The sequence below is a fragment of the Hemiscyllium ocellatum genome, chromosome 42 (assembly GCF_020745735.1).
Source record: "Hemiscyllium ocellatum isolate sHemOce1 chromosome 42, sHemOce1.pat.X.cur, whole genome shotgun sequence".
Taxonomy (NCBI): domain Eukaryota; kingdom Metazoa; phylum Chordata; class Chondrichthyes; order Orectolobiformes; family Hemiscylliidae; genus Hemiscyllium; species Hemiscyllium ocellatum.
The window spans coordinates 16260233-16332321 of NC_083442.1; the positions used below are offsets into that span (position 1 = coordinate 16260233).

The 72089-nt window shown below is 45.6% G+C and overlaps 1 protein-coding gene across 1 annotated transcript; it reads right to left on the reverse strand.

Moving 5' to 3' along the window:
• Nucleotides 1-10034: 10034 nt before the first annotated feature.
• Nucleotides 10035-50658, reverse strand: LOC132834843 (semaphorin-7A-like). The gene is made up of 14 exons (XM_060853922.1): nucleotides 50452-50658; nucleotides 47103-47242; nucleotides 34934-34987; nucleotides 34244-34342; nucleotides 32732-32834; nucleotides 32534-32644; nucleotides 23960-24081; nucleotides 22806-22972; nucleotides 21567-21675; nucleotides 18137-18332; nucleotides 15445-15560; nucleotides 15158-15318; nucleotides 14197-14252; nucleotides 10035-12718 (listed from the first exon to the last, which is right to left on the reverse strand). Exons 1-14 carry the CDS (start codon nucleotides 50534-50536, stop codon nucleotides 12360-12362), a joined length of 1878 nt encoding a protein of 625 aa, XP_060709905.1. The 5' UTR covers nucleotides 50537-50658; the 3' UTR covers nucleotides 10035-12359.
• Nucleotides 50659-72089: the final 21431 nt, after the last annotated feature.

Consider the following 72089-nt stretch of genomic DNA (forward strand, 5'->3'; position numbering starts at 1 on the left):
GGCAGCATCCGAGGAGCAGGAGAGTCGACGTTTCAGGAAATTCCTGATGAAGAGCTTATGCTCGAAATGTCAACTCTCCTGCTCCTCGGATGCTGCCTGACCGGCTGTACTTTTCCAGCACCACACCTTTTTTTGAAGCTGCAATGAAGAGTCACGAGGAGGAATGGAAAGTGAGGGGGAGGGTCTGGAAAGGCATTTGGGGGATGGGAACGGAGGTTATTTGAAATTGGAGACCTCAGCGCTGAGTCCTTACATTAGCCATTTTCTAAACCTCTGGGACTTTTCCAGAAGTTAAACATTCAAGTGAAAATTCGAGAAGTTTGTTCACAAAATTTATTTTCTCCTTGATTTTTTTTTGGTCGTTTGTTACTGATTCTTAAAACTTTCTCAAAACTCTGGTTTACCACCAATCTGTTCCATTGTTTGTTTTTAATTGTGTCAAACTGATGATATTCTGAACATTCCTGGTTAACCACGGTTGTCCCTCTCACTCTCTCTCTGCCCTCTCTCTCTGTCTCTCTGTCTTCCCTCTCCCCCTGCCCCAGTCCCCTTTCTCCCTCTCTGTTCTTCTTATTTTCCCTCTCTCCCTTTCCCTTTCTCTCTTCCTCCCTCACTCTCTCTCTCCCTGCCCCTCTCTCTCTGTGCCTTTCTCTGGCTCTGGTCTTTGCAGTGTCCCAGTGTGCCTCTAGATTGACATACAGTGGGGATTTCCCCAAATTCTTTCCCATGAGGTTTTCACGCTGACTAAAAGAAGGGTATTTTTTTTTCTGATAGAATGCTGGTTCAGAAACATTAGATTGATGTACAATGATAGAGGCTTCTTTGAATTTAAGAGAATAATCAGCATAGCCGTTGTGGATGTAGGTTTGCTTGCTGAGCTGGAAGGTTCATTTCCAGATGTTTCGTCACCCTACTAGGTAACATCTTCAGTGGGCCTCTGGGCAAAGCCCTGTTGATAATTCCTGCTTTCTACTTATATGTTTGGATTTCTTTGGGTTGGTGATGTCATCTCCTATGGTGACATTATTTCCTGTGGTGATGTCATTTCCTGTTCTTATTCTCAGGGAGTGGTAGATAGAGTCTAACTCAATGTGTTTGTTGATAGAGTTCCAATTGGAATGCCAAGCTTCCAGGAATTCTCATGCGCGTCTGTGTTTGGCTTGTCCTAGGATGGATGTGTTGTCCCAGTCAAAGTGGTGTCCTTCCTTATCTGTATGTAAGGATACTAGTGAGAGAGGGTCATGTCGTTTTGTGGCTATTTGGTGTTCATGTATCTTGGTGGCTGGTTTTCTACCTGTTTGTCCAATTTAGTGCTTGTTATAGTCCTTGCATGGTATTTTACAACAAGGAAAACTAATATTATTTATAAAATACCTTGCAAGGACTGTAACAAATACTACATTGGACAAATAGACAGAAAACTAGCCATGAGGATACATGAACATCAATTAGCCACAAAATGACATGACCCTCTGTCACTAGTATTCTTCCATACAGATAAGGAAGGACACCACTTTGACTGGGACAACACATCCATCCTAGGACAAGCCAAACAGAGACACACACGAGAATTCCTAGGAGCATGGCATTCCAACCGGAACTCTATCAACAAACACATCGACTTGGATCCCATTTACCACCCCCTGAGAAAAAGAACAGGAAATGGCATCACCAAACGAAATGATGTCATCACCGGAAATGACATCACCAACCCAAAGAAACCCAAAACATATAAATAGAAAGCACGAATTATCAACTGTGCTTTGCCCAGAGGCCAACTGAAGCTGTTACCTCATATGGTGATGAAATGTCCACAAATGAACCTTCCAGCTCAGCTAGCAAACCTACATCCAGAACCTTATCCTGAGCTACAAATCTTCTCAAAACCCGCTAATAGCCATTGTAAGCAACTGATTTTACTCTCTGGTCAGTTGAGGTTAATCCCAGCAAAGTGCAGGCTTGTCAATGCATAAATGGCCTGGTTGCAACAAATTGCCCATTTTGAATGCAGTGTGTTTTTTATTTCTAATTTTTTTCTGAAACCAACAGCAGCAGGGACGCACTGACTGTGGCCCAGCGAGCACACTCACTCCCTTAAACTGAGGAGATTATAAATCTCCCGGTTATATACCCTTTTTACCTATTAAATGCAGTTGTTCTTTTTTTCCCATGTTTTTAGTGTGTGCGGGTGTGAGACACAGTGAAAGACAACAGCTGTACAAATCTTTATTCAGTTTCCACCACCAGGAAGAAAGCACTGGGTAACTTGGGCTGGAGATAAGTGGATAATTGGAGGCCTCGTTTTGATCACTCAAGGGCCTTCATTACTGGTGAGATGAGCAGATCCTCAGTGGACCCTCCCCCAGCACCTCATTGCTGAGGTGACAAGAAATGGGGAGCAAGTATCTCTCCAGGGTCAACTTGCCCCATTATCTTCCAATTGCCTGCAGCTTTAACACCCCACCCAGTTCCCTGGCCAACATCTCTGTCTCGGGCTTGCTGCAGTGCTCCAGGGAAGCTCAGAGCAAACCGGATAAATCTCATTTTCCACTTGGGGTCCCTCTTGCTTCAGGATTCAATATCGAGTTCAATAATATTTGGGCCTGAACACCTTCTCCCATATCCTTTACCCTCCCCACACCCCAGGCTCTGGGCAGCTTCAAGCACAGCCAACCCATTCTCACCCCCTCATGGTCCCCATTTATCAGTTTCTCTCCTTCCCTGTCTTAATACCAACCCACCCTTTGTATGCCAAACTGTCTCCCTATCTGAGCTCTGTCTCCACCCAACCCCTCACTCGTTTCCCTCCCCAGCCCCTCAGTCTTCAGCATAATAACAACCTTTTCTGAACTACAAGCAGTTCTGAAGAATGGTCACTGGGCCCGAAACATTAACTCTGCTTTTCTCTCCACAGGTGCTGCCAGACCTGCTGAGTTTCTGCAGTAATTCCCGTTTCTGTTTCAGATCTTCAGAATCTGCAGTTCTTTGTTATATTGTATTCACCCCAATTACCTGCCACATCCCTGGCCGCCTCCAGGGAGGGGGAGATCATGCCCTACGCAGTTAGACACTCCAACAACAATCACTTGCCGGGAGAACTCTGCCACAGAGGGTTACCCACGGAGGCTAGGCCGACACTCCCAGTGCTATACTGAGGGGGTGCTGCACTGTCAGAGAGGCCACATTTCAGAGAAGACATGGATCACAGGAGTTCTTCCCAATATTGTGGCCATTATATATATCCCTTCACCAGCATCAGTGTAACAGATTAGCTGGCTCTTTACCTCATTTTGAATGTTTGAGGGATCTTGATGCCTATAGATTGACAGCCATATTTCATATATTACAACATTGAGGCTGAGAAAGGTGTTACACAAATGCAGATTCCTACTTTAGAACAGAAATGTACCAAGCAAACCCACCCAGATGTTACAACTTGGTAATCTGACTGGGCTCGGTAACCAACCTTGCACAGAGTCAGCTTCAGAGCATCGGAACTGTGGTGACATCGTCCAAACATTCTGCATTTGTGCAAATGCATCCTGTGACTAATCTGCCATCTCACTGCAAAACACTCTCAGACAAACCCAGTTACCTCCATGCAGAGACACATTTTCTGTTCCTTTCTGCGGGGATGGATCTGTTGTTGAGTTTTCCTCACTGACATCTTGGATAACCCATGAAGATAATCATAGACCTGATGGCACAAATGGCCTCATTCTGTGCTCTATATCCAACATTGTGTTGTGCCTCATGATCACTATGTCAGTATACCTCTGAAGGGTAACATCTCTGAGTGATGTATAACGTGTGACGTGAGGGTATAAACATCTCCAGCTCCATCCTCCCAGACCTCTCCCCATCCCTTTGTCTATCCAACTGCTTTTCTCTCCCTCTGGGCTCTAACTCCATCTATAATTTACTCCTCCACCCCACCCCTTCTTTAACATCTACAATAAACTTTTCCCAGCTACAGTCAGTTCTGATGAAGAGACACTGAACTAGAAATGTAAACTTTGATTTCTTTCCACAGCTGCTGCCAGACCACGGAATTTCCATGCAATTTCCGATTTTCAATATCTGCAGTTTTTCGGCTTTTCATCTCCCATCTTACTTCGGATACCTTGAAACATGACACTCTGCTGGAAACAGTCCAGTGTTGCTCCTTTGTGTTCAATTAATGGAATGCTCAGTGGTTGGCACTGCTGCCTCACAGCGCCAGAGACCCGGGTTCAATTCCCGACTCAGGCGACTGACTGTGTGGAGTTTGCACATTCTCCCCGTGTCTGCATGGGTTTCTTCTGGGTGTTTCGGTTTCCTCCCACAGTCCAAAGATGTGCAGGCCATGCTAAATTGCCCGTAGTGTTAGATAAAGGGTAAATGTAGGGGAATGGGTGGGTTGCGCTTTGGTGGGTTGGTGTGGACTTGTTAGGCCAAAGGGCCTGTTTCCACACTATAAGTAATCTAATCTAATTAGGATATTAGCATGGATTGAGGATTGGTTACAATAGAAAACAGAGAGTTGGGATGCAGGTAACCTGTAACTAGTACAGTGCTACAGGGATCAGTACTAAAGCCACAATTATTTGTAATATACATTACTGACTTTGATAGAAGTGAATGTACTGTCGCTAAGTTTTTGGATGACACAAAACTAGTGAGGAAGGCAAGTGGTGAGGATGACATGAAGGGTCTGCAGAGGGATGTGGAAGGGTTAAATGATTTGATATAAACTTGGCAGATAGAATCGAAATTGGGTAAATGTGAGGTATACACGTAAGCAGGAAGAATAGAGAAGTTAGTATTCTTTAAAAACAGAAAGATTGTAAAAGCTGCAGCACCAACATTGGAAATGTTATGATCTGCACGGAGGCTAGTGAGAGAATCCAGGTGGATTTAGACGGACTGGTGGAATAGGTACACACATGACAGATGAATTTGGAAGCAGAGAACTTGAAAGTGAAAGACTGTGGATTGGAGAAGTGGGCTTTGATATTCTAGCTCTGGAATTCCTCAGAAGGGGAAATTCTTTCTCTACTTTCCTTCTTGCTGTGAGAGGGCTTCAGGGCACTGGAACACCCTTGTGATGATGTCGTGATGCTGCACATCACTGAGCATAAATAGCACAGTGTGGGTGGAGTTAGAGGAAAATAAACCCACACTCTACTAGACTGGACTAGACTCCAGAATGAAATGAGTTTTCATAGCACATGGCCAAAATTGTAAACAATACTCCAGGCACAGTCTCACTAATGCCTTGCCCAGCTGAATGCATAATGTATGATAGGAGAGGTCCTGTGTTGCAGTGGTAGCATCCCCACCTCTGAGCCAGAGAGCTCAGGGTCAAGTCCCACCTACTCTGAGGTGTGCAATAACATCTCTGAACAGATTGATGAGAATATATCGGTAATGTGTAATCAATCATGTTACCTAGAGGGCTAAGCCCGACCTCAGTCTTTGAAGACAGTTCTTAACTTTGCCTTCTCATCGATCAATCTACAAAAATGCAACGTCATCAAAGCGAAACAAAATCCTATAAATCTCCTTCATCCTTTTAAACGAGATCACCCATTGGCTTTTCCTCTTCGGGGGAAGAGAGTTGCAGCTTCCTCAACCTTTGTGACTGCTCCTTTTCCCTATCAGCCTGCTGCAGAATAAGTCATTGCGTAAATAAGGTAAATCTAGATGTTTGCTGGTAATACCATTAATGACATTTTTAGGTTTCATTCATAGGGTGGAGGTGGCGCTGGTTGGGCCAACATTGATTGTCCAGCATTAATTCCCCTTGAGAAGGTCGTGTTGAATTGTCATCTTGAACCATTGCATTTCCAGACACTCCCACTGTGTTTAGGCTCCAGGATTGTGACCCAGTGACAGTGAAGGAATGATGATGTATTTCCAAATCAGCGTGGCATGTGTCTCAGAGGGCAACTTGCAGATAGTGGTGCCCAGTGCATTTGTCTTTTTACATGGCAGAGATAGAATCCAAACCCACCCTTGATTTTGCCCGCATCAATTTTACAAATCGCACAGCTTAGATTAGAATCTCTACAATGTGGAAACAGGCCCTTCAACCCAACAAGTCCACACTGACCCTCCAAACAGTAACCTATCCAGACCCATTCTAGCCCACACATCCCCGAACACAATGGGCAATTTTAGCGTGGCTAACCCACCTGACCTGCACATCTTTGTGATTATGTGAAGAGACCGGAGCACCCGAAGGAAACCCACGCAGACACGGGGAGAATGTGCAAACTCCACATAGACAGTCACCCAAGGCTGGAATCGAACCCGGGTCCCTGGTGCCGTTGGGCAGCAGTGCTAACCACTGAGCCACCGTGCCACCCCATTTCTTAAACAAAGACAGAGATTGCTGGAGGAACGCAGCAGGGTCTGGCAGGGTCTGGTAGAGAGAAAGCAGACCCAATGTTTCAGGTCCAGTGACCCTACTTCAAAACTGATGATTGCAGGGAAAAGGTGGTATTCATGCTGAATATAGGAAATGGAGGTTGGGGGAAGGGTGGCGCTGTTGGTGGTGAAGGAGTAAGGTGGGCGTGGTGCTCCAAAAGAGTTCGGCAGACAACAGGGTGGATAATGGGAAGCCAGGGACAGAAAAGGTCGATAATGGGAAGCGTAAGTAGGTGAGAATGGGTTGACTGTGCTTCGAGCAGCCCATGTGGTGACAAGGCTTGGGGTCTGGGGGTGGGTAAAGGACTTGGGGGAGATCCTCAAATTATTGAAGTGAATATTGAATCCTGAAGGCTGCAGGGTCCCCACGCCGAAAATGGAGGTATTGTTCTTCCATCTTGTGCTGAACTTTGCTGGAGCAGTGCAGCAAGCCTGAGACAGAGACAGGGAACAGGGCAGGCAACAGGAAGTTCAGGGTTATATTTGCAGACAGAACGTAAGTGTCTTGCAAAGCAGTCACCCAGTCTGCGCTTTGTCTCGCCGGTGTAGCGAGACCATATTGTGAGCAGCAAATACAACAGACTAGATTGAGTAAAATGCATGAAAATCACTGATTCACCTGGAAAGTGTGTCTGGGGCCTCGGATGGTGAGGAGGAGGAAGCAAATGGGCAAGTGTTACACCTTCTGTGTTGCACGGGAAGGTGGCGTGGGGAGGTGTTGAGGAGGAGTGAACCAGGCTGTCCTGTAGTGCTGACATGGGAGAGGAGGGGAATTTATGTTTGGTGAAAATATCAGCTATCCCTTATTTTTGAATGCGTGATAGTAGATATTAAAAAGGCAGTAACCAACTGAGGTATCAAATCTGTTCTCACTGCCAAACTGTAATCTATCAGCCTCTCATTTCTCCCTGACCTGGATTCTCGGTCTCCTGATTTTCCCCCAAGCCAAACACTCCAGTGGATTAACAGATGGTGGTCAGTGTAATGACTCAGAGAGAAACAGACCCTTTGGTCCAACTCGTCCATGCTGACCAGATATCCCAAATCAATCTAGTGCCACCTGCCAACACCCGGCCCATATCCATCTAAACCCGTCCCATTCATGTACCCATCTAGATACCTCTTAAATGTTGCAATTGTACCAGCCTCCATCACTTCCTCTGGCAGCTCATTCCATACACGTACCACCCTCTCTGTGAAAAAGTTGCCCCTTAGGTCTCTTTTATATCTTTCCCCTTTCACCCTAAACCTATGTCCTCTAGTTTTGGACTCCCCCACCTCAGGGAAAAGACTTTGTCTATCTATCCTATCCATGCCCCTCATGATTTTATAAAACTCTATAAGGTCACACCTCAGCCTCCGACGCTCAAGGGTAAACAGCCCCAGCCTGTTCAGCCTCTCCCTATAGCTCAAATCCTCTAACCCTAGCAACAGGCTTGTAAGTCTTTTCTGAGCCCTTTCAAGTTTCACAACATCTTTCTGATAGGAAGGAGACCAGAATTGCACGCAATATTCCAAAAGTAGTCTAACCAAGGTCCAGTACAGCCGCAACATGACCTCCCAACTCCTGTACTCAATACTCTGACCAATAAAGGAAAGCATACCAAACACCTTCTTCACTATCCTATCTACTTGTGACTCTACTTTCAAGGAGCTATGAACCTGCACTCCAAAGTCTCTTTGTTCAGGAACACTCCCTAGGACCTTACCATTAAGTGTCTAAGTCCTGCTAAGATTTGCTTTCCCAAAATGCAGCACCTCGTATTTATCTAAATTAAACTCCATCTGCCATTTCTCAGCCCATTGGCCCATCTGTGTTTCTTTTCCATTCTGCCTTGCTGTTCCCCACTCAGTGTCTCTCTCGGTGACTTCCCACACTCCCATCCTGCTGTTCATTTGTATTTAAAAAGAGAAGCCCCTGCCTGTTAATTCCCAAGTTAGTCAGAAACCCCCTTATCATAGTGAGGGCATCAGAAGGAAGCTGCAGCTGGAAAAGAGCAGCAGGTCAGGCAGCATCCAAGGAGCAGGAGAATGGACATTTTGGGCATGAGCCCTTCTTCAGGAATGAGGAAAGTGTGCCAAGCAGGCTAAGATAAAAGGTAGGGGGGGAGGGACTTGGGGGAGGGGCATTGGAACTGCGATAGGTGGAAGGAGGTTAAGGTGAGGGTGATAGGCCGGAGTGGGGTGGGGGCGGAGAGGCGAGGAAGAAGATTGCAGGTTAGGATGGTGGTGCTGAGTTCGAGGGTTGAGACTGAGACACGTTGGGGGGGGGGGGGGGGCGGAGGGGAAATGAGGAAACTGGAGAAATCGGAGTTCATCCCTTGTGGTTGGAGGGTTCCTAGGCGGGAGATGAGGCGCTCTTTCTCCGGCCGTCATATTGCTATGGTCTGGCGATGGAGGAGTCCAAGGACCTGCATGTCCTTGGTGGAGTGGGAGGGGGAGTTGAAGTGTTGAGCCACGGGGTGGTTGGGTTGGTTGGTCCGGGCGTCCCAGAGGTGTTCTCTCCAGCATCTGCAGTCCTCACTTGCTCCACATCAGAAGGAAACCAAGTGATGCTGATCCTGCAAATTCTTGTGCTGTGATGTCACATTTTGTACTAATTGATGGCAATTGTGTGATTTGGTAACTACTTAGAATGCCAGTTAATAGTTCTTCAATACAATTAATACCAACTGACAGCTGTTAGCTTGAACGTATCTGACAAATTCTGCCAGAAATGTAAAGGAACCAAGTGTCTAGTGAGACAGTGGACAGGAAGGAAATCAGTATTAACAGGGTCACAGTCTAAGGGTACGGGATAAGCCATTTTAGACTGAGGTGAAGAGAAATTTCTTCAGTGGTGAGGCTGTGGGATTCTCTACCACAGAAAGGGGTTGAGGTAAAAGCATTGAATGTTTTCAAGAAAGAGTTAACTATAGTTCTTAGGGATCAAAAGGTATGGGGAGAAAGCGGGAACAGGGTACACGAATGGTCGTATTCCTGGATAGGGTACTCCTGCTCCTATATCCTATGATTCTATGTTTTATAAGAAAATAGTGCTGTTTAAATGAATAGGATTAAATGCTGACAAATCACAAGGGCCTGGTAATCTACATCCCCAAAGTATTAAAGGACATGGCCCTGGAAATATTGGATGCATTGGTGGTCATCTTCCAAAATTCTATCGAGTCCAGAGCAGTTGCAACAGATTGAGGATGGCAAACGTTATTTAAAAAGTGAGGAGAGAAAAACATAATTACAGAATCAACATGTCAAGCCCAGTGAGTCTTCTTCAGAACTGTTCAGAAGGAGGGTGACTAGAGTCAATGTACACACTGTTTTCTCTCCACAGATGCTGCTTATCCTGCTGACGTTCTCCAGCAATTTATGCTTTGGTTTATATGGACGACCCCCCTGTTCATGACCTTAGTTACCTCTTCAAAACAGTTCATTATGTGTCAGCTGTGACCTTCTTGAACAGCAGGGAGGTTTCAGGGTCTGAATAGCCTACTCCTGCTCTTATTTCTTAAGCGTGATGGATCCTTTACGAATCCACGCTGGCATTCTGTGATCCACTGAAAAATTTGAGGAAGTTTTGTCATTTACAGAATTTCCCAAACATAGACGACAGGCTAACTGGGATCGGCAATTCCCTGGTTTTCCTCTTAAGTAGTACAACGGTGTATGAAATTCTCTCACCAAGTGAAACAGTTCTCTGTCGCGCCAAGGTCACTTGGTGTGACAGAATTCTAAAAAGAATTTTTATAGCTTTTCATCTTGTATTTAACAGAAACAAGACAAGAATGGCAAATTTCACAATCACAACAATCGTCTGCTACATAAATTTCTGTAACTGTACAAAATAGAAATGCTGTTGTTCTTCATTTTGCAACTCTTGCAAGTTGTCCTGATCAGAGCCAGACAAATTGTTGCAACAGACTATGACTTGTTTTCAGCAATACTCTGTTAGAAATATAAAACCCTGTTTTTAAATGCACATTTAAGGAAAACTTTATGGCTTATTACTTAACATTTTTAAAAATCCGTTGTGTTAAGGAAAAGTAACTTTGATAAAACGTTTGGGAAAATTCAAAGTTATACAGAAAGAGACATAAGGATGAAGGTCCTCAGTGTTTGGTGAGAAAATACAGTTTATGGAGTCATACAGCCAGGAAACAGACCCTTTGGTCCAACTAATCCAAACTGACTGTATTCCTCAACCAAAATAATCCTACCCGTGTGGGCTGAAGCTTTGCGATCCTGAAAGGGCCGGGCAAATGCAAGTTGTGGTTGTTGTAAAATGAGTCTAGTCCCGAGTTTAAAAAGTGGCTTCCCTCACTGCAGTTGCATGCACTCAAAGTGAAAGAAGATCTAGGACTTTCAGTATTGCTACTAGTTCAGTGAAGTAGGGTTGATGCAGTTAACTAGTTCAGTGACAATGGATGCCCTTGTTAACCAGGATACTGGTTAAAATGACTGCGCTTGCATTCGGCTCTGTCCTTGCAGCCTGGATATGAATGCGCTGTTTGTAGAAACAAGCCATCGGTTACAATACCAAGCAATCTCTGTTGTTTCTCATAAAATGAACAAAGAACTAAATCACACAGAGTTCCAAGCGTAAAGGTGAAATGGACATTCACAAGAATGAGGCTTCTTATCCAATTGCTGTGATTGAGCCCCGTCGCTGTTGTCATGGGCAGTGGGTGGCTAACACTTGCCACTCAGCTCGAGAAGGTTCTGTGTCACCTCAAAATCACAATCCATCTTTGTAAGCACTCGGGAGCCTCTGCCATGATTAATGCTGGGAACCGCACAAAGTCAGACTGTCCCGTAGGTTGTGGTCTGTTTACTCAGTCACAACCCAGACACAAAACCAGAAACAGCTCACATTGCACAAGTCTAATCAAGCTTCACCGAGTCACTTGGAATTTCACTTCCAGCTATGCACCAGACCTAACAATCACACTGGCACAGTACTTCTCAGAGTGATAGCAGAATGTGAGGTGGGCTCGTGTGGCTGAGAATCTTTGTTTCCCAAGTCGAATGAGTGGTTCTCAGAGCCAATTTTTAATAGGTGGCTTTAAACTGGGCTGTTTCAGGATGTCGTAGGAACATCAAATGCATTTCACAGCAACTCCTGCTCTGCTGCACTGGGTTACCAACAGTCACTCCAGTGTGGATACCACCACATTTCAGTATTGTTCCACAGTCTCTGTTGGCATGCAGTGAGTTCTCCCAAATTTTCTCTCCTTTACCGAAAGCAGCCAGCTCAAAAAAAGAGACAGATATGATGCTCACACAATCCTTTAGCTGCAGTAACCATTAAACTGTGGGTGCATCACAGTAGAGCCTGACCTCTCCCGTCCATTTCATGGACTGTGGGTGTCTCCAGCTGGGTCAGCATTTATTATCCAACCATAATTGCCCCCGAGAAGGGGACAGTGAGCTGCCGTCTCAAACTGCTGCAGTCCATGTGATTGGGGGGGGGGCGGGGGTGTGCATCCACTGGGAGTGATGGTGCTCCACCATTGCAGGTTTCCTCCCATTCTTCAGCATCTGACCTATCAGCATTAACTTTCTTACTTTTCTCCCTCTGTTACAGTTCAGTGTCCATACTCAACATTCCAATGGAGTTCTGATCATGCCACAGAAATGAAGAATTTCTGTAAAGCCCTGGAAAGGTTTGAGCTGTAAAATCTGTCGGCGTTTGTAAATCTATGGATGAACGTAATGTTTGTTGCGGCGATGAACAGAAAGGTTAAATTGCAATTCTCAAATAGATAACAATACAGTTAATTTGACCTTCAACCTTCCTTAGACGTGTCACTAGGCCATTGAGGTAGGGCTATTCAGAATATTTCAGTGAGTTTACCCTCAATATATCCCAGCAGAAATCCAGACTAGAAGCACAAACAAGTTGTTTCCAATCTCTGCGACAATGGGACAAGAGAGCGGGTCATTGCTCAAACTCAGTGCAAGAGCAGAGCCGCAGCTGTCATTAAAACACAGTAGACAGCAATACTGTATCTGGTCAAGTACATCAAAGAACCACTGCCCTTAATCAAATATGACGTGTGAAACTGTTCATGTCCCCTTTCATTTGAAACACATTGGTATGAGCTACCTCCATGTTCTGCAAGGTTACTTATGAAGAAAAGGCATTCATCTTCATTTGAAGAACAGGCCATTGTGTGGTTCTGTGTCCTCCATGAGTAATCTGCATGTTGGGATTGCTTAGGGCATGAAAGGTAAACTGAGCCATGTCCCTCCAGGACGAAAATGTTATTCAGATCTTGACTCGTGCTCTGTGAGGAATGGTAAAACGCAACTAGGAATAAAAGAAACCAAAACCATTAGCACTTCATCGTATGAAAGCTGCCTTCAGGGTCTCTGGTATGAGAATAGTTGAGATCCGACAGTTCAGGGTTCAATTTTTTTTTTGCCATCATTTCAGTTCAGTCAGACACCTGAAAGTGCCATAACCATTCAGATCACCAAAGGATCTGACCCTTCTATCCTTGATAGCATTAATCTCTTTGACAGAATAATCCAAACTGATCCCACTGCACCACACTGTCCCCGGGCGCAGAATGCTCCTCAACTTCAAACTGTTCTGCAATGACCTTTGGAGGAGAACTTGCAAAGTGGTGTTCCCATGGTGTTCCCTTGTGGGTGGTAGAGTTCACGGGTTGGGAAGGTGCTGTCTAAGGAGTCTTGTTGAGCTGCTGCAGTGCATCTTGTTGCTGGTACACCCTGCTGTCCCTGTAGGTCAATGATCTACCCGCTACTGATCGAACCATTGTGCTGGCTGCGTTGTCCTGAATATTCCATTCCCAACACCGTGACATTCCCATTCCCACTGGGGAACAATCCCGATCAGCCTAGCTCCACTTTGTTGCTGCTGATTCACACAGGTTTAACCAGCCAGACGCTGTTCCCTCCAACCCCAACACCAACAAAGCTCCCCTCCCCCTCCCCCTTCACCACATTGGTCTGTGGGAAACAGAGTGTAAATAAATCATGCAGCTCCGGCCCTTCACAGAAGCCCACCCCCCCCAGTCACAATCCCCTCTGAAGTAGGGGTCATTTTCACATTTCTGTCTGGTGGGGGACCGAGGTGACTGGGTGGAAGTTCAATTTGTCACCTTTCCCGAATGTCACTGTCCACTGAAGGAGCAGCGTTCTACCTGTGACCTCAAGGACTCCTTCAGTGACAGGTTCAGTCACAGTAGTTTCCCTCACCCCCAGCAGCATGTGCAGCTCAGTTTGCACAGAAATTTGATGGTATATGGGATGTTTTACAAATGGTGACTGGAACAAAGGTCATCGCAGAACAGAAAAGAAAAAAGAAGTTTGGAGACCTCTGCAGGTCAGGCAGCATCCATGGAGAGAGAGAGCAAGCTAATGTTTCGAGTCGAGATATCTCTTCATCATCGCAGAACAGTTTGAAATTGAGGAGCGTTCTGAGCCCAGGGGACAGTGTGGGGCAGTGGGAGAATCCAAGCATTTAAAAAGCGTTGGATGCCACTTAAAAACTTCAAACAAATGTAACAGTTTGGAATGTTAAAATGCAAAGTGATTACAATATCTTTTGGAAGTTGTTGCAGTTTTAGTCAGAAATGTTTCTGATTATTTTGTGTCTCTGTGATTGAGCTGCTCAGAGAAATCATCCATTCATTGTAACAAGTGACCTTCATAACCGCTGTGCTGTTCTGAGCGATAAGTTTGAAATTAACTAAGACACTGATTCTGTGGCCAGATCAATAAGAGCGAGAATTGCTGTACTCTCTCTCAGTGGAATCTCACCTCTTTCTGAAGGACATTTCTTGTGATCACCATTTTCAGGATCTTGGATAAGGTAGCTGTAAAAATAAATACAATGCTGAGGTAAGTCTGGGTTCCCCCTGTGAGGTTAGTCACAGGACATTAATGCTTTCACAGCTTTCACATTCCAAAAGGGAGATTATCAGCAGGGCATAGTTAGTCTTCATTTCAAAAGAAAAATCAATGTTTTTCCAATTGCCTCTTACACGCCTTGGTTTACAAAATATTTTCGGGACGAGGGAGATTCTGCTGCCCATGCCCTGACTCGGAGTACTCTTCACCGATCATTCCAGTGCCCAGTGATCTCCACTGGCTTCCAGTGCACTCTCAAACCCAGATTGGTGCCGTTTAATGGGAATTGTACAGGGTAATGGGGATTCAACTGAACAATGGACACTACACTGGGTAACATGGGTGCTACTGGGTAACTGGCATTCTCCTGCATATTCTAAAGGATGTGTAACGGGTATTGCACTGGGGGCTGTGGAACGATTGTACTGGGCTCTGTAACAACCATTTATGGATAACTGTAGAACATCCTAAAGCATTTTGTAGCCAGTGAAGTACTTTTGAAAGCGTTGTCATTTTCCTAATGTAGGAAATGTGGCAGCAGGCCTGTAAACAGCAAGCTCCCACCAGCAGCAGTGAAATGTTGAGGTGATCAGCTGACTTCAGTGACTTTGTCTGAGGGATAAGCACTGGCGATGGGAGAGACCCACATCCCATGTGTCATCAAAACAATGTCGCAGGATCTTCTGCATCCCCCGGAGGGGGCAGAAAGGAGTCCAGTTTAAGGTCACACTATAATGGGGGTACCCCGAGGGCCTGAGGGCTACTCTGAACTGTCAGCCTCGATTAGTGTCCCTTGGGAGAGCAGAAGATGGGGCTTTGGAAAAAATAAGAAAAGGGATTTGAAATATGGAAAATGGTTCCCCATACGTACCTGGAGTGAGGTGTGACAGGGACACAATTCTTCTCTCTGACATCCCAAGCACAGTAGGGGTCCCTGGCCATGACGCAGCTTTCACAACTTTCATTATATTTTTCACACTGCCTCAGTGGGATACAAACCACCTCTTTAGCAGTGGTAACGTACAGAAGTTTCTAGAAAATTAAGTTTAAAAAAAATGTTTGACTGCTGTTTTTCCTTAAAGCAGAGAGAGAAAAAAAAATCCTTGTCCAGGTTTTCATTTTCAGGTCAGGTGGATGACTCTTGACCTTTGTACTTACAGCTTCAGAGTCCAGGGACATTGATGAAATTGGTCCTGGCTCCTTTAGAATTGTAAGTTCTGAAATGATGAAGACTGACTGTCCGATTTCCAGAACCTTCTGGATTTTACCATCTCCTGTGGGGAGAAAAGAGAGACTCGGCATTTCAATAATGTCAAAACCAAATGAATTCACATTCCTCATGACTGGACATCTGTCAGCAGAAATCTCTAGAATGGTCAAAAGCCCCAGTGTGAGAAAACAGGTTTAATATGGGAAACTAAGTCACACGATCTCAATGGAGCCAATAGTAATCGTGGGGTCTTTAACTCATCCTAGGCCACTCGGAGCCTTGGTTTAACATTGCAACAAATGCCACCATGCCCAGTTTTACATTCGACACACAACAGAAATTTAATCAATCTTTCATTGACTGACAAAACTAGAAATTAAATGTAAGGCCATTCATCCCATGAAGTTCATTCTGTCATTTTATTGGGTTTTGAGTTCATTTATGCCAGAAAAAAAAGCTTTCTTTTTGTCAAATTTGCATTCACTCGAGGTCAGATAGCAAATTACTGTCAAATCCTGATGCATTCTGGGCATTAGCTTTGGATCATTATTCTACTGGAGAGATATCAAACTCTGCTTATTTGTATTTTCCTCCAGTGTTCGATCACAATCTGTAAGGCAATGTGCTATTGAGACACAGAACTATGACTGTGTCACTTCCAGATCAATAATATCCTTCACAAAACAGCAATCCGCCAGAGAGTTGAACAGAGAACAGAATTCAGGTCCGTTTTTGGGGTGAACTTAACACCCCTGAAGCAAAGGTGAATTCACAGTGACATTCTATACACTGGCAGACTGACATCACTGGAATAGGAAAACTGAGTAAAAATGATATCTGACAGCCAATACTGCCAGATGTTGAGAAAGGGATTCTCCAGATGGTCCTGGACAACATTTTTCTCTCTCTTGATCAACAACTAAATATGACAATGTGGTCATTCATCTCATTGATGCCAATTGGAACTCTGTTTGCAAACTGGCTACAGTCGCTGCGTAATTAACCACAGCTTCACTTCAAAACTAATCACTTGGCTGGGAAAAGCTTTAGGACGTTGTGATGCTGGTAAAGGTGCTATATAAATGCAAGTCCTTTCCTTGCTCATCCTAGCACAGTGCGACACAATGAACAGTCTTTGACTGGTTGACTCCTACTTTGGGGTAACGTGGATGTTCGATTTTGGTTTTTCAACGCAGAGCCCCTTTCAAAGTTACTCAGTTCCAAAGGAACGTTACATCAGAAGTAGCCCATCAGCTCTGCTCTGTACATGGTTTAGTTGTATTCTTTCATGGGATGTGACATCACTGACAAGTCAGCATTTGTTGCTCAATTTGAACTGACCTTGCTTAGCCCTTGCAGAGGTTAGCCATTGGATGCAAAAGTAGGCCAGATAAGGTCAGGATGATAGATTTCCTTCCGAAAGGTATAACTGATGGTAACTCCGTGGGCACCATCACTGAGACTAGCTCTATATTCCAGATCTATCAAGTGTGGGATTTGACTCCCTGTCTCCAGGGCATTACCACGATGCCATCACTTCCTCTTGTACATTATATGGAGGTGGGGAGCAAGAGGAAATGATAAGGAAAACTATGAACACAGCGGCACAAACAAAGAGTATTTCCACCCATACCACCTTCAGGAAACAAAATAGAATGGGAAGATTCACTCATGGAAAGATCTGAAATTTTATCCCACTGTCGAAAGTCTCCATTTGAAGAGATGATGGAAGTGGATTTAAAGTCACATATTCAAATGAGAATTGGATAAATACATGAAGTTAATGGTTCCCGGGCAACACCAAGTGAGTGGGATAAATTGGATAGAGGAGAGGGACAGTCTGGCTTCTGTCTGAGCTGTGTAATTCTGTGGGGTGTCCCATTATGCTTCACTTTGGCACAGATGAGAATCAATGTGTCTGATATCAAGTTATTTACAAGGGGCGTTTGGTATGCTTTCCTTTGTTGGTCAGAGTATTGAGTACAGGAGTTGGGAGGTCATGTTGCGGCTGTACAGGATATTGGTTAGGTCACTTTTGGAATATTGCATGCAATTCTGGTCTCCTTTCTATCGGAAAGATGTTGTTAAACTTGAAAGGGTTCAGAAAAGATTTACAAGGATGTTGCCAGGGTTGGAGGATTTGAGCTATAGGGAGAGGCTGAACAGGCTGGGGTTGTTTTCCCTGGAGCATCGGAGGCTGAGGGGTGACCATATAGAGGTTTACAAAATTATGAGGAGCATGGATAGGGTAAATAGACAAAGTCTTTTCCCTGGGATTGGGGAGTCCAGAACTAGAGGGCATAGGTTTAGGGTGAGAGGGGAAAGATATAGAAAAGACCTAAGGGGCAATGTTTTCACGCAGACGGTGGTACGTGTATGGAATGAGCTGCCAGAGGAAGTGGTGGAGGCTGGTACAATTGCAACATTTAAGAGGCATTTGGATGGGTATATGAATAGGAAGGGTTTGGAGGGATATGGGCCGGGTGCTGGTAGGTGGGATTGGGTTGGGATATCTGGTCTGCATGGACGTATTGGACCGAAGGCCAGATAAGGCATGTTTCCATGCTGTACATCTCTATGACTCTATGGTAAAATCAGGTATCTTCTCATCTGTACGAACTGTTTGATAGGAAGACCTACCCATGGCCAGGAAAAGGATGTAGAACATTATTCCAGTGAAGCTAACAACGGAATCCACGACGATTTTCTTGAAATGATCCTTATTCCTGAAGATGAGGGGGCTTTTTCCGATGGGATGGATTGGACTCTCCATTTCAGGATGGTGTTCCACCATTCTCAGTATATTACTTTCCAGAGTTTGAGTGTTACTCCCACACTGCAACAATGTGAGAAGAACAGAAGGCTGTAAGTTATCTTGTGACAAGATGCATTTTGGATTCCCTCAACACCATACGGTCTCTTCCCCAGTGTGAGAGACCTGAGAGACATATGGAAAATACACAGGCAAGACAATGAGCTATGACTTTCAAAGCCAAAGTTTCTAACAAAATCATCTCCCATTGTTGGAGGCGGGATTGCAGTCAGAGGTGAATACAGGACTATGCCATCTCAGTCTCTACTCCACAGCCACCATTGTACCTTGGAGCTTGTCACCCCCATTACTCAGCACATGATCACAGTGGGGGGGGTCATGACCTACAGCTTGAGCCACTTGTTTGAAGATACCTGTTTTTTTGGCCGACAACTCATTTGTCCTGGGAGAAAATGAAATGTCGAAATGGTAGGGAAAAGGAATTAAAATCAAGGATAAAAAGGTTTTCTGAAAAAGGATTAATGAACATGAGATGCAGATAGTAACCATATATACGTACAGCACGGAAAAAGATCTTTGGTCCAACTCGTCCGTGCCGACCAGATATCCTAATCTAATCTAGTCCCATTTGCCCGCACTTGGCGCATATCCCTCTAAACCCATCCTATTCATATACCATTCCAGATGCCTTTTAAATGCTGTAATGGTACCATCCTCCACCACTTCCTCTGGCAGCTCATTCCATACACGTACCACCCTCTGTGTAAAAAAAACTGCCTCTTAGATCCTTTTTATATCTTTCCCCTCTCACCCTGAACCCATGCCGTCTAGTTCTGGACTCCCCCACCCCAGGGGAAAGGCGTTGTCTATTTATCCTATTCATGCCCGTCATAATTTTATAAACCTTTATAATGAAAGCCGTGTCTTTACTGATTTATGATTGAGAACTGAACTGAGTGTTTGAGCCTTTGTGGATGGATTGAAAATTCCATGCGATTTTCTTTAGATAATGACGAGTGCGGGGAAACTGATGGAGATCTAGAAAATTATGAAGGAGTTCGACAAAGTAGGCACAGTGAAGATATTTCCAAGTGCAGGGCAGTGCAGAATTAGGGGCATAAATATAAGCTAGCCACTAATATGTCAAAGAGAACTATATTGTATATTTATGAACCAATCACAAGTAAACCCAAAACAGAATTCAGAATAGGTTTTTCTAGCCAGAGAGTAGGATAAAGAATAGCTGAGATGAATAGCCTCTATGCATTTCAACGGAAGCTAGATAAACACATGGGGCAAAGACTTAAACCAATCAGAAAAGAGATAAGAAACTCAGTACCTAAACACTGTGTCAAACTAAATTTAGAAGAAAAGTAATCAGGAAAGGATTGTATTTGATTGGATTTGATCAGTTCAGTAACGTGGAGATTGGATGGAGCAGTAGTTCACACTGAACATCACCCTTTGGAGTATGTGACGGTACTGAACACACCGTCTCAGTCAGTATCCACGGAGCACCAGCTCAGGACCAGTTACATCAGTAAATTCTGGGATATCAGATTTAACTGAGAGTTATTTCTCAACGTGAGGTATTTGTACTGTGTGTGCTACAACAGACCAGTCTTTGATGTAGACATTGTCAGCAATGTATTGTAGTCAGTTTAATTGGGGGATAATTCCATTTAACTCTGCCTTCAATCCATTTTGAGATACTGGTTCTCATTAACTGGGCAGTAAGTGCCACTAAACCGTGTATGCTCATCTCACACTTGAATGCCAGTCGTCCCATTATGAATTCTTCGTGAACATTTATAATAGGAAGATAATCAAAGTCCACCTTACAATGACACTCTCCCACCAGGAGTGCCACTGTGGTGCCTCAGTTCAATCTCCCAGTTCCTCAGCTGGTAATGTTCCTCTTACGACCATTAGACATAGGAGTGGAAGTAAGGCCATTCGGCCCATCGATGCCACTCCGCCATTCAATCATGGCTAATGGGCATTTCAATCCACTTACCAGCATTCTCCCCGTAGCCCTTAATTCCTCGTGACATCAAGAATTTATCAATCTCTGCCTTGAAGACATTTAGCATCGCGGCCTCCACTGCACTCTGCGGCAATGAATTCCACAGGCCCACCACTCTCTGGCTGAAGAAATGTCTCCACATTTCTGTTCTGAATTGACCCCCTCTAATTTTAAGGCTGTGTCCACGGGTCCTAGTCTCCTCGCCTAACGGAAACAATTTCCTAGCGTCCACCCTTTCCAAGCCATCTACAAGCAAAGTCGATAGTAGGCACTGGGGAGTGTTGCCAAATAAAGAGACAGAGACGTGAAAGTTCATTGTTCCTTGAAAGTGGAGTCATAGGTGGTGAGGGCAGCGTTTGGCATGCTCGCCTTCATTGGTCAGTGAATTGATTAGAGGGTCCTATGCAGGACATGGGTGGGGCTGCCTTTACAATTCTGTGTTCAATTCTCATCTGGCTGCTATTGGGAAGATGTTCAACTTGAAAGGATTCAGCACAGATTTCACTGGGATTGGAGGGTTTGAGCGATAGGCAGAGGCTGAATAGGCTGGGGCTGTTTTCCCTGGAGCATTGGAGGCTGAGGGGTGACCTTACAGAGGTTTATGAAAACATGAGGGGCATGAGTAAGGTAAATAGCCAAGTATTTTTACCCAGAGTAGGGGAGTCCAAAACTAGAGGGCATACGTTTAAGGTGAAAGGAGAGTATTTAAAAGGGGTCCTGAGGGGTAACATTTTCAAGCAGAGGGTGGTGCATGTATAGAACGAGCTGCCAGAGGAAGTGGTGGAGGCCGGTATAATTACAAAATTTACAGCATTTAAAAGGCATTTGGATGGGTACATGAATAGGAAGGGTTTAGAGTGATATGGGCCAAATGCTGGCAAATGGGACTAGATTAAGTTGAGATATCTGGTGAGTGCAGATGGATTGGACCAAAGGATCTGTTTCCATGCTGTATAATTCTCTCACTCAACTCTGCTGTTCCAATTGCTGTATTGCTATTCTTCACCATAAATTTTAAAATTAAACGACGACTTCAAATTGACACAGAACTCCACCACCCTCTGAGACTGCTTAACTGAAAGGTTACATACTGTGTTCACTGTCCCTGTGTAAAACCCATGCCCGAATACCTCATTTAATAAAGCCATAGAAAATCCAATTCTTCTATCCTCACATAATAATTAAAACATTAATTAGACTGAAGTGTTTTTGTCATTTTCTGGATCTGGTTAAACCAGTGCCCAAGTGAACAAAAATCAGCAGTTTCTTACCGTCCCAGGTCTTGGGTCAGGAATAGATTCAGTGAATCCTTTAAACATGGAAGTACTGAACACATTATTAATGTCCTCCACGGAGTATGTGCAGATTGCTGACCCGTTCCTAAACACAGACAGATGATTGAGTGAAAGGTTCAGTGAGAAAGGGAATTAAGACAGTTTGTACTGACTTTTCATACAAGACCAGAAACGTGAAAATCCAGACCTTGGTTTTCCTGAAATAGAAACAGAAAGTGCTGGAGAAACTCAGCAGGTCTGGCAGCTGTTGTGCAAAGAGAAACAGAGTTAACGTTTTGAGTCCAATGTGACATTTCTTTGGAAAAGTCTTCAGTGTTTGGAAGAAGAGTCTATTGGACTTGAGACGTTAACTCTGTTTCTCTCTCTCATAAATGCTGCCCGACCTGCTGAGTTTCTCCAGCAATTTCTGTTGTTACTCAGATTTCTAACATCTGCAATATTTTGTTTTTAATGTTGATTTCCTGCTAACTTTTAGATAAAATGTTCCCCATCCAAATGGAAGATTTTCAAAACTGCTTCTGAAGTTGTGAACTTCTCGTCACTGAAGCTGCATTGGATTTGAGAGCAGGATTGGACTCTGATGGAAATTAAAGGCAGCTCCTTGGACAGTGGGAGCCTGACTGATAGTTCACTCTGACAGACTCTCCCAGTGCTGGCTCCATGCACTGGCCACCACAAACAACTGTAACCCCACCCCCTCCCTCTCTGCCCACACTACAGCATCAATCCTGAGGTGGCTACACCGGAAGAATTAAGATTTATCACACCCTCTTTCCCCATTCCCGAATGTTTCTCATAGAAACCCTGTCTCCTTAACTGTGTGATGAGGCCCACACTGTGTGACCTGGAATGAGACCGTGAATGGACTAATCTCCCTGGCGTTAATTGGGTAAACCACACATTCCACCCTGAGTGGCCTCTTGCTCAACTGGATTCTCAAGACATCTTGTCCCACAAGGGTCAAAAAAATCACACAACACCAGGTTATAGTCCAACAACACACTAGCTTTCGGAGCGACGCTCCTTCAATTAAAACTGTTGGACTATAACCTGGTGTTGTGCGATTTTTAACTGTGTACACCCCAGTCCAACACTGGCATCTCCAAATCATGTCCCACAAGGGGGTTGAGTTATGTGTATTCACTGATCATTGTCCTGGCTGTTTGAGCTGGTAAAAAGTCCATTGTGCATTCTTTTCATATCTTGCCGACTCACCAGTTACTCTGAAAAATCCCGTAAACGCGGTCCCCACTCTGAGCAACAAAGACATCTTGAATCCTGTTGAAATGCATGTTTTTGGATGGAACGTTACACAGCAGGCGAGCTTTCAGAAAAGTTGTCCATTTATTCTGCAGTTGGAATCGGGAGCCACCTCTGTCATTCTGTGGAGGAGAGAGATCACAGCCTGAAGTATTCCCTCACACACACACACACAACAAACCCACGAGAGCTGGAGTGGATCCACAATCTCCCACAGAGAGACCAGAACGTATGGTCCCAGGGACTGAACTCCTGGGGGAAATGGCATGATAGGGACTGTTTCGAATACCTCGCCACCTGTGGGTTAAAGGAGGGAACATTGACGAGGCTTCCCGCTCGGAATCAAATTGTGACTCGGGTTGGAATGGAAGGAGGTCAGCTCAAAATTAACGTTTTGTCGCTCCAAGTTCTGGTTTTTAAAGCTGACAGAATTCTATAGCGCAGAGGAATCTGGGTGCCCTGGTCCATGAATCACAAACTGTTAGTGTACAGACGCAGCAAGTGATTAGGGCAGCAAATAGATTATTGGCATTTACTATAAAGGGAATGGAGTAAAATAGGAGAGACAATTTCCTGCAGCCTTCTAGACCTTGGTAAGACCATATCTAGAGTACTGTGTACAATTTTGGTCTCTTTCATTGAATCATAGGTTCCCAACAGTGTGGCAACAGGCCCAACAAGTCTACACCGATCCTCCGAAGAGAATCCCACCCAGACCCATTCCCCTACACTATTACTCCTCATTTATCCCTGACTAAAGCACCTTACCTACACATCCCTGAACACTATGTACAATTGAACAAGTTTTTTATTTTCTGTTTTGTCTGTGTTCTCCCCATAGTACCGGTAAAGGGTGCTGACAAATCTCAAAATTCAGACACTCTGACTGTTCCTGTTATTGCTGCTTACAATATCAATGTCAGATAGGGCTGAACTACATAATGATGTCTTAGTTCACATCATCATTTGATAAGTGTAATTGAAAACAGATCTTAACTGACCAGCTCCAAAAGCCAGTGGCTGCGTTCAGTCTTAGGTCAAATCCAAACCTCGTGGCCTGTCACAGGCTGGTCATAAATGGAAAGGACATGTCTGTTGGACTCACCCACCTTACACACACGGGCAACCCGTGATATCCAGGGGTCAATGTCCAGGCTTTCTGCCAAATTCCTTTCCCAGAAGAACATGAAAATGTGGTCACCCATTGGCGACATTCCCACAAAACTGGGATCTAAACAGGAGGGAGAAGGGAAGAAAGAGGAACATGGATCAATAATATCACAACATGAAGACTCGAGGGCACAGCCTGGTACAGCTCAGGGAAATGCGTCTTAAATTGGGAACGCGAGACATGGGAAACTAAAGCTGATTAGACTCTACCTCAAGTTGTTCTGAAAGAAAGGTTTGCATTTCTGTAGCAATATTTGTTTCCTTAGTCTATCCCAAAGCACTTTCTGGCAAATGTCAGAAGTCTAATTAGTGTTGTAATATTGGAGACACAACAAACAATTTACTCAATGTCAACTCCCACAAATACCAAAGGGATAAATGATCAAATTGTGCTTTGTAATGTTGAAGAAGAGATAAATATTTACCAAGACACAGGGGAAAAAATAAGTATCATTGGGTTGTTTATATCAATTATGATCCCAAAGAAGACTACCAAATATTTGTTATAATCTGGTTACAGCCAGGAACTTCAAGTTTGTTTTAAGTGGATGAAGTTTGAGACCCACAGTATATAAAACGACAGGTATCCCCCACTTTGCAAATGTTCGCTTGACGCAGTTTTGTTTTTACAAAAGGCCTACATTAGTACCTGCTTTCACGAAGCCAAAGAGGATTGTTGCTTTTACGTGAAACGTGATACTTTTTCCATGTAAATCACCCACCTTTGCTTTACGCCATTCCTGGCATACAAAAGGTTTCCTGGGAATGCTCTACTTTCGGATAGTGGGGGCTACCTGTATATAATTTATATCTAGCATCCAATTTTAACACAGGATAACAAAGGATTGACAGACAAACTGTGGTCAAACACCCCACAGAGCACACCAAATAGCAAATGCAGTCAAGATGGTTCCCATGGATATCTAAGCAATACCCTCCCTAAGATGGAGAGTAACCAAATCTCATTGAAACTTTGCCTCCTTTACAAGGGATTCTAAATCTTCAAGTCTGAGGACCTATCCTTGGAATTCTCATAAGAACCAGTCACTGAGCCACTGACTGCTCATGTCCTGCCTGTTGAATCTCTAATCCTGAGACTGTGTTCTACTGGATTCCCAAGGTTGCACTTCAGCACGCATTCCTGGGCACAACTCCAGCTCTTTCACACTGAGACAGATAATCCAAACTGGCAGTGCCCCTGGCTTCTCTGGGCTCCCATATTTACTGCACCAAGCAAACATTGCCTGCGGGCTTCCCTCACCCTGAACTCTCAGCTGCTGTGAAATATCAAATGTTCCCATGGCTTATTCTGAGCTCAAACTCCCAGCCACCTTCTGTTGCTTCTCAGCTCCTCACAACTTCTACCAAGTCTGAACTGCACGGAGACTGCTGGCAATGGAGCCCTTGCTGAATGGAGCCTTTATTCTGATGTTGTGTGACCAGCAGTTGCAAGAAGGTTCAATAATTTCTGACCAACACCAAGTCAACTTCTCTGACTCTCTCTCCCTGACTCAAACTGTCTCTGACCTGTGATCTGCTCTTCGGTGAATCTTGTACCGATCAGGGTGACATATCAAAAATCTCCAGGAAAATCTCACCCACATGAATAATGTTATGATCACAGACCAGATCACCAATATTATGTTGTGATCCCAAAGATCACGAAATTATGTTATATTCTGCTTAGGGATCAGTTACCTTTATTTAATTAACAGCAAAAATCAGCACTCTTAACATGGAGTGTTATCATTCTTAATGTGTAGCCTACCCCCCGTTTCTGTCTCTTTCTCCAACTTACTCTGATGTTGGAACAGTTTTTCAGTGACTCTTGAACTCTCCTCGGTGATTTATTAGAAACCTTGCATAAACCCTGTTCCTGTCACATGTTGACATTTCCCTCTACTGGAACCTAGTGTGTTCTGAAGGTAACACTTCACACCGAAGTCACAGTCAGACCTTTGGGAAATGGGTTTCGTCACATGAGGCAGAAACAAACGTTTCAACCATTGGAACATCTTGTGGTGAACTGTAGCAATCCGACAAAACACAAACAGATTCAAGCAAATCAGATTCGATCTCAGAGGCCAGCCAGAGGATGAACTTCTGACAGTCTCTCAGTAATGATGTGCTGGTCAGGTTGATTGGCCAATGCTAAATTGCCCAATGCTAAATTGCCCGTAGTGTTAGGTGCATTAGTCAGAGGGAAATGGGTCTGGGTGGGTTACTCATCGGAGGGTCAGTGTAGACTAGTTGGGCCGAAGGGCCTGTTTCCACACTGTAGGGGATCTAATCTAATCTAAATCTAATGCACTGTGCTGCAGTGCCAACCTAGATTGTAAGCTCAAATCTCTAGGAGATAAGACCATAAGACATAGGAGTGGAAGTAAGGCCAGTCGGCCCATCGAGTCCACTCCGCAGCATGGCAAGAGTGTTTGACTTGAACCCACACAGTGAAAATTAGGGAGCCCTGATTACATTCCATACAATTTCTGGGTTTGGCACTCCATCTTTTTCTACATCCTCATTGTTTCACACTTCCCATGGGTGGCACGGTGGCACAGTGGTTAGCACTGCTGCTTCACAGTGCCAGAGACCTGGGTTCAATTCCCGCCTCAGGCGACTGACTGTGTGGAGTTTGCACGTTCTCCCAGTGTCTGCGTGGGTTTCCTCTGGGTGCTCCGGTTTCCTCCCACAGTCCAAAGATGTGTGGGTCAGGTGAATTGGCCATGCTAAATTGCCTGTACTGTTAGGTAATATGTAAATGTACGGGAATGGGTGGGTTGCGCTTTGGCGGGTCGGTGTGAACTTGTTGGGCCGAAGGGCCTGTTTCCACACTGTAAGTAATCTAATCTAAACTTCCTATATGATTGTGAAAGCCTTCAAAGCTCCTTCCCTGATGAGTCTGTGCTTATCCACCCTGCCCCAGTTGATGCAATTACTGAGTGTTCACTGCGAGTTTCTACCATGTCCAAAATTAAAATTATTGGGCAAGGTCAGAAAACATGTGGATCCTAGTGTGTGAAACTCTGTCTTCTCTCCACCTCTCTAGATGCTGTTGTTGTCAGCATCCTATCACTTGATGTTTTAGCTGTAGACATTTGCAAAATAGAATAGGTTCACAGCTGCCAACCACAGGAAAACCAAAAAACTATTTCTCAGTACAAATGACTCACTGCTTACTCATTTTACAAATGAAGTTCAGTTGTTCTCACTCAGTGTAGACTGTGATCGCTATGTCATTCTAATTTCCTCAAATTAACTATGTTACATCTGTCACTGTATAATGCACAAACCTGACACACATAATCATAGCTCAATAGGAGGTAGAACGGAGGTAAAAATAGATAAGTCCCCTGGGATGGATGGGATTTATCCTAGGACTCACTGAGAAGCCAGGGAGGAGATTGCAGAGCCTTTGGCTTTGATCTTTATTGCATCATTGTCTACAGGAATTGTGCCAGAAGATTGGAGGGTAGCAAATGTTGTCCCCTTGATCAAGAAGGGGAGTAGAGACAACCCTAGAAATTATAGACCAGTGAGCCTTACTTTGGTTGTGGGTAAAGTGTTGGAAAAGGTTATAAGAGATAGGATTTATAATCACCTAGAGAGGAATAAGTTGATTAGGGATAGTCAACACGGTTTTGTGAAGGGTATGTCATGCCTCACAAATCTTGACGAGTTCTTTGAGATGGTGACCAAACAGGTAGATGAGGGTAAAGTGGTTGATGTGGTGTACGTGGATTTCAGTAAGGGGTTTGATAAGGTTCCCCATGGTAGGCTATTGCACAAAATACAGAGGCATGAGATTGAAGGTGATTTAACGGTTTGGATCAGACATTGGCTCGCTGAAAGAAGACAGAGGATGGTGGTTGATGGGAAATGTTCATCCTGGAGTTCAGTTATGAGTGGTGTACCACAAGGATCTGTTTTGGGGCCACTGCTGTTTGTCATTTTTATAAATGACCTGAATGAGGGCGTAGAAGGATGGATTAGTAAATTTGCGGATGACATTAATCCATCACAACAATTTATGGAGTTGTGGATAGTGCTGAAGGATATTGCAGGTTACAGAGGGATATAGATAAGCTACAGAGCTGGGCTGAGAGTTGGCAAATGGAGTTTAATGCAGAAAAATGTGAGGTGACTCACTTTGGAAGGAACAACAAGAATAAAATGTATTGGGTTCATGGTAAGGTTCTTGGTCATGTAGATGAGCAGAGAGATCTCTGTGTCCATGTGCATAAATCCCTGAAAGTTGCCACCCAGTTTTATTGAGTGGTTAAGAAGGCATATGGTGTGTTAGCTTTTATTGGTAGAGGGATTGAATTTCGGAGCCACGAGGTCATGCTGCAGCTGTACAAAACTCTGCTTGGGAATATAGTATTGTGCACAGTTCTGGTCACCGCATTATAGGAAGGGTGTGGAAGCTTTGGAAAGGGTTCAGAGGAGATTTACTAGGATGTTGCCCTGGTATGAGGAAAGGAGTTATGAGGAAAGGTTGAGGGACTTGAGGCTGTTTTCATTAGAGAGAAGAAGATTGAGAGGTGATTTAATTGAGACATTCAAAGATAATTTAGAGGGTTAGATAGGGTAGACAGCGAGAGCCTTTTTCCTCAGATGGTGATGGTCAGTACAAGGGGACATAGCTTTAAAATGAGGAGTGACAGATATAGGACAAATGACAGAAGTTGTTTCTTTACTCAGAGTAGTAGGAGCGTGGAACGCACTGCCTGCAACATGTAGTGGACTCGCCAACTTTAAAGGCATTTAACTGTCTTTGGATAAACAGATGGATGAAAATGGACTAGTGTAGGACAGATAGGCTTCGGATTGGTTCCACACTTTGGTGCAATCTCTAAGACTGAAGGGCCTGTACTGCGCTGTAATGTTCTATGTTCTATTAATATTTATCTACTGAAACACCCCATCAGTTATTAATAATTAGTCGACCAGAGAACATTGATCCTTATCCTTGTGGTTCCAAATGTAGGATGTAAGTACTAAGAATTCCCTCAGTAACACAAGCTAAACCACCTCAGGCAGCTTCTAGAATAGCTGTACAAATTTGGCTAATCCAATTTGGAGCTATTAAAACTGACCATTAACACATATTCCTTTTCTGTTTCACTACCTCTATTGCCATTAGAATTCAATTTGCCTTCTGTTCTAGGCACCTTTCTTACCTCACAGAGTCATAAAGATGTACAGCATGTACAGTCCAACCCGTCCATGCTGACCAGATATCCCAATCCAAACTAGTCCCACATGCCAGCACCCGGCCCATATCCCTCCAAACCCTTCCTATTCATATACCCATCCAAATGCCTCTTAAAATGCCTGTTCCACTTTCCCCTCCAACTTACTTTTCCTACATCATAAAACCTGTCAGCTTTCCAGATCCTTTCAATTCCAAAGAAGGGTCTTACCAAACTATGTTTCTCATGCTACAAATGCTGCCAGACCTGCTGAGTTTCACCAACTCTTCCCGTTGTTGTTATAGCCAATAATGCAGTCACGTGTAGGGCAGAGAAGTGTCTGATTAGTTGCTCTGGTCAGTGCCCTGGTTAAAGTTCATCATTTCAAGGGGGCTATTACCGGTGCAGGGAGGTGTGGTCATGGGATGTGCAGAGTCAGGAAAACTCTCCTACCACTCCTGGCTTTCCCAGATCTTCTGAAGCCTTCTGAGGTAATGTCCAATCCAGTACAAAGACCAGAAATCAGCTTTCAGCCCCTGCCCTCCATGTGTTATGTCCCTGACACCTGTCTTGTAGACTTCCATCAGAGATGCCAGAGAAATGGTCTCATCCACTTTCCATTTGAACACTGGGTTTTACCAAGCACATGTTTATGCGGTCAAAGGGAATAATGACCTCAATGCTCCATCTATCTCAAAGCAGACTGTGGCCTTCAGTTAACAACAACAAAAAAGGAAGCAAGCAAACATTGAGGGAACAAAACAGACAATTCCTTGTAGTTTAAAATACAGGCATTAGCTCACCATGACATGATCACCATGACAACATCACCAGATGGTCTCAACATACTTCAGTGCTTTAATAAAGTATCAGGGTGACACTGAGTCACTGGGTTCAATCCCCCAGTGGGTGCTGAGGGACATGATCTGAAATAACATGGGTGATGGGGTGGGCAGGTGGTGGGGGAAGCGCGGGGGTTCAATTGGATCAGTACCACTGCACAGGAAATGCCAGACAATTCCCGGGCTTTTATTTCCTCAGTTGCCTGATGCTTGGTTAGTGAACCTCTGACATAGAAACATAGAAAATAGGTGGTGAAGATGTAGGCCATTCGGCCCATCGAGCCTATACTAGCATTCAATATGATCATGGCTGATCATGTAATCTCAGTATCCCACTCTCTCTTTCTCCCTCCATCCCTTTAGCCACAACGACCATGCCCAGCCCCCTCTTGAATATATCTAACAAACTGGCCCCAACAGTTTTCTGTGGGAGAGAATTCCACAGGTTCACAACTCTGAGTGAAGAAATTTCTCCTCATCTCAGCCCTGAGTGGCTTACCCCTTATTCTTAGACTGTGACCCATAGTTCTGGACTTCTCTAACATCAGGAACGTCCTTTCCGCATCTAGCCTGTCCAGGAGAGGAAAATCACCAAAACAGTGTATTCAAAAAGAATGGGTACCCAATAAACACAGTCCGCCAATGTCTCAGCATCAAACAAGCAGACAAAACATGTCCAGAAACCCTAGCCACTCTCCCCTACAGCAAAGATATCTTGGAAATGACTGTTAGATTACTCAGACCTTTTGGCATCATGGTAACCCACAAACCCACCAACACACTAAAACAACAGCAAATGAACTTGAAAGACCCTATACAGACAACAAGCAAAACTAATGTTATTTACAAAATACCATGCAAGGACTGTATCAAACGCTACATTGGACAAACAGGCAGAAAACTATCCACCAGGATACATGAACATCAACTAGCCACAAAAAGACATGACCCTCTCTCACTAGTATCCTCACATACAGATGAGGAATGCACCACTTCGACTGGGTCAACACATCCATCCTAGGACAAGCCAAACAGAGACATGCACAGGAATTCTTAGGAGCATGGCATTCCAATCGGAACTCTATCAACAAACACATCGAGTTGGATCCCATTGACAACCCTCTGAGAAAAAGAACAGGAAATGGCATCACCAACCCAAGGAAACCTAAACACATAAATAGAATGCAGGCCATGCCACCAGTGCTTCATCCAGAGGCTCACTGATGATGTTACCCAGTACGGTGATGAAATGTCTGAAAACAAACCTTCCAGCTCAGCGAGCAAACCTACATCCATTACATGTCTCTTCTTTGGCTTTAACATAATCCCTGATTTCCCTTGTTTGACATAGTTGAGCCTTTTCCCTGTTTTACTCTTATGCCAGACAGGGGTGGACAATTGTTGAAATTCATCCATGTGTTCTTCAAATTTCTGCCATTGCTATCCACCCCTTAAGTATTCTTGGCCAGCTTATCCATGCCAATGCTGCCTTATACCAACAAAGCTATCTTTCTTTAAGTTTAGAATCTTGGTCTCAAATTTAATGCTGTCATTCTCCACCTTCATGACAAATTCTACCATATTATGGTCACTCTTCCCTGTAGGATCTCTGACCACAAGGTTGCTAATTAATCCTCTCTCATCACACGATACCCAGTCTAGGTTAGCCTGTTCTCTAGTTGCTTCTTTGACATCTAGTTGAGGGAACCTTCCCTCATACATTTCAGGAAATCCTCCTCCACCGCATTGCTACCAGTTTAATTAGTCCAATCAATATGCAGATTGAAGTCACCCATAATAAGTGCTGTAACTTTACTGCACAAATCTCTAAGTTCCTGTTTGATGCCATCCCTAACCTCTCAAATACTGTTTGGTGATGTCTGGACAACTCTTATTAAGATTTTTGCCCTTTGGTGTTCAACAGCTTCACCCATATAGATTCCACACTGTCCAGGCTAATGTCCTTCCTTCCTACTGTGTTAATCTCCTCCTGAACCAGTATTGATACCCCATCTCCATTTTCTTTCCATCATTCTTTCCTGAACATTGAATACCTCTGGATGTTGAGATTCCATCCTTAGTCACCCTGGAGCCAGGTCTCTGTGATCCCAAGTTCGTCATATCCATTAATAACTGCCTGCGCAGTTAATCCATCCACCTTATTACAAGTGCCCCTCATATTGACGATGTTCCTGAATCTAATTTCACTGCTTCCATGAGAGACTGGGTCAGAAGGTGGGGAACCAGTCTCGAGGAATTAAGGGCTACGGGGAGAACGCGGGTAAGTGGAGTTGAAATGCCCATCTGCCATGATTGACTGGCGGAGTGGACTCGATGGGCCGAATGGCCTCACTTCCACTCCTATGTCTTATGGTCTTAACCTTGTAGCAATGACCCTGGGCAAGAGATAAAGGCCGATAAAAGCAGGTTGAGGCATTTACCAAAGTTGATGAAAACTGATTGAGTTGACACTTACCTCTCATCCACTTGTCAGCAGACAGTAGCCATGATGGACTCTGTTTCATAAACCTTCGAAGGTTCACATTTCCATTCTCATATAAAGGGGCGGCTGAGTAGAGTTTTTCTCCTGTCATTGGAAGTCAAACACACACACACTCAGTGAGTAGGTCCCTGATCTCTGAATGACACGAGGGTCAATTGCAAGGGGACCCACCTTCAACCAATGAGGTGAAGCCATGCTTCGGACTGAAAGGACATACTCCTCGTCCAATCGGATATCCTCTTCCATTATTGATTTCACTCAACGTGCCGTTAATCTGTAAAATCGTTGCAGTTCATCAACATTATTATTTTCCAAAATTAACAGGTTGATCACACATCATGTCATGGCAAACAGCCATGCAGGAAGTACCTTTTACAGTAGAACCTCAATTATCTGAATGAGGTAGGCAAGGAGCATTTTGTCCAGATAACTGATCATTCAGATAATCGATCTGATCGTAAACAACTGGTAATTTATGAGTGCCAGCTACCGAACATTTCTTGGTTAGCAGACAATGCACACCATAACGCCATTTAACCGATAACTGAATGCTGAGTTGCCTAACGTCATTTTTACGGGACCTTGAGATCACGTTTGGATAATCCGAAATTCAGATAATTGATGTTCGGATAATCAAGGTTGTACTATGCATCAATAGAAAGAGTTGAAAAGATGGTTAAAAAAAGCAATTAATATTTACCTTGTTTCCTCGAACAATTCCCTAGAATCTGGTTTCTTGTCTCACAAAATATTTAATTGAAGTAAGTGTGCTCAGAAACAGTGCAAAAGTAGTTGAGCAGTGGGCTTATCATGATTTAATTGCAGCCTTTGAGATAATGTTTGAAACGCACAGCTATATAAAAGGGAGCGTGGGAAATTAGATTTCTTTAAAAGGAGGAATATCATTTTTCTCAGATTGATGTCAGAGCCCAGTGACATATTTCAATGGAGTTGATGTTATTAAAGTGCTGGTTTGTAAATGAATAAGATAGTCGCAAGGAAATTATTTGGAATATTTTCTTCATTTTCGGTTACTGGATCTCCCTGAAAGTGCACAAATCCGAAATCCCGGAACTCCCTCCTTAGCAGCACTGTGGGTGTCCGTATACCACTGCAATGGTTCAATCAGGCAGCAGCTCACCACCAGCGTCTCCAGGGCAACTAGGGACAGACAAATAAATGCTGGCCCAGCCTTCGAGGCCCACAGCCCATGGATGAAAAGCCCCCAGAGTACCTGCCCTGTCCCAATTCTCTGTCCACACGGCCCTGGACCTTGATACTGGGAGATACACCAGCAGAGGATGGAGCTGGGGTCATTTCCCAGCTCTGGCTGGTTCAGAACCACTTGGCATCTGGCAGTAATGACACCATAGACGGGAAAAATGGCAAAGTGAGTAGTCACTGGCTCAAAAGCTGAAGAAGCTCATTCCCCCATCAAGCACTCAGGGGAGGTGTGGGGAGGCTGGGCGAGTGGGTTAACTTTGATTTGTGGGGAATCTCAGAATAGCCATCCAACAGGGGGGACTGTATGACAGACAAGAGGTCTAATCTCACCCATAAACGCTATCACTCAGGCCAGTAGGTTCCTACTCCCCTCCATCTTGTCTCTCTTTGGCCAAAGCATTAAGGTGGAAGGCTGGGTTTGGAGGAATAGACATTCAACGTCAGCCAAACTATACTTACGAGTGACCAGCATTTTGGATTCCAGGCATTGGTCCCACACAGAAGAAGATGGGTTCTGTTGAATCTTTGCAGGACCATGATAACATTCTGACAGTTCCCCTGAAGTTAAATGCAGATCATGAATATCATCAAGGAAACAACAAACTGAAGAAACCCATTAAAAGTGAATTTGTTTGGAATGTGTTCTGGCAGGCTACTATATAATGATGTGAAAAGTCTCAATGCCAACTCACCACAACAAGACCAACAAAACTAGCTGCCCAATTCCATCCTGGCTATGGCCTAGGAATAGGCCGAGGCCTGAAGGAGGCCTTTATTTAGGGTGGGGGTGGGACCTCTTTCCAACAAGGTGAATGACCAACTCCTGGAAAAGATTCCAGACTGACTTGATGGGAAGAGCATCCATACCTCCAGGCCTGGCCCATAGAGAGTTGAAGTGGACATTTTGAAAAGGAATTGGAAGACAAAGCCACCATCCCCACCCCTTGGATTACCGTTTCCCAAGATAAATTCCCAGTGACACAGCTTCTCACTAGCACAAGCTCCATTGGCTGGCCAGATATCCAATGAGGATTCACTTGGAAGCTGATTGGCCATCAACAAGTAGGATCTGGACAGCTGGCCTATTGTGCAATTATTGCCTTTCAACCAAGTGAAAGAGGTATGAATGTTTATCAGAGCGTAACTCACCAAATTCATCTTTTGACATTTTGTCATGGATTTGTTATCCACAGGCACTGCAATCTGGAAAGTGAAGAGAAACGCTTGTAAGAGATTGATGCTGTGTAATGTTCTTTCATATTGAAAAGTAACAGAGCTGATTGAGTATGGGTGGAGAGTGTGTTGGTGGGTGAGCTGATTGAATGTGGGTGGAGAGTGTGTTGTTGGGTGAGCTGATTGAATGTGGGTGGAGAGTGTGTTGTTGGGTGAGCTGATTGAATGTGGGTGGAGAGTGTGTTGGTGGGTGAGCTGATTGAATGTGGGTGGAGAGTGTGTTGTTGGGTGAGCTGATTGAATGTGGGTGGAGAGTGTGTTGTTGGGTGAGCTGATTGAATGTGGGTGGAGAGTGTGTTGGTGGGTGAGCTGATTGAATGCCATTGTTTCACTATGGACAGTCCAGCCCCAACGAATATCACCAACTCAATGTTTCAATGAGAAAGTAGCACCTTACAGTGGGTCGTACTGACGGATTATTGTAGTACATTTATATAGTGCCATTCAGGCTGTTCTAATAATATCCAATAATATTCATGAAATGTCACTGAATTAATTTTAGAAACACAACTGCCAATTTACACACAGCAAGCTTCCATGAGTAGATTGCCTGTTTTATTGGTAAAGGGATAAATATTAACCAGTATGATGTCATGCCATTTTTCACATTCATCTGAGGCAGCGAATGGGGTACCAGGACATGGCAGAGACACTGTGCCCTGCTGAACACCACACCCACCTCCCCACAATACACTACATCACTAGCTTCACCCAACAGCACAGCCCCAGAAGGTCAGAGTGAGGGTGGATGCTCAGGGTTTAATCTCAAGATGCATCAGTGTCCTCACCCATTGGCCGGATACCAAAGTGAAAACATTACCTCATCTGTCCTGTTTTAAAATAATAAACATGAGATTGGCACATGCTGTGATGCAATTTCTCCAATTAAGCAATCTTTTTGAATTCAGATCATCACCATTTATCAATGTGTTTTTTTATTCATTTGTGGGACATGAGTGTGGCTAGCTGGTCCCTAGTTGTCCCTTAAAGTGGTGATGAGCTGCCTTCTTGAACTATTGCAGTCCATATACTGTAGGTTGACTCATAATACCCTTAGGGAGGGAATTCCAGGATTTTGACTTGGTGACAATGAAGGAACGATGATATTTTCCCAAGACAGAATGGTGTGCGACTCAGAAAGTTGACAAATAAAACTACTTAGAGGATCCTTGCTTTCCAATAATATCATTTTTCCTTTGAAGGTCAAACATACAGTTTCGAAGCATTGCAAATTCTTAATGTTTCTCATTTTGATCATAGCCTTAAATTACCTTCTTTTATCTGATTTCCTGATTAAACACTACCAGGAACTACTGTCTGAAATATTATTTTGAACCAGCCCAAATTGACTTTAATATGAACACAGAAAATGCAGTCAGCCATCCAGCTCACCAACTCTGTTTCAACATTCAATCAGATCATGGCTGATTTGCCTAACTCCACATCTTCACCCATATCCCTCATCGCCTTTGCTTAACAAAAATGATCTATCTCAGTTTTAAAACTAACAACTGATCTCGCACCAACTGCCAATTGTGGAAGAGATTTCCAAACATCTCCCACCCTCGGTGTGTGGAAGTGCTTCCGAACATCTCTCCTGAACAGTCTGGCCCTAATTCTCAGCCTACGCCCCTAGTTCTAGCATCCCCAACTAATGGAAATAATTTATCTTTAGCTACCGTATCTTTTCCTGTTAATATCTTGAAGACTTTGATCAGATCACCCCTTGACCTTCTACATTCTGGAGAAATTTGAACTAATTTGTAAATCTCTCCTTGATCCCAACTCACGATGCACCAATAGTTATTTAGAATATGTTGGAATTATATCGCTTGGGCATACACCTTGTTTTTCCCCATCCCTCTCCTTACTCCTACCCCATCTCTCTCTCCCCACCAAGCCCCTCTTCCGTCCCTCCTTGAAATCACCTCCTTCCTCCCCTCTTCTTTCTTCCTTCTCTCCCACTCCTCCTCCCTTCCCTCATCCTCTCCCCTTCCTACTCCTTTCTTCCCTTACCCACCCCCTTCTTATTTTCTACTTCTCGCTCCACATCCATTCATGATCCCTTCCAAATGCCCCCTCTCTTCTACCCTTTTTCCTTCCCCACTCCCCTCCACCCACCGTCTCTCACTAAAACCCAATTCAAATCTGTATGCTTCCCTATGCAATAATGCACTGGAGAGGAAACACATCTGGAAAGGTTGGTTATTCTATACTTGCTGTTAGGTAACACAACTGCTACATGACCGCATTGGAAAATGCTTTCTGCCTAGATTTAATCAAGCATTAAGTTTCAAGGAATTTTTAAATTAAAAGTCTGCGATCACATTCAGTCTGGAGAGTGTGGTGCTGGAAAAGCCCAGCAGGTCAGGCAGGCATCTGAGGAGAGTGAGAATCGACGTTTCGGATATAAGCTCTTCACCAGGTCTTATGCCCGAAACGTCGACTCTCCTGCTCCTCGGATGCTGCCTGACCTGCTGGGCTTTTCCAGCACCACACTCTCCACCCACATTCAATCCACTCACCCAACAACACACTCTCGACTCTGATCTCCAGCATCTGCAGCCCTCACTTTCTCCTGCTATTACATTCAGTAAATTCAATTGTTTGAACTTTTTTGATTCCTGACGGATGCTGAGTTTGGGAAATGACCTACCAGACAGAGATGGAGGGGGCTCAATACTTCCTTAAGAAGCTCATCTGCCTGTCAAACCTCCAGGTTAATCCTACAGTCCCTTCGCTTCCCTTTTCTACTGTGACCTTTCCCTCTGCTTTTTACCTAACTTCCAAAAAATTGGAGAGACGTTTTTTCTTTCCTGTGAGGTACAACATCGAAAATGGCAAATATGTGTGGGCTCCCCAGGAAGTTACATCACGAGGTTAATTGCAATCACCCATGATATTTACAAATCTGAATTTCACAAGCAAAACCACTTCCTGACCTAAGGAAATCAGAAATGCAAAGCATTGCAGATAGCAGAATTCAGAAATTTACAAAAAAGGCTGGGTTCTGAAATTTAAGGAAATGTCAATTTTAAATGTTGATGTTTAACCATTTCCACAGGTACTCCCCGAGTTTCTCCAGTAATTTTTAAACATAACTCAGTGTTCAGTTTCCCCACGAGCTGAGTGATTTCAGTATTGTTTCTTCATCCAGGTTCCACGCGATAGACTGGTTAGTAAAGTTAGATCACATGGTATCCAGGGAGAGCTAGCCAATTGGATACAAAATTGGCTTGACGGTATGATTAGATTAGATTACTTACAGTGTGGAAACAGGCCCTTCGGCCCAACAAGTCCACACCGACCCGCCGAAGCACAACCCACCCAGACCCATTCCCCTACATTTACTCCTTCACCTAACACTACGGAGCTTGGCCAATTCACCTAGCCCGCACATTTTTGGACTGTGGGAGGAAACCAGAGCACCTGGAGGAAACCCACGCAGACACGGGGGGAACGTGCAAACTCCACACAGTTAGTCGCTTGAGGATGTGACAGAGAATGGTGAAAGAGGGTTGTGGTTCAGACTGGAGGCCTGTGACCAGTGGTGTGCTGCAAGGATCAGTTATGGGTTCACTGTCACTTGCCATTTATAGAAATGATTTGGAAGATGAGTCAAGAGGACTTACCCAATTAATTGTAAGGCCCTGAGGAGTGTTGCTGACTAAAGAAATTCAGGGTTTGGTTAAGAAAAAGAAGGAAGCATATGTCAGGTATCGATAGGATAGATCGAGTGAATCCTTAGAAGAGTATTAAGGAAATAGGAGTATACTTAAGAGGGAAATCAGGAGGGCAAAAAGGGGACATAAGAGAGCTTTGGCAAATAGAGGTAAGGAGAATCCAAAGGGTTTTTACAAATACGTGAAGGACAAAAGGGTAGCTAGGGAGAGAATAGAGCCCCTCAAAGATCAGCAAGGCGGCCTTTGTGTGTAGCCGCTGTAAGTGGGGGAGATACTAAATGAGTATTTTGCATCAGTATTTACTGTGGAAAAGGATATGGAAGATATAGACTGTAGGGAAATAGATGGTGACATCTTGCAAAATGTCCAGATTACAGAGGAGGAAGTGCTGGATGTCTTGAAACGGTTAAAGGTGGATAAATCCCCAGGACCTGATCAGGTGTACCCGAGAACTCTGTGGGAAGCTATAGAAGTGATTGCTGGGCCTCTTGCTGAGATATTTGTATCATCGATAGTCACAGATGAGGTGCCGGAAGACTGGAGGTTGGCAAATGTGGTGCCACTGTTTAAGAAGGTTGGTAAGGACAAGCCAGGGAACTATAGACCAGTGAGCCTGATGTCAGTGGTGGGCAAGTTGCTGGAGGGAATCTTGAGGGACAGGAAGTACATGTATTTGGAAAGGCAAGGACTGATTAGGGATAGTCAACATGGCTTTGTGCGTGGGAAATCATGTCTCACAAACTTGATCGAGTTTTTTGACGAAGTATTGAAGAGGATTGATGAGGGCAGAGCAGTAGATGTGATCTATATGGACTTCAGTAAGGCGTTTGACGGGGTTCCCCATGGGAGACTGATTAGCAAGGTTAGATCTCACAGAACACAGGGAGAACTAGCCATTTGGATACAGAACTGGCTCAAAGGTAGAAGACAGAGGGTGGTGCTGGAGGCCTGTGACCAGTGGAGTGCCACAAGGATCGGTGCTGGGTCCTCTACTTTTTGTCATTTCCATAAATGATTTGGATGTGAGCATGAGCAGTACAGTTAGCAAGTTTGCAGATGACACCAAAATTGGAGATGTAGTGGACAGCAAAGAGGATTACCTCAGATTACAACAGGATCTGGACCAGATGGGCCAAGGGGCTGAGAAGTGGCAGATGGAGTTTAATTCAGATAAATGCGAGGTGCTGCATTTTGGGAAAGCAAATCTTAGCAGGACTTATGCACTTAATGGTAAGGTCCTAGGGAGTGTTGCTGAACAAAGAGACTTTGGAGTGCAGGTTCATAGCTCCTTGAAAGTGGAGTCGCAGGTAGGTAGGATAGTGAAGACGGCATTTGGTATGCTTTCCTTTATTGGCAGAGTATTGAGTACAGGAGTTGGGAGGTCATGTTGCGGCTGTACAGGACATTGGTTAGGCCCACCATTGGGAATATTGCGTGCAGTTCTGGTCTCCTTCCTATCAGAAAGATGTTGTGAAACTTGAAAGGGTTCAGAAAAGATTTACAAGGATGTTGCCAGGGTTGGAGGATTTGAGCTGTAGGGAGAGGCTGAACAGGCTGGGGCTGTTTTCCCTTGTTGGGATCCATTATTAAGGTTAGGTAGTGTAAGAAACTTTATTGTTAGGTAGTGCTCACGTAAGGTAGTATTAGCAAGTCTGGAACTTGTCAGCTTCACTAGACAACAGTAAGCCATTATGTTACACTAAGAACAGACTGAAAAGCTGATGGCATAGCCTGAAGAGGCCCCAGGGAGGGTGAGAGATAACAGGACATTGGAGCCGTGTCTAGATGCACGTAGCTCAAACTGAGGTAATAGAACGTTATCAGGTGAGAACCAATGACATACGAAAATTCTGCATTTTACCAAATAAGGATGTAACTCTGGAATGTGAGAGAACAAAAGGATAGACAAATTTAAAAAATAGTCAGAATGCGCCTTCTCCAGTGAGCTAGACACCTCACTGTACTGTGTACGATTCTCTCTCATTAAACCTGTTTATACTTTTAATCAGACCCGGTGTCTCTCTCCTCCAAACGAACACGGGGACAGAGGATCTGTCCCAACAGCTGGCGACCACGAAGGGACATAGGAGTAGAGACACGCCTGTTGGCAGGGATTGAGAGCTCGCCGGACAGCCGGCCACTCCTAATCGGGCTCGGAGACGCCCTTTATACAAAAGATCTCCAGTAGGGGTTTGAATACACTAAATTCTTATTTTGTTTGGCATCTCACAACTCTTTGCCAACCGAAATTCTGGGCTTGTCAGCCCGAGAGAGAATCGAACCGTTTTGTTTTATAGTAACGAAAGTCTCTGGGTCAAGGATTGAAAGTCCGAGAGATGAGTAAGTAGAGTGAACCGGTGATCAAGAGTGGTGAGTCATTTTTGGATGCAGCGCTACGAAGTTTTGGTGAAGAGATAGTTTTGGAGTAAAGCGGATACTTCCCCTGCGCTTTGGACTGGGTTGGGGTAAAGTGGATACTTCCCCTGTGCTGACGAGTTTGGGTAAAGCATATGCTTTCCCCCGCGCTGATGAATCTGGGTAAAGCGTATGCTTCCCCCCGCGCTGACGAATCTGGGTAAAGTGTATGCTTCCTCCCGCGCTGATGAATCTGGGTAAAGCGTATGCTTCCCCTGACCAGAGGACAGTGTTGACTGGAACAGGCTTTGTCAGGAGTCGAAGGAGAGAGAGAGACAAAGACAGAGGACAGGGGACAGAGACAGACGCAGAGTTACGGACAGAGCGACTGTGTGTGTGTGAGAGGGAGTCTGTTTATGAGAAAGATAGAGTCTCTGGGTGTGTAAAAATCTGTGTGTGTATAAGTATTTCTGTGTTTGTAAAAGTCTGTGTGAGAAAGAGAGTTTCTGTGTGTGGAAATCTGTGTGTGAGTCTGTAAAAAAAGGTCTGTATTGTTGCCCAAAGAGAGAGAGAAAGCTATTGCTGCGTGCGTCAGCGGTGTGTCCGTGTAAAAGAGAGAGACTGGCTGAAAGCTTCTCTGCTAACACACAGTTTAACACTTTGTGCTCTGGCTTGAATTCATCTGTTTGATAGTGATTGAATGTTTAAGTCTTGTCACCTAGGGCGTAAGTCCCGGGACTGTTTTGGATGTGATTGTTATGGTTGTTTAACATGATTTAGATGCATCTGTTTGTTTGGTGATTGAATTCTTGTTTTGTTTCTAGAGCTTGAGTTCCGGGACTGCTGTTTAAAGTGATTTCTTTTTATGAGAACTTAACATGATTTTTTAAGGCTAATAACTCCTGTTCTTTTATGAGTCATGACTCCCTAACTACTTTTCTTACTAACCTCTTTTATTTTTACATAAAAGTAATATATGAAGGACAGTCAAAGTTTCGTTTGACAGTGGGTAGTTGTAAAAATGAAAGTTTCCATGGTTATTATCTGTGACCTTGGATTCGACCATTGTGCATGCGTTAGAAGTTTTTAACTTGAATTGACGAATTGTTGTAAGACAGCTCTGATTATTTTTACGACCTAAAGTATTGTAATTGAGAAATGATTGGTCAGGAGTACATAAGAAAACTAATTTTGGATCTAAATTAGGGTACTAAATCTGGACGATTACAGTGGATTTCAAAATTGGGAACTGTACGCATTTTACATTTTAAATATTAAACACTGAATAAATGGACGTAAATATATAAATATGTTTACAAGTTAGGAACAGGCCTTAAAGTTGTCAAGCACGAATTGATAAATTGGTGTTTGAGCATATGGGAAGATAGGAACATTGGAAAATTTCTTAAAAGAAAGAAACAGGGAAGAACATAACCACTTGTCCCCTGCGGGAAGTGTTGATAGGGGACAAGGAGATTGGGTTTGTGTGTGACCCCCTCACCAGTGGGGAGGTCGGAACATTTAAAAGGAAATGACGGTCCTGGTTAAGAATCCGATAGGATTGTCAGAACAAGTTAATTTATTTTTGAGGCCCAGTCTGTATTTGTGGGCTGAGTTGATGTCTATTTTGAATATACTATTTACTGCGGGAGAAAGGAGACTTATATGGGGATGCTGGATAGGGAAAGATACGGAAGATAGAAGGGTGAAGTGGGATAAATCCATTAAATGAATTGTTAGGAGGGGCACAGAAAGCGTTTGTAAAGAGAGAAAGGACGAGTGACAGGAGCAGAACGCGTAAATGATGGTAGCTGCGGTTGATGAGGTAATTAGGAGAAGAATGGAGCCAAAAGTGAGCAACCGGAGCAGCGAGTGATAGCATGTAGGGCAGAGAAGAAAGGGGATAGGGAGAGACAAGGAGGAGCTTTTGATAGAGAGTTTGAGTGACAGGGGCAGAGACGAAGGTCTCCACAGGCAGGATGCCATTATTGTGGAAGGACATTTGATACTGAAACAAGATTGGTGGCTCAGGATTTTGAAGGGAGGCGCACACAGGGAGACAGTGTTAGAGGGGCCACAGAAGAAGGGATAACGGGTGGACAGGGAGGGGGACAATAACTGGCACCACTTTTCACACTGTTCCAGATCTCCAAAAGGACAATCACTGGTGGAGGGCGCTCCCGGAGAGGAGACGGAGAGTGGTGGTGATGATGTCTGAACCAAGGCGGACTGGTCATCTTCTCATAGGGCTGGGTCTGCGCTTTGCGGTACGCCTCTCCGTGCAGGACCCTTGTAACTCGAACTATCGACCGAGCCCTTACAGGCAAGGATAACCACCTTTCTTCGCCCCCACCTTATCAAGCTGTACAGCAGGAGTGCGCAGGCGCTCCCTGTGCGACAGTTGGCATGGCCGAATTTGAGATGGAGGGGGACCTCCCACCCCCATGTTACGACTTCTGAGTGCTTATGTCTGTTATGTATTATTTCACTGCTTCTCGTGCCTTAACGATTGTATGCAAACTGGAGAGGCGCCTAGAGTAGGGATTTTTTGCGACGCGGATAGCTTTGTGAAGTTGTATGCTGCTTAGGGACTCCTATCCCCTATAACTATGTCTCTCTAGAGTCAGACAAGCCGGGTTAAGCTAATTGGTCGGTCTTGCAAAGGAGCGACGGAGGGGCGCTCACCGACCATCCGGGTCCTGACTGCTGCGCGCGAACTGCTGTATTTTGTGTGGCCTCTTTCGAGGCCAAGGGAGGGAGTGTTGGGATCCATTATTAAGGTTAGGTAGTGTAAGAAACTTTATTGTTAGGTAGTGCTCACGTAAGGTAGTATTAGCAAGTCTGGAACTTGTCAGCTTCACTAGACAACAGTAAGCCATTATGTTACACTAAGAACAGACTGAAAAGCTGATGGCATAGCCTGAAGAGGCCCCAGGGAGGGTGAGAGATAACAGGACATTGGAGCCGTGTCTAGATGCACGTAGCTCAAACTGAGGTAATAGAACGTTATCAGGTGAGAACCAATGACATACGAAAATTCTGCATTTTACCAAATAAGGATGTAACTCTGGAATGTGAGAGAACAAAAGGATAGACAAATTTAAAAAATAGTCAGAATGCGCCTTCTCCAGTGAGCTAGACACCTCACTGTACTGTGTACGATTCTCTCTCATTAAACCTGTTTATACTTTTAATCAGACCCGGTGTCTCTCTCCTCCAAACGAACACGGGGACAGAGGATCTGTCCCAACACCCTGGAGCATCGGAGACTGAGGGGTGATCTTATAGAAGTTTATAAAATTATGAGGGGCATGAATAGGGTAATAGGTAAAGTCTTTTCCCTGGGGTCGGGGAGTCCAGAACTAGAGGGCATAGGTTTAGGGTGAGAGGGGAAAGATTTAAAAGAGACCTAAGGGACAACTTTTTCACGCAGAGGTTAGTCCGTGTATGGAATGAGCTGCCAGAGGAAGTAGTGGAGGTTGGTACAATTGCAACATTTAAGAGGCATTTGGATGGATATATGAATAGGAAGAGTTTGGAGGGATATGGGTCGGGTGCTGGCAGGTGGGACTAGATTGGGTTGTGATAACTGGTCGGCATGGACGGGTTGGACCGAAGGGTCTGTTTCCACTCTGTACATCTCAATGACAACATGATAACAAAAAGACTCGGAGTGCAGGTACATACTTTGTTTAGGGTAGTGTCACAGGTCATGATATGGAGATGAAGGAGCAGTGCTCTGAAAACTAGTGCTTCCAAATAAACCTGTTGGACTATAACTTGGTGCTGTGTGATTTTCAACCGCGTCACAGGTGGACAGGATGGTGAAGGAAGCATTTGATATGTTTGCCTTCATTGGTTAGTGCACTGAGTTGGGAGGTGATGTTGTAGCTTTACAAGACACTGCTGAGGCCACCTTTTCTGGTCTCTCTGCTTTAAAAAAAAAGATGGTATTAAACTGAGAAAGGTGCAGAAAAGATTTTTGAGGGTATTGCTGAGTTTGAGTTATACAGAAAGGCTGGGGCATCTTTCCCCTGGAGTGTAGAATGCTGAGGGGTGACCCTACAGAGGTTTATAAAATCATGAGAGGCATAGAAATGGTGAATAGCTAAGGATTTTTCCCCCAGAGTAGGCAAGTCCAAACTAGAGGTTGAAGATGAGAGGGGAAAGATTTAAAAAGGGACCTGAGGGGCAATCTTTTCATACAGTAGGTAGTGTGTCTATACAATGAATTGCCAGAGGAACTGGTGGAGTACAATTACAACCACTTAGAAGATGTTAGAGCAGGGACATAGACAAGAAAGGTTTCGAGGGATATGGGCCAAATGCGGGCAAACAAGACTGGCTCAGCATAGGATATGTGGTTAACATGGACACGTTGGGCTGAAGAGTCTGTTCTGAAAATGTGTTGCTGGAAAAGTGCAGCAGGTCAGGCAGCATCCAAGGGGCAGGACAATCGACGTTTCGGGCATGTGCCCTTCTTCAGGAATGAGGCCTCATTCCTGAAGAAGGGCTCATGCCGCCTCATTCCTGAAGAAGGGCTCATGTCCGAAACGTCGATTCTCCTGCCCCTTGGATGCTGCCTGACCTGCTGCGCTTTTCCAGCACCACATTTTCAGCTCTGATCTCCAGCATCTGCAGTCCTCACTTCCTCCTGAAGAGTCTGTTTCCATGCTATTTGACTCAATGACTTACACTGATCCTAACAGAGATCTCTAATACTGAAGAACCTCCTCCTAATAACAGAAACACCAAGACCTCAAAACAAATCACGTGGAGACGTGCAACAACAAAGGCATTCGGGTAGGCCATTCGGCCCCTCTGGACTCCTCATAACATCATGGCTGAACTTCATTGTTCTGGGTGACCCCATAGTCCTGAACCCCCTTGTCCACATTCCAACCAATCAAAGACCTGACAAAACTCAGCCTCAAACATATTCAAACCTCCCTAAGCAGCTCGCTGGGGAAGAGAATTACAAATTCTAACAACCCTCTGAGAGAGGAAATTCCTCCTCATCCACGCCTTAAAAGGGAAATCCCTTATTTAGAAACAGTGACCCCCTGGTTCTGGAGCCCCCGCACAAGGACAAATATTCTCTGAACAGCCAGCCCGTCAAGCCCCACGCGGGATCCTTTGTTTCAGTGAGATCTCTTCTCATTCGTCTGAAGCCCAGCGAAACTCGGCTGAACCTGCTCAACCTTTCCCCATCAGACATTCCCAGGATCCAGCCTGATGACTCTTCTCTCAACTAGTTCTGAGGCGAGTACATCATACCTTATGTAACGTAACAGAAGCCATTCAGCCCATCTATTTTATTCTTTCACATGACCTCTCGTCGGATCATTAAACTGTCTCAGAAATACTCTGTCTTGTAGTTGATTCAGCGACAGCCCTCACTTTGTATCTTCCCACTGAGTCACTGGGAAACAAACATTTTTCATAGAACAGAAGGGTACCATTCAGCCCATCACGCCCACACTAGCTGTCTTTTCAGGATGGCAACGGTGGCTCAGTGGTTAGCGCCAGGGACCTAAGTTTAATTCCACTCTTGGGTGTCTGTCTGTGTGGAGTTTGCATATTCTCCCCGTATCTGCGTGAGTTTCCCAGAGTGCTCTGGTTTCCTCCCACAATCCAAAGATGTGCAGGTTAAGTGGATTGGACATGAGAAATACAGGGGTGGGTCTGGGTGGGATGCTCTTCGGAGGGTTGGATGGGCTGAATGGCCTGCTTCCAACACTGTAGGGATTCTCAAATGTTTTTGTCAATTTTGGAAATGAATCTGGTAAAGTTAATATCCATCTTGTGAACTCCCTCCCTGCAGTGCTGCCTGAGCTCCTTTGGAACACATTGCTGAAGAAACTCAGCAGGTCTGCTTGCATCTATGGACAGAGAAAACAGGGTAGACAGTTCAAGTCCAGTGACCCTCCTAAACTCAACATGACACGACAGGGCTGTGAGATCCACAGAGCTCAGTTTGTCATTTTACCAATCATGGCAACTAGTCAAGACATTAGCATCTCTGGATCAGGCTGATCCCACTGTACCGTTTTATTCGAGCTGGGAGCTTCTTCCAACTCTATCTGGTAAAGAACTTCTTTCCCCCCAACGTAAACAGTGCTTCCCTCACGGAGCGAGGTTGTATATTCCTCAGTCGAGTGAAATAGGAACCGATCTTGAATTTCAGCTGTAAAGATAGAAAAGAGCACGGATTGACTGATTATTGATCAACACAAAAGACGGAAAAGAACAAGCTGTCATTGGAATGAAATGGTAACCATGGCGACGGGATCTCGAGGAGTGACTGAAACGGCCCAATTTCCCATAACAAGGATGATGCTGTGTAAACCGGACATGTAGACCCAGAACATACCCATTATAATTTCTCCACTGGGATAATAAGTGATGGGGGAGCTGTAATCTCAACATGGGGCCAAATGCAGACCAGGTCAGTAATCCACTGAGGGGTTTATAAAATCATCAGGGACATGGTTAGGATAAATAGACAAGGTATTTTCCCTGGGATGTGAGAGTCCAGAACTAGAGGGCATAGGTATCTCATTGAGGGATGACCTTGTAGAGATTTATAAAATCATGAGGGGATAAGGTAAATAGGCAAGGTCTTTTCCCTGGGGTGGGGGAAGCCAGAACTAGAGGGCATAGGTTTAGGATGAGAGGGGAAAGATTTAAAAGGGACCTAAGGGGCAACTTTTTCACACAGAGGGTGGTGCGTGTATGAAATGAGCTGCCAGAGGAAGTGGTGGAGGCTGGTACAATTGCAACATTTAGGAGTCATTTGGATGGGTATATGAATAGGAAGGGTTTAGAGAGGTATGGGCCAAGTGCTGGTTGGCATGGATGAGTTGGACTGAAGGGTCTGTTTCCGTGCTGTACATCTCTCTGACTCTCAAATGCATGGGGAGAGATAGCATTAGTTTGTTGAGAGAATTTGTTTGGTGGGTGGCACAGTGGTTAGCACTGCTGCCTCACAGCGCCAGAGACCCGGGTTCAATTCCTGACTCAGATGACAGACTGTGTGGAGTTTGCACGTTCTCCCTGTGTCTGCGTGGGTTTCCTCCGGGTGCTCCGGTTTCCTCCCACAGTCCAAAGATGTGCAGGTCAGGTGAATTGGCCATGCTAAATTGCCCGTAGTGTTAGGTAAGGGGTAAATGTAGGGGAATGGGTGGATTGCGCTTCGGTGGGTCAGTGTGGACTTGTTGGACTGAAGGGCCTGTTTCTAATCTAATCTGTAAGCAATCTAATTGCACACAGTTATGTTACTCTCAGTGCGAGCTTTATTAGATTAGATTACTTACAGTGTGGAAACGAGCCCTTTGGCCCAACCAGTCCACACCGACCCTCCGAACAGCAACCCACCCAGACCCATTTCCCCCTGAATGATGCACCTAACACTACGGGCAATTTAGCATGGCCAATCCACCTGACCTGCACATCTTTGGACTGTGGGAGGAAACCGGAGCACCCGGAGGAAACCCACACAGACACGGGGAGAATGTGCAAACTCCACACAGCCAGTCGCCAGAGGGTGGAATCGAACCTGGGACCCTGGTGCTGTGAGGCAGCAGTGCTAACCACTGAGCCACCGTATCTTCCTTCAAAAAAAATGTGATCCATGTCCATGTTCATTTCGACATGGAGACTGGCTGTGGAGATAGCTCAGGCAGCCTTGCGATTCAGTGAGTTGGGGATCTCTCAGTAGCCTCTGAGCCAGAGGACCCAGGTCCAAATGCTAACTCAAACATTCAGTGTCCAAGGTGGATAAGTTTAGAATCGGACCAAACCCTTTTCAGACATGTCAATGGCAGTTGCTAAAAGATGGAGAGAATCCTGAACGGCAGTGGGATGGAAGGAAATTGGAGCTGAGGAATGATAAACACTTTGAGTGATCACAACCCATCACTGATTGGTCTTCCAACATGATGTGGCTTAACATTTAACCAGTGACTGGGTCTGTAGTACTCTGTAATCGGATCTCCACATGATCACAGTGTCTCAGTGTAACTGCTGTACAGAGACATTTCCTCACACCCACTATTGTCCCTCCCCCTGCAAGGGGGTGCAGATCAGACTGAAAGGGAAGGGGGTGGGGAGCTGAAGAGTGCTCAGTCTGTCAGGGACTTAACACAGAATCCAGAGCCAGAGATGTCTCTGCTCGGTGATAAACATCTCTCTGTGAGGATTTGTTGTGTTATCAGGTCTGGGTCTTCATACAATCCCTACAGTATGGAAGGTGGCCATTCAGCCCATAGAGTCCATATTAACCCTCTGAAGAGTTACCTACCTAGATCTCCAACCCCACATCTACTATGACTAATCTGCCTAACCTACTCTGTCCCTGGGCACTATGGACAATTTCAGCATGGCCAATCAACCAGACCTGCACACAGAATCATAGAGATGTACAGCACGGAAACAGACCCTTTGATCCAACTTGTTCATAACAACCAGATATCCCAACCCAATCTAGTCCCACCTGCCAGCACCCGGCCCATATCCCTCCAAACCCTTCCTATTCATATACCCATCCAGATGCCTTTTAGATGTTGCAATTGTACCAGCCTCCACCACTTCCTCTGGCAGCTCATTCAATACATGTACCACCCTCTGCGTGAAAAAGTTGTCCCTTAGGTCTCTTTTATATCTTTCCCCTCTCACCCTAAACCTATGCCCTCTAGTTCTGGATTCCCCCACTCCAGGGAAAAGAACTTGTCTATTTACCCTATCCATGCCCCTCATGATTTTATAAACCTCTATAAGGTCAATCCTCAGCCTCCAAGGAAAACAGCCCCAGCCTGTTCAACCTCTCCCGACAGCTCAAAACCTCCAACCCTGGCAACATCCTTCTAGATCTTTTCTGAACCCTTGCAAGTTTCACAACATATTTACGATAGGAAAGAGACCAGAATTGCACACATGACTGTGGGAGGAAACACTTGCTGACACGGGCAGAATGTGCAATCTCTACAGGCAGTCACCCGAGGGTAGAATCAAACCCATGTCCCCAGCGCTGTGAGGCAGCAGTGCTAACCACTGAGCCACTACACATTCACGTCAGGAGTGCACTGTGAGAGTGTGCTGGAGCTACAGTCAATCAAGGCAATCACTAGGAAATTAGAATGAGCTGAAAGCGAGCTGTGCAGAGTTCCAGTCGTTGAATTGTTTGTCTCAAACGCCAACAGCATGTTCTATGAAATGATTTCGAAAACCTCAAGTCACAAAGTTCACAATAACTTTCTGTGGCTGTGACTTTAAAAATGTTTCCGTTAGTGCGGCACATCAAAGTGCAAAACTGAGATTCAGGTTCCACACACAACCACCAGCCTCCCAACACACAATACCCTCCCCATGGAAATGGGGTCAGGAGCCCCCACTTACCCATCAGATTCAGTTTGAGTCGGGGTATGGTACTGGATGAGGCGCTGCTGAGGAGGAGCGAGAGGAAGAGACCGAGCAGAGACATCTCTGGATTCTGTGTTAAGTCCCTGACAGACTGAGCACTCTTCAGCTCCCCACCCCCTTCCCTTTCAGTCTGATCTGCACCCCCTTGCAGGGGGAGGGACTATAGTGGGTGTGAGGAAATGTCTCTGTACAGCAGTTACACTGAGACACTGTGATCATGTGGAGATCCGATTACAGAGTACTACAGACCCAGTCACTGGTTAAACTTTAACCACATTATGTCGGAAGACCAATCAGTGTGGTTTGTGATCACTCAAAAAACAGGAAGCATTTTTAAAACGCAGTGGTGGGCACAGCTGGCTGAACCAGTATTTATTTCCCCTTCCCTAGTTAGCCTTGAGAAGTTAAAAATCACGCAACACCAGGTTATGGTCCAACAGGTTTAATTGGAAGCACACTAGCTTTCGGAGCGCCACTCCTTCATCAGGTGGTAGTGGAGTACACAATTGTAAGACACAGAATTTATAGCAAAAGTTTACAGTGTAATGTAACTGAAATTATACATTGAAAAATACTTTGATGGCTTGTTAAGTCTCTCATCTGTTCGAATGGTTCGATTTCCAGCCTCGGGTGACTGTCTGTGTGGAGTTTGCACATTCTCCCCGTGTCTGCGTGGGTTTCCTCCGGTTTCCTCCCACAGTCCAAAGATGTGCAGGTTAGGGTTGATTGGCCGTGCTAAATTACCTGCAGTGTTCAGGGATGCCTAAGTTAGGTGCATTAGTCGGGGTAAAAGTAGGGGAATGGATCTGAGTGGGCTACACTTTGGAGGGTCAGTGTGGACTTGTTGGGCTGAATGGCTTGTTGGGATTATATTAATCGAGTGTTACATAGAATTAAAGCTAAAAGTTCTAACATTACGCAGCCTTTCTTAACTGATTAGCCATGCTGGGATCATACTTCCGACAAGTGCACAATCTCCACCATTTTGGAATGTTTTCCCCAGGCAGGTTCAATCTGGTTCTCCATGTCTCAGGCTGCCTGCTCTCTACCCCGCTGCAGATGTCAGGGAATCTCCCGCGCTGCATGGGGATCACTCCTAGGATCTCAGACTGCCAAAGCCCCCATCCAGTGCAGGGCTTGGCCTTTAGTCTGTGAAGGAGCTCACCTTCAGTCCGCACGCCAGTCACTGGGAACCCACAAGCGGGATTTCCGGGTAGGCCTCAGGTATGCCCTGGGTAGGTCCGCACGCCAGGCACTGGGAACCCACCAGTGGGATTCCAGGGTAGGCCCCACATTGCCTCACACCGGACCTCCAGCTGACCACCAATGTCTCCAACAAGCCCCAATACTACCACTGCCGCTGCTGCCTCTCTCCAGAAGGTGTTAGTTGGGGGGGGGTGGAGAAGGACTAACACAAAGAAAACGAAAAGTGGATGGAGTGGCTGAGTACACTGCCCCACTGTGGTGAGTGGGGAGGCAGTCCCAGGGTTTGGACACAAAAGGAACAGTGCTATATTTCCATCCAAGGATGGTGAATGGCTTGGAGAGGACTTTGAAGGGAGTGGTGTTCCCGTCTAACTGCTGCCCTTGTCCTTCTGGATGGTGGAACTCATGGGTTTAGCTGATTGCAAGTTTGGAGAAGATTTGTAGCTCAGGTTGAGGTTCTGGATGTAAGTTTGCTCACTGAGCTGGAAGGTTCATTTTCAGACGTCTCGTCACCAGACGGGGTAACATGGTTAGTGAGCCTCCAGTGAAGCACTGATGTTATGGAATGCATTTATGTGTTTAGGTTTCCTTGGGTTGGTGACGTCATTTCCTGTGGTGGTGTCATTTCCTGTGCTGATGTCATTTCCTGTTCTTTTACTCAGACGGTGATTGATGGGATCCAAATCGATGTGTTTGTTGATAGAGTTCTGATTGGAATGCCATGCTTCTAGCTCATGTTGTTAACTGAGTTTCTCCAGTGCCTCGTACAAATGGTTATAAACCAATGCACAAATTAAACTGGGCTGGTATTCAGATTCTCCCAATAGATCCTCAAATCTCCCACAAAAGAAAACACCTTAAAGTGGGTATCTTGCAAATGGTACACATCTCTGTTTTTATTTAATGCAAAATATACTTTATGCATAAAAACACTTTACAATAAGATGCATATCAAGAAGAACAAACATTGAAATTTGACATCGCCTGCAGTTGCAAAGTCCAAAGACATTTCTTACTCGTGCAGTACAAGATTTACATACACTGAGGCAACGACTGAGTCAGATAAGGGAGCTAACACGTTGGCAGAATGACATCAGACAGTGGGTCTTTCCCCACTGCACCCTGGCACCAGCTGCGTCAAACTTCAGTGTGTTCCTCAAAATATAGTCCTGGACCTTGGAATGTGCCAGTCTGCAATGTTTGAGGTCAAGTTTTTCCACTCGATGACCAAAACATTTTGGGTAGGGCAAAGAGTGTCTTTACCAAGTTGATGGGCTGATGATCCTCCTGGTGCAGGCAATAATTGTCTCGGTGTATGTCCCAGGAACAGACCATAGAGCACAGAGTCCAGCATCACCTAGCTGCCCAGGAACGACCCTCGACAAAAACCACCGTGTCTCTCTCCAGACTTCCTTTACAAAGACACATTCCAGCAGGCGATATGTGACAGTCTCTGCCTCACCCCACAGCCGCTCTGAGGGCAGTGTGCAGAGACAAACATGGGGATCTCACAGGCAGTGCCCTTCTCACCCTCTGCCAAGTGATGTCATGGTGCATGTTGGAAAGTTCTGGTGACGAGGCATTCTGCCAAATGACTCTGACACTCTGCTTGGGGAACCACCCAACAGGATCCACCCTCTCCTTTTTCCCACAGAGGACACTAGGTGGTGACCACTTCCTGATGGTCAAAGGTGTTTTCCTTTCCAATTTTCCCACGAGGACCGTTCACCTTTGACCTCCAGAAGAAGTGGAAGATGGCTGAGGTGACTGTGAAGGATAGGCCAGACCTTTCCCACGTTCAACCACGCTGAGAGGAGCTCCCACCCGATGACCAGGTTTCTACCCACAAGGAAGAGGGAGGGGTAGTCCCGTTTGCTCAGTTTCTGCCTCATCTTGGGGATGGTCTCCTCAATGTTTGTGCATGCCCTGGACCCTCTGAACTATATTCCCAGCAACTTCAGCTAATCTTCGCCGACAGTGAAGTGGTTAAATGTTCAGTTGGCCCAGTTACAGTGCCATCGAGTCAGAGAGATGTACAGCACAGAAACAGGCCCTTCAGTCCAACCCGTCCATGCCGAGCAGATATCCCAACCCAATCTAGTCCCATCTGCCAGCACCCGGCCCATATCCCTCCAAACTCTTCCTATTCATATACCCATCCAGATGCCTTTTAAATGCTGTAATTGTACCAGCCTCTACCACTTCCTCTGGCGGCTCATTCCATACACGCACCACCCTCTGTGTGAAAACGCTGCCCTTTAGGCTCCTTTTATATCTTGCCCCTCTCACCCTAAACCTATGCCCTCTAGTTCTGGACTCCCCCATCCCAGGGAAGAGACTTGTCTATCCATGACCCTCATGATTTTATTGACCTCTATAAGATCACCCCTCAGCCTCCGATGCTCCAAGGAAAACAGCCCTATTCTCTCACTATAGATCAAACCCTCCAACCCTGGCAACATCCTTGTAAATCTTTTCTGAACCCTTTCAAGTTTCACAACATGGCATGGTGGCTCAGTAGTTAGCACTTCTGCCTCACAACACCGGGGTCCCAGGTTCATTCCCAGCCTCGGGTGCCTGTCTGTGTGGAGTTTGCACATTCTCCCTGTGTCTGTGCACAGTGAGACAAACATCGACCGCGCCTGGAGGACCATTAACCGGGTGAAAGTCGCTCTTTGGTCTGCCGAACCTTGTTGGTCTTCCAGAGCAAGGAGTTGACCCTGACCAGGTGTAGCAGACTGACACATTCCGGGATCCCGGACTACGTGCTGAGGGACACACTGAATCTCAGAGCAGCTGCTGCTGAGGGTGGAGTGGGGGAAGGCCACTTCTCTAACACCTCCCTTCGAAACTATAATGAGGGTCAGTTCAATTATCAGACCCTCTCAGTGCCTCCAATTGATGTAGTCATCATTTTACGTGAGGAACAAATGTCTTTGGGTTTGTTGGAATTGTTGGGAAAGTCAAACTTTAATGTTTGTTTGTTCTCTATATGCAAAGACTACACAGAACCAACCTGCCCTGGTGTCTATGTATGTAGACAAAGTATTATTAGAGTAGATTCCCTACAGTGTGGAGACAGGCCCTTCAACCCAACAAGTGAACACCGACCCTCCGAAGAGTAACCTACCCAGACTCATCTCCCTCTGACTAATGCACCTAACACTACAGACAATGTAGCATGGCCAATTCACCTGACCTGCATATCTTCGGACTGTGGGAGGAAACCGGAGCTAGAGCACCGAGTCCTGCATCACGGAGCTGCTCGGGATGAATCTCGACAAATACCATCGCCTCTCTCTCCAGACTTCCTTTACGAAGGGCACATTCCAGCAGGAGGTGTGTGACAGGTTCAGCTCACCCCACTGGTTTTGGTAGTCTGGCAAACCAAATCAGTCGCCAAACTGCATGATGTCTTCAGCAGCCCTGCAGACACAGTGCAGTGCAGAGAGACCTTGTTGAAGCCTGAAGGAAGAGGACCAGCAAATCCTTTTATACCAGACTGCGTGACATGAAGCACACAGACAGTGCAGCCTCCCAGTCGTTCCTGTCCCCTGTCACAGAGGTCTCAGGCGGTGCGCAGGAGAGACTGGACCAGCCATTACCTCTGACCAAGATCCCCGAGGCCTTAGAAAACAATTAAACTCCGGGAAGTGACGGCTTACTGGCCAAATTACACTCAGCTCAGCGGGACTTGAGTGCAACTTTCTCTACATACATAGACACCAGAGCAGGTTGGTTCTGTGTAGTCTTTGCATATAGAGAACAAACAAACATTAAAGTTTGACTTTCACAACAATTCCAACAAACCTGCTGCAGCTGTATGACAGCATACTTCTGGCAGGAAGCATGTGCTGAGGAAAGGTAGCACCACCCTCATCTATACTTGGAAAGGGGAGAGGGAGAAATCTAGAAATTGGTGACCAATTTTAACACTGAATGCAGATTACAAAATCCTGTCTTAAGGTCCTGCTCTGGAACTGATGAGTCACTCCGACCAAACCTGTGCTGTACCAGAGCCTCACTCTCCTCTGGAATGCAATCGCCTACGTGCAGGTCAGGGGGTGGACGCCTGCCTCATTAGCCTGGACCAGGAGTAGGCCTTTGACTGAATATCGCAGCCCTCCATGTGGGATGTGCTCTCCAAGCCGAGTTGTGGGGAGGGAATCCGCAATTGGGTCCAATCGCTCGACACCAACACCGTTCAGCGCTGTGTCAGTCAGTGGATCGGAATCCGAAAGCTTCCCTATCAGATCCGGAGCCAGGCAGGGCTGCCCACTGTTTGTGTGTTATAAAGAGCCTTTAGCTGAGTCCATCAGGAAGGATGTGAGCCCGAGAGGGGGTACTGTTGCAGACAACAGAGGCCTGCAGGACAGAGCCTCCCTGTACATGGATGATCTCGCTATATTCTGCTGGATCAGTGGTGCTGGAAGAGCACAGCAGTTCAGGCAGCATCCAAAGTTCAGCGAAATCGGGCAAAAGCCCTGCACTGTCAGTGCACAGACTCATGAGTAACGGCGACCGGTTTGAACTGGCATCATGACCCAAGGGAAATTGAGCCAAGAGTAAGGCGTGTTCTTTAGGAAGTGGACTGACCGATCCTTTATCCCGTTCATCGTCAGGACTGATTACCTTATGGTGCTGGGGAATATGGTTCAGAGGAGTCAGGGCAAAAACCTGGGAGGAGCATATTGCCGGTCTTTTGGGGGGAATGTTCCCGGTTCTACTGGTCCGTGGGTACTGAGTTTGTGTAAGGAATCTGTAGTGTCATACAGAAGCTGGGGGTCCCCTGTACGATGGATTTCAAGATAGCGTCTACATAGCCAGAGAGTTTCTCATGCAGGGTCTCATTGGCTGATACGATGGGACGTCCTGGTGTCTTGGCTTTGTGTATCTTTGGAAGGGAGTAGATGTCCCCTACGCGAGAAGTATGCAGGATGAGAGTGTGGAGGGTACGCTGAAGGACTAGATCCAAAGTTGAAAATCACACAATGCCAGGTTATAGTCCAACAGGTTTATTTGGAAGCACTAGCTTTCGGAGCGACACTCCTTCATCAGGTGGTTGTGGAGTATAAGATGGTAAGGTACCATCTTATACTCCACAGTTTTACCATCTTATTCTCCACAACCACCTGATGAAGGAGCGTCGCTCCGAAAGCTAGTGCTTCCTGTTGTGTGATTTTTAACTTTGTCCACCCCAGTCCAACATCGGCACCTCCACATCATGGATCAGAAGTCATGATCAATCAGTTCAGTTCACAGGTGTATCCTTTGGTCAGATCGGCCGGTAGTTGCCGATAGCGTTCCTGGGTTGGTCAGTTGTCGGTACACTCCCTTGCAGCAGTCCGTTCTGTTCTGCAGGACGATGGTAGAATGAAACCAGCAGAGGGCAGGATGGCTGTAAAAACAGGAGCCTTGTCTCCCATCACCATCAGGCGCAGTGCCAGCATTTACCAGCTGTTACCAGCAGAGGGCACAGCTGCACCATCGTGCAATTAAATCTCTCAAAACTAAGAAGGGCAGGGATCATTTCTCCTTGCAGGAGCACACACTGGCTGTGCCAGCTCAGTGTCAGTCCTCAACGGAGCAGATTCTGATCTCCTGGTTATATATTTTTTCTCATGTATATATTATATCCCCTCCCCAAACAGCACTGGTGCTTTATTCTCCCCAGTATCCATTTCATGTGCGTGTTGGTGACATAAGGAGGAAACATTAAGTGCAAAAAAACTTCATTCGTGTTCCACCAGTTGGGAAAAAAAACACCCGAGTGACCAGTGCCCTTCTCTTGAAGGACGATGAATATTTTATTCATTGGTGAGATGGGGCTGGGCCAGTATTCCTTGCCTGGTCCCTAGTTGACCTTCAGAAGGTGGTGGTGAGCTGCCTTCTTGAACTGCTGCATTGGCGTATTTCTGTGGTGCATCCTTTAGATTAGGTTAGATTCCCTACAATGTGGAAACAGGCCCTTTGGCCCAACAAGTCCACACTGACCCTCCGACAAGTCACCCATCCCCCTCTGACTAATGTACCTAGCACTATGGACAATTTAGCATGGCCAATTCACCTGACCTGCAAATCTTTGGACTGTGGGAGGAAACCGGAGCAAACCCACACAGACACAGGGAGAACACGCAAACTCCACGCAGTTACCCAAGGGTGGAATTGAACCTGGGACCCTTGTGCTGTGAGGCAGCAATGCTAATCACTGAGCCACCATGCCAGCCCAATAGTACACACTGCTGCTACTGAGCATCGGTGGTGGAGAAATTGGATGATTGTAAATACAGTGCCAATTTACATGGGTGGCTTTATCCTGGATGGTATTCCATCACACCCCTGACCTGTGCCTTGGAGATGATGAACAGGCTTTGGGGGAGTCAGGGAGTGAGTTATGCACCACAGTATTCCTAGTCTCTGACCTGCTCTTGAAGTCACTGTGTTTGTGTGATGAGTCCAGTTGGTCAATGGTAACTCCCAGGAATTTGACGAGGATTACCTATTCAGAGGGGAAATCAGTAAAACAATAGCAAAACCTGGAAATGAACTGATGGCTTATACCGAGGCACTGTTCTGAGGGATAGAAAACGTCTCAGACCTGTGTACAAGTTTTACTATTGCTTTTAGTTTCTGGATGAGCGCACCATTGAATGTTAAGTGGTGGTGGTTAGATTGTCACTTATTGGTGATGGTTCATTGCCTGGCATTTGTGTAGTCCGAATGTTACTTGCCACCAGTCTGGATATTGTCCAGATCTTGTTGCATTTGAACATGGACTGCTTAAGTATCTGAGGAGTGATGCTGAACACTGCACAGTCATTGATAGACAGCCCCATTTCCGACCTTGTGATGGAGGGAAGGTCATTGATGAAGCAGCTGAGGATGGTTGGGCCCAGAACACTACTTTGAGGAACTCCAGCCGTGATCTCCTGGAGCTGGGCTGACTGACCTCCAACAACCACAACCATCTTGCCCCGGAATACCCATTGATTCCAGTTTTGCTAGGACTCTGTGATGCCACACTCGGTCGAATGCAGCCTTGATGTCAAAGGCTGTCACTTGCCCCCTCCCCTCTGGAAATCAGCTCTTTTGTCCATGGTTGAACCAAGGCTGTAATGAGGTCAGGAGCTGGTGGGACCCAAACTGGGCGTCACTGAGCAGGTTATTGCTGAGCAGGTGCTGCTTTTGAGAGCACTGTTGGTGACACCGTCCATCACTTCCATTCCAATTATATTCACACAGTATCCTCCCAAAGCACTTAACAGCCAAGAAAGTGTTTTTAACTTCTGCAAACTAGGAGCAAGACCCAGACCAACCTCCCTGTACGATAATGGCTGATCTGAGTGGGCCTTAACTGTATATCCCACCTTTCCCTGATAACGTTCTGATTCCTTTGTTAATGTAGAATCTAACTACTTCCACCTGAAAAATACCCACCATCCCAACCCCTCGTACTCTCTGGTTAAGAGAATTTGAAAGACTTTAAAAAGCTATTTCCTCATCTTAGATATAAGTAGGAGATTCTTAAATTGTGCCCCACGTTCTCCCACAAACGGAAACGTCAGGAGCTAACCAGTCGAGACCCCTCACAATCTTACAGGATTATCCCTCGCTTTTATCAACTGATGTATTGGACCAACTCAACTCAGCACCGCCCTCCTAACCTGCAATCTCCTTACTGACCTCTCCACCCCCACCCCACTCCGGCCTATCACCCTCACCTTGACCTCCTTCCACCTATCCCACCTCCATCGCCCCTCCCCCAAGTCCCTCCTCCCTACCTTTTATCTTAGCCTGCTTGGCTACTCTCTCTCATTCCTGATGAAGGGCTTATGCTTGAAACGTCGAATTCCCTATTCCTGAGATGCTGCCTGGCCTGCTGTGCTTTGACCAGCAACACATTTTCAGCTGTGATCTCATCTGCAGACCTCATTTTTTACCTGATGTATTGGACCAACCTGCTTATCACCCCCGCTACCCCCAGCCCCCAGCAAAATAACTCTTCCCTCCCAGGTATCACTAAGCGAACTTTCCTTGAACTGCTTCTTAATCAAGTTTGCTCTGAGAGTCAGAGAGGACCCTTCAGCCCATCACATTCACACCAGTCAAAAACAATCACCGGATTATTCGAGTCCCATTTTCCAACCTTGGCTTTGCAAATGCTCAGCTAAATACTATTGACAAGACGCAGCGTTGAAGTTCCCCAAAAATTCTCAGACAGCACCTTCCAAACCCATGAACAAGCCACTCACCATCCTGACTTGGAAATATATCACCCGTCCCTTCACTGTCACTGGTTAAAACCCTGGAATTCCCTCCCTCAGGGCATTATGGGTCTAACTAAACATTTCACCACCACCTTCTCAATGCCATCGAGGGACGGGCAATACAGATTAGCCAAGCCGGCCAAGCCCACGTTCTATGAGTGAATTTAAACAAAACCACACACCTCGCTATTTCAGTTATATCCTGATGTAACCATTTGCAAAGAACTGGAAAAGCAGAGTTTTTAACCTGGTGGATGACATGGAGAATTTGGAAATGGAAGATGACGATAATGATCATTCTGAGGGAATTGTAGTAGTGTTGGGCAGCACGGTGGCTCAGTGGTTAGCACTGCTGCCTCACAGCATCAGAGACCCGGGTTCAATACCCGCCTCAGGCGACTGACTGTGTGGAGTTTGCACATTCTCCCTGTGTCTGCGTGGGTTTGCTCTGGTTTCCTCCGACAGTCCAAAGATGTGCAGGTCAGGTGGGCTGGCCATGCTAAATTGCCCATAGTGTTGGGTAAATGTAGGGGAATGGGTGGGGTGTGGACTTGTTGGGCCAAAGGGCCAGTTTCCACACTGTAAGTAATCTAATAAGCTTTAGTTTGGTAATGAGTGCACTCACCATGGATTCATTTAATTGTGCTGGACAGTCCTTTCGCCTCAACTGGATGGGGAGTAATTTGGTTAAATATGAAAGAAACGTTTAGTCAGTTGTACCAAGACAACAGTCTTACTTCCTGAGGACAATCCCCCTGTGGAACAAGCTGTCACAGGAAAACAGTCTCCGCCCCATCGCTGAAAATCCTCAAGACCCAGTTCCATTTCAAAGTTTTTATCATCAGGGTCGCCATCACACCGGGTCACTCCCATCTTAGCCAGTGCGACAGATTGACATGTTGGCAGAACATGGATATCTTATTCAGAAGTTGATGCAGGCTGAGAGGAAATGTTGGTGTACCCGGGATGATAACAGAGTGATGAGTAAGAACGCAGGACGGAGAAGAGGGAATACCTGGAAAGAAGGATGTAGGATTTTGCTCGCTGAGCTGGAAGGTTCACTTTCAGACGTTTCGTCACCATACTAGATAACATCATGGTGACGAAACGTCTGAAAATGAACTTTCCAGCTCAGCGAGCAAACCTACATCCAGAACCTCAACCTGAGCTACAAGTCTTCTCAAAGCTCGCTAACTTGGAAAGAAGGCACGGGAGTGTTTTGAATGCAGACTCACTACCAGAAGGAAATCAGCCATCCTTACCTGGTCTGGCCAACATGTGACTCCAGACCCACAACAATGTGGTTGACTCTGAACCTGCCCTCTGGGATGGGCAATAATTGTAATGCTCTTAACGTAGTGATTGGAATGAGGTCAGTCAGGCAGACTCAATAGAATATGAGTTCCATGATTGGGTTTGTTAGTCTGGGATAATCAGGGAGCCCTGGCTGACATATATACACAGGAGTGTTTCTGCTCACTCTAGGAGCTGGCTCTGAGCTAGAGCTCCTGTAAATAAAGGGTGACTGGTGCTGGGATTGTGGAGTTATTTCATTGAGAAAGCCATTCAGTTTCAGAGGCAAGTAGTGATGCCCCTTCGCAACTTCAGACAAAAATAAGATGCCTTTAGGGTCAATGCCAGACCTCTTCCTGTGAGGGAAACTCCATTTATAAGCAGCCACTTCCAGCTTTTCATCACCAATGGAAATTTGGTGGCCATCATCTGGTCATGAGGTGACTCGGGACGACTGAACAGGAGATGAGACAACTCTTGGATTCTTGAATACCCTGCTGGCCAGTTACACGGAACCTTTTCATCTATAGTCACTCGACCCGGAGTCAAGTCATTTTTTTTTCTACTTGTTTCTGGTGTCACAAAGTTGAAAGAGTGTGTGTTCACTTTAAGACAGAAAGTATTTTCTGAATTTTAAAGTAAATTTTAAAAGTACACACTGTTGGGAATCTAATCTAATCTACAGCTTTACCTGCTGGAACAGAACAGCTAAGAGACGGGTTGTTCCAAAATACTTACATGTAACAGTTGGCTGTGTAATGGAAACCTAAGTTTTGGTTGCTGTTTTGACAACAATTCAAATTCAACTAATTAATGCCCAGGACGTTAAAACCCAACTGAGTTTGATTTTATTGTATTGACAACATCGGACCAATGAGAGGGAACGATGTTGGGGGATATAAAACCAGGGCATTTTGAAAATTGGTCAGAGCAACTGCCACTGAACAGCAGAACAATAACTGCCTTGGAGCTAACTGCCCATCTAACGTCTTCGAGGAGAAAGTGAGGTCTGCAGATGCTGGAGATCAGAGCTGAAAATGTGTTGCTGGAAAAGCGCAGCAGGTCAGGCAGCATCCAAGGAGCTGGAGAATCGGCGTTTTGGGCATAAGCCTGAAGAAGGGCTTATGCCCGAAACATCGAATTTCCTGTTCCTTGGATGCTGCCTGACCTGCTGCGCTTTAACCAGCAACACATTTTCAGCATCTAACATCTTGCCCTCAAAGAAGTAAGAAGGCACTCTCTCTATCAAAAGGTACCTTTTGCTGTAAAAGCAGTCGAAAGTAAGATCACGACCCAGGGAGATGAGCAGATGGAGGAGACAACGGGGGAGACAGAGACTCTGTGGGCTTGAGATTAAGATAATGTAATGTTTAATAATTGTATTATTGGAGCAGCATTTTTACAGAGTTGGGGTCAGATAGTAATTAGTTAAGAAAAAGGGAGCTTAGATAGTTTTTGTTTAGTGTTCTGTCAGGAAAATAAATTGCTACTTTTCTTTAAATAGTGGAAATTCCTATTCACTCCCTCACACTTGTAACAGATTATGAGCAAGGCAAGCCTTCCTGGGTGTTTGGTTTTAATTAACAAAGGGCTCCGACTTCAGTGTTCGAACAGTGGGATGTGGGGTATCACTGGCTGGGCTAATATTTATTACCTATCCCTGGTTACTTAGAGGGTTGTGAAAAGTTAAAGCACAACATCACAATCTGGTGAGCTTACTCATTGTCTGCCTTTTAGGTAGTGGCACTGTCACTAGACTAACAATCGAGACCCCCGGGCCAATATCACACCATGGTAGCCCGTGTGTGATAAAACCCAGAAAAATGAGCTAGCCCAGATATCAATGGTTGTTTTTTTTTAAACATCTGGTTCCCCGATGGAGGGAAATCCGCTATCCTTACCTGGTCTGATCTCCATGTGTTTCCAAGTGCACAGCACGTGGTCTAAAAGACAGACCCTGAGTGGGCTCACCATTGGGAACATTGGGCTAGCATGTCCCATGTGGGCTGTTTCCTTGAGTTTGCCTTGAACTTACAAGCTGCCTCCTCCCCACCTGGCTGAAAAGGATGTGACGTTGTTGGGCCCGCATCTTAACATCGAGACATCGATGTGACGTTGTGGGCGGCACGGTGGCACAGTGGTTAGCACTGCTGCCTCACAGCGCCAGGGACCTGGGTTCAATTCCCGCCTCAGGCGACTGACTGTGTGGAGTTTGCACGTTCTCCGTGGGTTTCCTCCGGGTGCTCCGGTTTCCTCCCACAGTCACAAAGATGTGCGGGTCAGGTGAATTGGCCATGCTAAATTGCCCGTAGTGTTAGGTGAAGGGGTAAATGTAGGGGAATGGGTGGGTTGCGCTTCGGAGGGTCGGTGTGGACTTGTTGGGCCGAAGGGCCTGTTTCCACACTGTAAGTAATCTAATCTAATCGAAGTTAGGAGTAGACCATTCGGAGGAACGTTGGGGGCTGTACCACCCTAAACATGGTGGAGGGGGGAGCTGGGAGGAAATGGTGAAGGTCCTGGTGCTGCTCTTGACTATTTACCCAGGCAATTAACGACATGTCACTGTACTAAATATTCTTTCTAAGTGAATAGCAGAGAACACAAACCTTTAGAAGGTGGGGAACTTCATACGTTCACAGTTGAATGAGGGAATATGAGCATTGTCCCTACATCAACTCCCAGGGCCACACAAGACTGAAGTGCAAATTGTCACATTAACCTTGATGCACTCTCTCACTAACAAAGCTCTCAACCCCCAGTCTCCAGTCCATTCATTCACACCACACTGACCCCCAGCACGATTCAGTGAGCTGATTGGTCTTTACCTGCTGGTTAGAATCAAATGGCGCATTTAGACCATCAAGTCTGCACTGACCCTCAAATCCACACCCAACCCCCACCCCATTTCCCTAACTCTACAATGGCTAACTCACAAGGCCTGTACATCCCTGGGCAATTTGGCGTTGCCAACCCACCCAATCTTTGGAATCTGAATGGACACCAGAGCACCCAGCAGACAACCCGCAGAGATAAAAGTACACAGAGACAATTGCCTGAGGCTGGAATCGAACCCAGGTCCCTGGCACTGTGAGGTAGCGGTGCTAGCCACTGTGCCACCCTTCGGTGCTGGCCACTCCTTGAAATGACAGTGTCGGACTGAATCTGCATGGTGCCTACAACTCACACATTGTGGGGCAAAGGAGTTGACTAAAATGGAAGCAAAAACGGCAGAAAGTACTGGAGAAACTCATCTGGTCTGGCAGCATCTGTGGTGAGAGAAAAACACAGTTAATGTTTCAAGTCTGGTTCGGAAGGAGAGTCAAATGGGACAAGAAATGTTAACTCTATCTCTTTCTCTCTCTCTCTCCCTTCACAGACCCAGCCAGAGTTGCTGAGTTTCCCTATCCCATTCCTCTTTACTTGAAGAGAGTTGATTATCTAACATGGTCTAACCTACACACAGAGCTCTGCTCATCGGAACTCACCATCTGAGAGGGTGTGAATTCCATTGTTGCTCACCTTATACGATAACCTTACACCTCCTCCACTTGTGGGAGTGACGGTGCAGACTAATGCCTTAAAGCGAAACCTCTGGGAAGGACAACTGAATCATCATGCCTTTCTTACCCCCAGCACTGAAAATGCTTTCGCCACAAACCTTTTTTGGAATTTTCCATCAGGCAAGTGGAAATTTTACAATATAAGATGGGGAGAAATGACTTCACCCAGCGCGTGGTAGGTCATTGGCATTGTCTGCCACAGTGAGTGGTTGAGACCAATCGTTGAATGTTTTCAAAAAGAAGGTCTCCCAGTGTCTATGTGGGTTTGCTCCGGTTTCCTCCCACAGTACAGAGATGTGCAGGTTAGGGTGAATTGGCCGTGCTAAATTGCCCGTAGTGTTCAGGGATGCATAGGTTAGGGGCATAACTCAGGGGGAAATGTAGAGTAATAGGGTAGGGGGATGGGTCACTCTTTGGAGGGTCAGTGTTGGGCTGAAGGGCCTGTTTCCACACTGTAGGGATTCTATAATGAGTTAGTTCTGATGACTAAAGGGTATGGAGGCGAAAGCACAAATGGGAGACTGAGTTGCATCATCAGCTAGGATCATGATTAAATTAGATTAGATTCCCTACAGTGTGGAAACAGGCCCTTCAGCCCAACCAGTCCACACTGACCCTCTGAAGAGTAACCCACCCAGACCCATTTCCCTCTGACTAAAGCACCTAACACTATGGGGCAATTTAGCATGGCCAATTCACCTGACCTGCACATCTTTGGACTGAGAGAGGAAATTGTGGGGAGAACATGCAAGCCCCACACAGTCACCCAAAGCTGGAATCGAACCTGGATCCCTTGCGCTGTGAGGCAGCAGCGCTAACCACTGAGCCACGTGCAGCCCCATCTTGAATGGTGCAGTAGGCTCGATGGGCCGAATGGAAAAGGAAGTACTGGAATGTTGTATTATCCCCAAGTGGGACTATTGGCTCAGCAGTCAGCACTGCTATCTCATGGCACCAGAGACCTGGGTTTGATTCCAGCCTTGGGTAACCTTGTGAAGTTTGCATGTTCTCCCCTGTGTCGGCATGGATCTCCTCCCACAGTCCAGGTTAGGTGGGGTCACAGGATACAGTAAGGGGGCTGGGGGTGGGTGGGATGTCCTTTGGAAGGTCAGTGCAATCTCGATGGGCTGAATGGCTTCTTTCTACACTATTTGAATACAGAGCACTTTGTTGCCTCTGTCTGATCTGCAAGACAATGCATGTCTTAGAAAGGGTGGACGCCGGAAATCTGTTTCTGTTAGGCGGGGAGACTAGGACCCGTGGGTACAGCCTTACAATTAGAGGGGGTAAATTTAGAATGGAAATGACGAGACATTTCTTCAGCCAGAGAGTGGTGGGCCTGTGGAATTCATTGCCACGGAACGCAGTGGAGGCCGGGTTGTTAAATGTCTTCAAGGCAGAGATTGATAAATTCTTGATCCTCCAAGGAATTAAGGGCTATGGGAAGAGTGCAGGTAAGGGGAGTTGAAATGACCGTCAGCCATGATTAAATGGTGGAGTGGACTCAATGGGCCGAATGGCCTTACTTCCACTCCTGTCTTATGGTCCCTTCCTCCATTGCCTCCTGCTGAAACAAATATAAACAGAACAGCAGCACCGGCCCATGGCCATATCCCCTATTTGTGGGATCTCACTGTGCACAATTTGGTCATCACATTTCCTGTGTTGCATCAGCCGCCACATTCATTGGCTGTAAAACTGCTTGGGGCTGCCCATGACCCAGAAAGGTGCTATACAAATACAAGTTCTTCTTTTTGAAAGAGCCAGTTGATTAACTCCTCTTCTACAGGAATATTGAACTACAGAAGCAATCGTCCCAACACCCACAAAACGAAGCTGCATCAGAACGTTATTTCAATGAGCCAACACACTCTGCAGCACAGAGGAACTATGCAGAGCAGAGGAAAATCGCCTATACCGTGTATTCAAAAAGAACAGGTACCCAATGAACACAGTCCGCCAATTCCTCAGCAACAAACCCAAACAAGCAGACAAAACACGTCCAGAAACCCTAGCCACTCTCCCCTACATCAAAGACATCTCAAAAACGACTGCCAGACTACTCAGACCCCTTGGCATCATGGTAGCCCCCAAACCCACCAACACACTAAAACTGCAGCTAATGAACTTGAAAGACCCTATACAGACAACAAGCAAAACTAATGTTAGTTACAAAATACCTTGCAAGAACTGTAACAAACACTACATTGGACAAACAGGCAGAAAACTAGCCACCAGGATACATGAACATTAACTCGCCACAAAACAACATGACTCTCACTCACTAATATCCTTACATACGGAAGAGGGAGGACACCACTTCGACTGGGACAACACATCCATCCTAGGACAAGCCAAACAGAGACACGAGAATTCCTAGAAGCATGGCATTCCAACTGGAACTCCATCAAATACATCGAGTTAGACCCCATCTACCACCCCCAAGAAAAAGAACAGGACATGACATCACCATAGGAAGTGACATCACCACAGGAAATGACAAGTACAACTCAGGAAACCCAAACGCATAAATAGAAAGCAGGCTACACCACCAGTGCTTCATCTGGAGGCTCACTGAAGATGTTACCTAGTATGGTGCCGAAACGTCTGAAAATGAACCTTCCAGCTCAGCGAGCAAATTTACATCCAGTTATTCTCACATGTGCTTCTAGTCAGTTTAGCGACAGACAGCATTGCTGTCACCTCCCTCCCTCTCAGGGGGTACCAGGGTTACTATAACTGCCCTGAGAGGGGATTCCCAATACCTGGAATCATGGGCACTCCTAGTGCCCTGAACAATATTTACTGTTCAACCAAGATAATTAAAACAGATTCCTGATCAACTGTTATTAGTGGGATCTTGCTGTACACAGACTGACCGCCATGTGCCCTTTGTGATGACTTCAAAATGATTTCATTGGCTGCAGTGCTTTGGGAGATCCTGAGGCTATGAAGGGTGCTATTTGAATGCATTCTATCCTTGTTTCCAGTGATCTATGGTATATATACCAGTGATATGACAGCTCCACATCCCCCTGGTTTCTCTAAGTTCCAACTGCTGAATGATAACATGACTTGAGTTTCAGTCCCAAAACAATCTGAGCCTGAGTTTCAGCTGGCAGACTGGATTGGAAATCCTAATTCACTTTCAGTAAGGTTGCAGGTGTCCTTGTGTTCTGTTGATCTTTGTCACTTTCTTCTCCCTTCTAGAACAGTTGGCCTTCCCACAGATGCCAGTAATCCCTTGGCACATCACCCAGGTAAATATGGTGCGCGCCAAGAGCAAACTTCACCTGGCAATTCAACACCAGGGAGCAACAATACCAAGTCTAATCTGATTGTTTCCCAAGAGCCACATGTATTGCTACCTTGAGCATACCGTAGCCATTGCTGAAGTTTAAAAGGCTAACGTGAGTGTTTTTAATTCATTCTTGGGGTATGGCTGGACCAGCCATATTTATTGCCCTGGTTTAGATCAGAGTGGTGCTGGAAAGGCACAGCAGGTCAGGCAGCATCCGAGGAGCAGGAAAAATCGCTGTTTCGGGCAAAAGCCCTTCATCAGGAATGAACTGCTCCTCAGATGCTGCCTGACCTGCTGTGCTTTTCCAGCACCGCTCTGATCTAAACTCTGGGGTCCAGCACCTGCAGTCCTCACCTTTGTCCATATTTATTGCCCCGTCCCTAGTTGCCCCTTGAGAAGGTGGGGATGAGCTGCCTTCTTGAACCGCTGCGGTAGGTAGACCCATAATCCTCTTAGGGAGGGAATTTGACCCAGTGTCTGTGAAGGAACGGTGATGTGTGTCCAAGTCTGGGTGGTGAGTGGCTTTGAGGGGTGGTGTTTCTATGTATGTGCTGCTGTTGTTCTTTGACATGGAGGTAGTTATGGGTTTGGAATGTGCTGATGAGTGAGTTCCTGTATATGGTACAGAGTGCTGGCGCTGCATTGCTGGTGAAACAGTGAGTGTTGTAGGTGGTGGTTGGGGTGCTAACTGAGCAGACTGCTTCTAAACGTTTTACAGTACAGAAAGATGCTAGGCGAAAGTGAGGACTGCAGCTGCTAGAAACCTGAGTTTAGATCAGAGCGGCGCTGGAAAAGCACAACAGGTCAGGCAGCATCCGAGGAGCAGGAAAATCGACATTTTGGGCAAAAGCCCTTCATCAGAAATAGAGGCAGGAAACCGCCAGGGTAGAGAGATAAGTGGGTGGGGGGGGGGGGGACTGTTGGGGCTGGGGTGAAGGTAGCAGAGTGTACAATAGGTGAATGGGGGTGGAGATGGAGGTGATAGGTCAGAGAGGAGGGCGGTAGAAGGTAGGAAAGACTACAGTAGGTGAATGGGGTGGGGATGGAGGTGAAAGGTCAGATAGGAGGGTGGGGGAAGGTAGTAAAGGGTTCAATAGGTGAATGGGGGTGGGAATGGAGGTGATAGGTCAGAGAGGAGGGTGGGGGAAGGTAGCAAAGTGTACAATAGGTGAATGGGGGTGGGGATGGAGGTGATAGGTCAGAGGGGAGGGTGGAGTAGATAGGTAGAAAGGGAGATTGGCAGAAAGATGCTGTTCAGTCCATCGTGCCTGTGCAATTATCAAACATCTCCCTATTCTAATCCCGTTTCACAGCACATGGCCCGTTGTCTTGTTTGCATTTTAGGTGATCATCTAAAAACTTCTTAAATATCTTGAGGGTTCCCGTCTTGCTCGCCCTTCCAGGCAGTGAGTTCCAGATACTCACCACCCCCTGGTGAAAGCTTTATCCCTCAGATCCTCTCTAAACCTCCTGTTACTTGTCTTAAACTGTGCTCTCTCATTGTTGACCCATCTATTAAAGTTTCACCCCATCTACCCTCTGACATCATACGCCTCAGTCCGGTCCCAGTTTATTCAGTCTTTCTTCACAGCTAAAACCCTCCAGCTCAGGTCAAACCCTGGTGACTCTCCTCTGCACTGTCTCCAGTGTAATCATATCCTTTTTATAGTGCGAGGGTCAGAACTGCACACAGTCCTGCAGACGTACCCGAACTATCATCGTACATAGCTCTTCATTGCCTCCCTGCTCTTACTTTCAGTGTCTAGGCTAATAAAAACAAACATCTCTGATTTTTCTTAACTACTTTATCGACATGTTCTGCTTACTCTAAGAATCTAAGGTCCATTTGTTTATCTGTACTTCCTAGAGTCCTTCCATTCAATGTGTATTCCCCTGATCTGTGAGTCTTCCAAAATGCATGACCTCACACTTTTTGGAATTAAAATCCATTTGCCACCATTCAGCTCATCTGAGCACCCGGCTACATATAGATCATAGACTCATAGAGATGTTCACCACAGAGACGGCCACTTCAGTCCAACGCGTCCATGCTGACCACATATCCTAAATTAATCCAGTCCCATTTGCCAGCATCTGGCCCATATCCCTTGAATTCCTTCCTATTCATATACCCACCCAGATGCCTTTTAAATGCTGTAATTGTACCAGCCTCCACCACTTCCTCTGGCAACTCTTTCCACACACACACACACACACACACATCACCCTCTGCATGAAAATGTTACCCCTGAGATCCCTTTTAAATCTCCCACTCACCTTAAAGCTATGTCCTTTAGATTTGGACTCCCCTACCCGAGGGAAAGTACCTTGACTTCACCCTTTCTATACTCCTTATGACTTTATAAACTCTATAAGGTCATCCCTCACCCTCCAATGCTCCAGGGAAAACAGCCCCAGCCTATTCAGTCTCTCCCTCTAGCTCAAACTCTCCAGTCTCGGTATCCTCCTGTAGTCTAAGGCTATCCTCCACACTATTTACCACATAACCAGTTCTTGCGTCATCTGTCACCTTACTGACCATATCCCGTATATTTGTGTCTCGATCATTAATGTACACCATAAACAGCAAAGGGGCCAGCACTAAACCCTGTGATGCAGCTGAAAACAGGTTTCCAGTCACAAAACAACACCCCTTCACCATCATCCTCTGCCTCCTGCCAATTCTGGATCGAATTTTCCAAACTGTCCTGGATCCTATGAGTTTTTAGCTTTGTCCTTATCAAAAGCCCTACTGAAGCCTATGTAGACTACAACCACTGCACTTTCCTCTCTCAAGCTCCTAGACTGCAGTTGGAGCTAGATGCGTCCAGGGCAGTGGGGAATTTTCCAACACACTCCCGACTTGTCCTGTCGATGTGAACAGGCTTTGAGGAGGAGTCAGGAGGTGAGTTACTGTTGTGGAAGAATCACTCATTGTTCTTTAAAAAAATTACCAGGAGACGTAGAAAATCCTTCATGAAATTAAACTTTAATCTTGTAAAATCAAAGCTGTGGCACCCGAAAAATGTCTTCCCTGACTCCCTCCCACAAGCTCTTTGTTCGTCTGCAGTTTATACAATTGTTGTTCCCACACTTATTGGATAACATTAGCATAACCAATCATGCTAGCTTGCTTTATCTTCCAAAATTAATCAATGTCTGCTGCACTGGTTCCTTACATTACACTTCACTGATCACATTACTCCACCATCACCTTCAGCATTAGCTCATTCATCAGTGATTTAACTGACTTCTCACAATGCACTACCATGATCTGTTACTGCAAACCTGTTATATGATTGCGGGCATACATTACAACAGGAGAAAGTGAGGACTGCAGATGCTGGAGGTCAGAGCTGAAAATGTGTTGCTGGAAAAGCGCAGCAGGTCAGGCAGCATCCAAGGAGCAGGAGAGTCGACGTTTCGGGTATGAGCCCTTCTTCAGGAATGAGGCGAAGAATCGACGTTTCAGGCATGAGCCCTTCTTCAGGAATGAGGCCTCATTCCTGAAGAAGGGCTCATGCCCGAAACGTCGATTCTCCTGCTCCTTGGATGCTGCCTGACCTGCTGCGCTTTTCCAGCAACACATTTTTCAGTTCCCGTGATCAGACAAAACCAGGGTTGGAGCTGAGAAGTGAAACTGAGCTTGAGCTGTATTCACGCACACACATGAACCTCCTCTGTGCTAACCTGATCAGCTATCTGGAAGTGACGTCACACTGTGTAGCTGCCCTCCACTTGGCAGTTGATCATCTCTTGGCTTTCTGACTGCTCTGATATCTAATCTTCATTGAGCACGCCCATTTTCACAGTGAGCGTACTCAGTGATGTAGCACTCAGCTGGGGGATTATTTGGGCCATCCTTCCCGTACTATGTGAATGAGGTCTCTAACTGCCTCCTGCCTCCATGTCCTGCCATTTTTCACTCCCTCAAGTCTTTATCGAATTCTTTTTTTGAAAGTTTTGATTGACCTTATTGAAACCTAC

What these genes read in the sequence shown, in the direction of transcription:
- LOC132834843 (XM_060853922.1), bottom strand. Translation starts at nt 50,536, where the DNA reads ATGTCTCTGCTCGGTCTCTTCCTCTCGCTCCTCCTCAGCAGCGCCTCA. An exon ending in AATGTCAAAAGATGAATTTG is followed by an intron (nt 34,343 to 34,933) that starts GTGAGTTACGCT and finishes ATTTAACTTCAG; the next exon opens with GGGAACTGTCAGAATGTTAT. An exon ending in CCTGTCACACCTCACTCCAG is followed by an intron (nt 14,253 to 15,157) that starts GTACGTATGGGG and finishes TTATTTTTACAG; the next exon opens with CTACCTTATCCAAGATCCTG.